Consider the following 71,024-nt stretch of genomic DNA (forward strand, 5'->3'; position numbering starts at 1 on the left):
TATTATGTGGTATATGATGATCGTGCAAGGGAATGTTATGCAGCTCTTAAAAAGGCGGGGAGGCTCACTCATAGGCACGCATCCAAGAGCAATGAAAACACATGACCACAAAGAGACTTATTCAGAGGATTTAATAACAGCTTTATTCATAATAGGCCCAAAGTGGAACAACTCAAACGTCCATCAAAGGAGAATAAACAAATTGCGGCATCTTTGTACAATGAGACACTCCTTGGCAGCAATAAAAAAAAAGAAATGAATGGGTACACACAACACGAATGAATTTCAAAAGCACTTTGCTAAAAAAAATAAATAAATAAATCAGACACAAGAGAATATGTACTGTAGGGTTCCCTTTATACGACGTTTACAGAGAACGCAAACCCCCATCACAAACCCGAGGGGCGCTGGCCCCTGGAGGGCGTGGTCGCCGGAAGAGGCGGGAAACATCCGGGCGGAAGGAGGCGGAAGTGGGTGTTGCTGGCACGAGCTGTTAGCGTCACCGAATTGAACACTTAAGATCGGTGCGATCCGCTGAATTTAATTTTGCCTCAATTTAGAAACAAAAATTATTGGATTAAAAAAAAAACACTGAGTCAAATTTCATATGTCCCGAAATGGAAGGGGGCTGCGGCGACAAGGCCGGAAAACGTGCTCGTGTGCGTCCACGTGGAACGTGGAGGACCTACACCTGTTCCGTAAGCTCGTGTGTGTGTTTCATCTTCAGGGGAATGTGTGGAGCTGCTCGCTGCTCCCAGAGCATTTCTAGAGGGGGGTGGAGGTCTCTGAAGTGGGCGGGACATGTCTCAGTACTTTTCACACTGTTGAAATTTCTTGTACTGTGTTCCCATGTTGTTAAATATAAAACCGAGTTTAAATTTCTTGACCGAGATTGAATTTTAGCATTGCTCTACCCTTGGTGACTGGAAGCAGGGACATCGATGCTGCCCAGGACTGCCTGCCAGCTGGCGGTGCACACCGGTGTCTCCGAGGCTGAGGCTGGGTGGGCCTGCAGATGGGCAGATCCGGGAAGCGCTGGAAGACGTTCCTTGGGCGAGGAAGTGGGAACGGAAGCCCTGGCTCAGGACACGGGCGGGGGGGGGGGGGGCATAAACTGTCCGATGGGCAGGATTTCAGCCAAAAGTGATAAGCTTTCTTTTAAGGAGTGCAAAATCACACCCTATTTAAGATTCATCTTGACGCAATTTTTTTTTAATACGAAAAGAAGTTGCTTTAGTGGGTTGGGAGACAAAGCTTGTAAGAGGCAGAGGGACTGGCGGGGAGAGTGCTGGAGGAAAGAGTTCTGAGTTAAGAATAGGACTGACTGCAAGGTATAGTCTTTAATCAATCAGCGTTTGGTCTTTTTTCCCACAAACAAGAATATGCCATTGAGGGCCTTACCCAAGAATGTCCGTACTGATTCTGAGAGCTGCACTCTGTGCTACAGTCGCAATTCCCTGCTCGGGTCCCAGAGCAAAGGCCTCACTGTCCACTCTCCTTGTTCTACCGGTGATAGGAGAGAGAACTTCACACGTCCCAGGGGATGCCCTGCGCCCTGGGCCTGCCAGAGGGACAGGAAATGAGCCCGACTGTAGTATCAGAGGGTAAGGAACCCTGGGGTCCTAACCTTTGGAATGTATAGAATCCTTGTAAACTCCTGGCAAAACAGTTGAAAGCAGTCCAAAAGTCTGATCCAGATGCCTTAGAGAGAACTGAAGGGTCTTGGGTAGAACCCCTTTACGAAATGTAAGAGGCAAAATATGGATGAGGAGAAGGTCTGAAAGGGCTTTCAGCAAATGGCTAAGACTCAGATGGGCACGGGGAGTGGGCTGTGTGATAGACTCCAAGCGCGAGACACTGTTGGGACTGGGGGCAGGACTGCATTTGTCCTGAGCAGATGAGGATCAGGTGGGGGGTAGAGGGTGACAGGCCCTTACAGATCCTCTAGTCTGGCCCCTCCCTGGGAGAAACTGAGGCCTAGAGAGTGGACTCTGTGTCAGATGTCAGGGCTGAGCTCAGTCAGGACTCTCACTCTAGCCTCCCCGTCCAGTGGGTCTCCTGGAGTCCTGGCCTTGGGGAACTGGAAGTAGAGCTGAAGCCCTTGACCAGACAACCGCATACTCTCTTCCCTCCTAGGAATATGTTTCTACCGAATTCCGTGGAGAGGCAGTCACTCAGGCAGGGCTGCAATGAGGGCAGCCCTCTGAAAGACACATAAAACCAGATCTTGCTCATCACCTACCCAAGAGCTCCCTGCTTTTTTCCTGCCGGAACCCAGATTTTGTAGTGGGTGGAAACTTCATCATTTCAGGAAGCACAGGCCAGCTCCCCAAGCCCAAGAGATGGGTCCTAATCGGTCTCATGGTATTCCAGTAGGATTCCAAGTACCCATTGTCAATGATTGGCCTAAGGATGACCATATGACCTCATTCTGGCCAATAAGACATAAAGGGAGGTCAGTGGGGGCTTCTGGGAAAGTTTTTGCTTTCCTAAGAAAAAGGAAAGATGAAGCAGGCACTGCCAGGCCCTCATCCCACATCTCTTTCTTCCTGCCTTCAATACAGATGTTTGTAGCATGAGGGTCAGGCATGGAGTAAAGAAAGGCCAGATGCCCTTAGGATGGCAGAGTGGATGGTGGAGCCTGAGTCCTTGGTGGCCTGAGTGAGCTGCTGGACCAGTATCAGCAGCGCTCTACCTCCGGACTTCTTATTAAGCAGACATTAAGTGCCCTTAGGGTATAAGCTACTATCACCTGGGTTTGTTTTTTTTTTTTTCTCTCTCTTACTTGAAGCCCAGAGCAATCCTGATTGGCACTGGCCAAAACTGTTAGCAACTCCAGCCAACTTCAAGAGATGCTGTATAGAAACAGCCTTTGATCAGCTTCCTCAAGCCCCCACCCAGCTTTCTTGTCAACCGTCAAGCAGATGGAGTCCAGTAGAGTCCTCCACCCACCGCACCGCATCCCCCCTCATCAGCCCAGCCAGTCCCACTCATCTTTCAATGCCCACCTTGGATGGCCTTCCCTGACGCTGCCCACTACCAGAATGCATGCATCTCACTGACCACACTGATTACTTGTTTATTTACCAGTCACACTTGTGGTGGCCTGCTCAGAGTCAGTCACGGTGCTGGCACTGGACCCAGCGGGCAGGGTAGGTCCTTGGGGAGCCCACAGACTGGCTGGCGGACAAGCCCACGGTGGAGGAACAGAGAGCGACAATAGGGGGTGGATCAGTCTCAGCTCAGTGGGGGAGCAGGTAGCCACTTTCATGCTGTTCTCTCCAAACAGATGCTTTGTTTCTTCAGGCAGCACTCAGCCCTGTCTGTTTCAACACTGTCCTGAGCCCATCTCCAGAGGCTGCAGCAGAAAGGGGCTCTTGTTCGATGATCTTCCCTGAGCAGGCAGGGCCTTGGAGTGGACTTGCTCTTGGCCACCCACTTTTCCCTGCAGGCCTTGTAAGGCCAGGGCCCTCAATGACTAGAGGAAGGAGCAGTGGACGTGGAGGCTGAAGATCCAAGTGCCACTACCTCGATGTGTGACGAGACACATGGCTTGCGTGGTTTCTCTGAGCACAGCCCTTGTTTGTCTTCTTAGAAGACAAACAAGGATACTAATACCTACCGCTGCCACAGGGCTGCTGCAAATGTCAAATGAGCAAAGTGGCAGATGCACCAGCTATAGGGAGGCCTGGCAGGTGGGAGGTGGGCAGCGGCTGCCTGTTCATCCGCCTGCCTGGCCCCCTGCACACAGCAGAGCACCAGAGACAGCACAGCGCACCTTTCCCCGGGAAGCAGATGGGGTGGTCGAGGTACATGCTCGGTCCCTGAGGGGGTTTCCTTGGGTTCCCATACTTTCTCCTGCCCTGAAAAGGGCCGTCATTGGACCTCGTGTGTCTGCTCCCGCCTCCCTTCCTGAGCAGCGGCAGGAGGAAAGAAAACGGGGCTGCTGGGGAAGAGGGTGGGTGTTGCTCACGTCCCCTCACAAGGGTTCTGAGGGTTCCCACGGCCATTCGGGGTCTTTGCTCCAGCAACTGCAGGTGGATCCACTCATAGTCAGGGGCCGTCTGCTCAGGGACCACCAAGTACTGCTCATTCTCCCTGACGCTCTGTCACCACCAGGCATGGCCACGAAGGCCAGTCAGCAAAGTCAAGGCTCCCCCCAGGGGCGCTCAGACCCTGGCAGGACAGACCAACTCTGAAGGGACCCTGCTCTTGGCAATTAACAGCTGCATCCACTCTGGGCCTGCAGGTGAGGGAGGACCTAGACACTGACTGTGACCCCAAAAGCGCTGTCACTGCCTGTACTTGGAATGTGATCCCAGCTGTGTGGGTGGCAGGAAGAGCATCTCCCAGAAGAGCCAAGCTGAGACTGCCTGGAAGAAAAGGGGGTGCAGGAGGGCCCCAGCCCAGTGTATGTGGGCCCAGAAAGCAAGGGGCCCAGGAGTTGAAGGCGGTACAGTGGGAAGCTGGGGAAGGGGGTCCATTCGTCAGGTAAGATGGAATGAGGAACGGAGGGTAGCTGGTTCACCAGTGGCGTACCGTGGCTGACGTCGTCTGGAAGTCATCAACTCAGATTCCGCATCCTTTGCTGGTGGCACTGCACTGCCGGTGGTTCCAGGAAGCTCTGCTTCCCACTCTCGCTCCAGCAGCAGGAAGCTTCCCAGGACCAGACGTTCTGTCCCTGGGCTGAGTTGTCCCTTCCAAGTGACAGGAGTGACCTGAGGCAGCCCAAAGTCAGCAGCAAAAGGCATGGGCTCTGGAAGGTAGTGTTTTTACCTCTCAAGCTGGGATCTGATTCCCATTTAGAGGACTCCGGGACCAAGCAAGTGGACATCAGAGCCCAGCACGAGGCTGCGTTGGGGCAGGAGCCGGCGTCCTGGCCCCTGTGCAGCCTGCCTGTCCCAGAGATGACAGCAGGCCCCAGGAAAGACGGTGCTGGCTGCCTCCCGGCAGGCTCCCTTCACATCTGAACAGGCCCTCCAGCCACCCCACCCTGGCTGTGACCCTGTGGGGTGTGGGCATCATGGGGTCTTTGGGGTGTGAAACCCAAAGCTCAGCTGGAAGGCCTGCTGGTGCCGGAAGGCTCAGGAGGGCAGGGCCTGTGTTACCGTCTTGTGACTCTTCCTAAGTCTCGACATGTGTCACATTAGCCCAGTCAGGGAAACTATCCAGGTCAAATATGACCCGTCCCCAGGTGTTCACCGCCAGAAATACACAGAAGACTCCAATTATGTTCATCATTAGTCCTGTTTTCATCTGGAAAAAACAGGGCCAGAGTCAGCACCCTGGGGTCATGCAGGGTGTCAGAACCAAGGTGCACGGGGCACTGGGAGCCAGTGCTCGGAGAAGGGGACGAGGGCTGGTGTGCCGGGCCTCCCTCCCTGGGCCATGCTCTGTGTCCACCCCACCCTCAGACAAAGCAATTTCACACCTCGCAAGTGTTATCGGTGCTCAGAGCATCCCCAGGAAACGGGAATAATGGTGGGTTCTCTGCCTATCTGGACATTTGCAAAACCGGGCCTCAGGGAGGTGACATGAGGCCACACCCCAGGCCACTCAGGGAATTACCGGGGGAGCCCAGGTCTGACTCCCGGTCCCGGGCTGCCCCCAGCCCTTCACCATCGCCCTGGCACCTGCGGGCTCCCGAAGAGCCGCCCGTGGCTCCGATGCCAGCTCTTTCTTCAGGCTCGCTAACCACTGCTTTCAAACCCCATAAAGACTTTTTACTGGGGGCTGGAGCTGAGGTTGTAGTCCACAGCTTCCGGACTACCCCTTCTCCTAAAAAATGCTCTGCAGAGTCCCGAGGACACCCAGCAGAGGCTCTGCGACAACTCACGCCCGACTGTGTTGGGGTAGGGTCCCTCCTTCCTGGCCTGGCCCCTGTCAGAGCTGCCCTCCTTCTCCTATCCGGGGCAATAAAGCCGAAGCAGAACTGAGGTCAGTCCCTCCGCTGGCTGCCTTTGTTGCTGAGGCATCCTCTGCTCCCGGGCAGCGGTCTCCGTTCCCCGCCCCTGCTTCGAGCCTGCAGACATCTCTCTGGCTATCATTAGTGTCCATCCACCCCCCCATCTCAGTCTTGTCCCTCTTGACTGTCCTCACAGCTTCTGCTAGTTTGGGAAGTGCACCTTGGCCATGTGGGGCCTGCCCTCAGCTGTCCCAGGTGTTCAGCGAGGGCTGCCTTGGTGGCTGCTTGGGCACCTCCAGGTGGGGGATTCTATAACCCACCTCTCCACTCTGGGAGACAGAACAGTATGAAATGCGAGATCATTTCCAAAAAGAAGACAAGCCACATATAAGTGCAAATAATAAGGGGAGACTGAGACTTTTGGTGCTATTCCCAAATCATGTGACATCACACGTCACTAGTAAACGGGGCATCCCTGGCGACAAAAGCATCAGAGCTGATAAAAGTGAACAAAAGCGGCTGCGTTACCATGTCAGAAACCTTGAGGTGTCCGTAGGCAAACACGATGGCGTTAGGTGGGGTGGCCACGGGCAGCATGAAGGCAAAGGACGCGCTCAGGGTACAGGGGAGCATGACGTACAGCGGGTTGAGGCTGATGGAGCGTGACTGGGGGGAAACACAGCACTGCGTGTCACAGACATGGAAAACAAACGCTCCTGGGGCCACCACTCTGAAAAGCATCCCCCCACGCAGCGTGCATGCCCCCCTCTGCGTCTCTGTCCCCTGGGTCCTCTGCCCTTTGCCCCGCCTCTGGGTGATAACTCTGCTGCACCCCAAAGGCCGAGTTCTGAGCCCTCCCCCCAGGAGCCCTTTCTGAACCCCCTCAATTCATTCAACATATATTTCTTGGCCACCTACTACATTCCAAAGACCATGCAGGTCACTTAGACCGCACTGAGCCTTGAAGCGTTCCTGCAGTGCACACGTGCACATGTCTGTCTGTCTTGCTATACACCAAGACAGCCCAGAGGGTGGGGCGACCACATCTTCTCACCAAGAGACACATCTGTGTACATGTGTGTTTTCATACACACTTGGGATCAGTTTGAATATGGAATTCAGTATCCTTCTTTTTTACTCTGCAGCTTAAAATTCAGCCACATGTAACAGTACCTGACAGAGTAGCCAGACACTTGTTAAATATCTGTTGAATGAATGATATCATAATACAATCCACAATATCTGCCAAAATGAATAATCGAACATGCAGATCGACAGATGGACGTGCACATGAGAGCAGACACATATGTGAGAATGTTCCTTACGACATGGCAACAGCAGAACTCGCAGGAAACAGCCTCAACGGCCATCCGTGGCAGGGCGGGCAGAGTAAATACGTACATACAGACAACGGGTAGTTCACAGCTGTAGAGAACTAAGTAGGCTTTGTGTGTGAACATGGGAAGATCTCTAAGATCTATAGTTGGACTTTTTAAAATTTAAGGTGCAGAACAAAACCATACACTGGTACCATTTGTCTGCAAGAGAGAGTGTGTCCAGTACCTCCAGGAAGATACCTAAGAAGTGGCTCACAGAAGTTGTCTCTAGGGGGAAGCTAGAGAGTGGGGGCCTGTACCCTGGTATTATTTGGCATTCGTAAGCCATGTATACGTATCACATTTTCAACTTAAAAAAATGGTACATGTTCCCATTTTATTAAATGCCCTTCAAAACTCTGATTTTTTTTTTAAATTGAAATATTGCATTTTATATTTCATTTGATAATATTACACTTTTGAATATATAACTTATTTCATCAATCCCCTACTATCATGGAAATATTTTATAATAAATGATTCTGCCAAGTGCGTCTTTGTAACACAGTCGACCCTTGAACAACAGGGGTTTGAACAGCACAGGTCCACGCACACATGGGCTCTTTTCAGGAAATGCACACTCAGCCCTCTGTATGCCCAGGTTCCCACCTGCAAAGCCAGCCAGCCACAGCTCAGACAGGAGCCCGTGATGTGCAGGGTCAGCTGTACACGCTGCTCTATGCCATTTTATATAAGGGACTTGAGCATCCACCGATTTTGGCACCTGAGGGAGGTCCTGGAACCAGCCCCCATGGGTACTGAGGGACCATACTTAAGTTCTGTGGGAGCCACAAGTTACACATGGATCTCTGACTGCGTGGGGAGGCTGTGCCCTGACCCCTGCAGTATTTGAGTGAACTGTACATGCCTGTCAGCATCTCTGGTGACTCCCTAAAACACACTCACAGCCACAAGTGGCTGAGTCAGGGCATAGGAGCGGGTTTCAGGCTAGGGTTCCTGTGGGCAGACAAGCTGCACCAAGTCACACCGCCCCTGGGAGAACTTGAGAGGTCCCAGCCAGGGCCCCCGTCTATTTCCTGGTTCCTCCGTGTGTCCCGGCCTTGGGCTCGCATGGTGTATGGCTCTGTGGTGCGGCTGGGGCATCACCGCCTTTCCCTTCGCCACAGCTGGGTCCTGAGGCAGGAGTGTGAGTGGGCTTGGAGGTCGCTGTGAGGAATCTTACTGGGGCTTCTGATTCTAGAAAGGCTTGTCTGGAAAGGCCTGGCCACCCCCTCGAGTTCAGAGCTCTGTTTGCCTGGCTGGGGGCCTTCAGGGCTCACTGCTGGGGCTGGAGGTGACAAAATCAAACCTTTGCCAGAAGAGGGAAGGCCTCACCACCCGGTGCCCAGCATCAGAAGATGCTCCTTGGTGTCTGTCTGGGCAGCCTGCTTACAGGACAGGGAGCTAGGGCGGCCACCTTGCTATTCCTAACACTGTCATCTTCACTCGGATTGAAAGGAGAAAACCACTCGGGTTTGCTTTTTATACACATGGACACATTGGAGGCCAAACAGAAATTTACCAACTGCAATCCTGTGTTCAAGTTTTTGTGACTCTGTCTCCCAACCCCAGAAGGGCGGCCACAGCCTCTCCCAGGCTCGTTCTGCAGTCTACAGGGGATTTTCACAGCCCTCGTCTTACTTGACCCTCAAGCGCAGGAGAAAAGAACTTAAGGGACATGTTCAAGAATCCCAAGACTTGACTCAGGTCTTCTGACCCCAAGCCCAGTGTTCTTCCTGTGCCACCTGGAAGTTGGTACTGCCATGTGTTGAGTGACAGGAGAAAATGCACGAAAAGATCACAGCCAATTTTCCTATAAGCTCTACTTTAAGTGCCAACTCAAAGAACATGCTCGCCCATAGCACGCTGATACCTGACGCCCAGGCTCACCACACAAGGCTCCTGAGAGTCTTCAGTCACACTCCCCATTTCCTTTACCTGGGCTTTCCATCTTCCCAAGACATCCTCTCCCCACAACCACTTCTAAGCCCGACCTTCCCGGAGACCTCTTCCTGTGGGTCCCCACCAGCAGTGTCCCCAGCTTGGCCTTCTCACACCTGCACTATATTCGGAGACCCTCGGGCCTTCCCTCACAGGACTGGTCCACTCCCCCTGGGCACAAGCCCTGCATCCCTGTCTTAAGAAAAAGTCAGTTACATTGACAAATAAATGCGGAGCACCTGGTTTGTGCTTAGCACTTTGCCAGCAGTGGGGACACAAAAAAGAACCAGCAGCAAACCGAGGGCAGGCCCAGGCCCACCGAGGGCTCCCAAGTCCTATCTGAGCCAGGGCCCAATTTAGGTCTCGAAAGCCTGGTCAGGCTCTGGGCCCTGATTTCACTGCCTCTCTAGGGACTTAGAACGTAGTCCTGGGTTGACAGCTTCTTATGAAACAATGGTTAAGAGCCCCCGAAACCCAGCAGGGTTACTCACCATAGAGGCAAAGATGGGCAGGAACAGGGTGGTGGTGGCCACGTTGCTTGTGCACTCAGTGAGTACAGCAGTGGTCGAGGACAAGATCAAGGTGATGGCTGCAGGAGGCACGGCGTGCAAGGGCTCCATCTGCTTCCCCATCCACTCGGACAGCCCTGAGACCTGGGAAGCACCCAGAGGACAGCCACCAAAGGGTGACTGGCCTATAGTTCCTGTAGGCCAGGAGGGACCCTCACCCTTCCCCAGGGAGCTCAGCCCATCCCCTATCTCTTACTCTCTCCGCATACGTTCCAGGGGTGACCTCATCCATGCCCACAACTTCAGTCTCCATCCTCATTCTGCTGTCTCCAAGATCTGTATTTCTAGCCCAACTGGTCTACTGTCCAGACTTACATCTATACTCTTTCTAGAAATCTCCACCCAGATGTCCCATGAGCATGTCAGACTCAACATGTCCCTACCTGCATTCCTCCTCTCTAGCCCAGAGTCTACTGTTCCCCCTGGGCTTCCCAGCTCAGGGAATGGATTCACCGTCCACCGTCCACCTTCTGTCCAACCTAGACCAGGAGTCATCCTGGGGAACCTTTGTCCCCCTCATTCCTTCCACCCAATCAGTCACCAAGTCACCCGAAGCTTCTCATGTCCATCGTCTCCTCTCAGGCTCCCACAGTTCTTGAAACTGAAGAGAGAAACTGGGGATCTGGACTTGGTGCTTTGGGCTGAGAAGAGATCGTCCAGGGGAGAGCATGAAAGTGAACAGGGAAGAGGCCAAGGACAGAGCCTGGAGGGACATTCGCATTTAAGGGAGACCAGAAGAAAAGTCGGCAAAGGAGACTGAGCAAGAATAGTTAGAGTTGGAAGGAAACTGGGAAAGACTGGTTACTTGGGGGCCAAAGGAGGGGAGAGTGGTCCTGCAGTCCAGCCTTCTGAGACCGACTTCGACGAAGGCTGCAGAGCGTCTGCTGGGTCTCCCTCAGCCCTGGCCCTGCCCAGGCCTCCACCCAGACATCAGGGTGATTTTCCCCAAGGGCAGGCCTGTCCAAGTCACTCTCTGGCCTCAGGCCTCCAGTGGCTGCCCACTGCCTGCAGAATAAAGTCCCCACTCCCTACCTTGGATTCAAGACCCTCATGGAGTGGCCCCTGCTAGGCTCAGCAGCCTCCCCTTCTGTTCCTCAGCTAGGTACCGCACACTTATTCCTTTACCGATGTGCCACTTCTTCCTGAATGCTCTTCCAGATACGTCCCCCTCTCTAGTCTGTGAAGTGCTCACAAACAAGGACCATATTTCAGTCTCCTCTGTCATTCCCATGTCTGGGCTAACGAGGGTATAAGAGAAGTGTCTGGTGAATGAATGAATAATAGATGGGTGGATGACTGGGTAGAGAAGTGACTAGATGGATGGATTTGTTCACCCAAAAACTATTTATGCACCCACCACGCACCAGGCTCTGTTCTAGATGCTGCAGAAAACAGGATAACAAAATAACAGGACAGATTCAGTCTATCTATTACATTCTCTTCATGGATGGACGGACACATGGACAGAGGCATGGAGGACAGTAGGCAGCACCAAGCTGTCTCATCCCTACCTCTGGATCATTTCTTCCCTATCAGGGAAGGGGGAGAGGTAAGAAAGTTATACTTTGGGGGTGTTCTCCCCCAAAAGCTGTCCCTCTCCTTCTACACTGCTATACACTTATTAAAGAAAAAATTTTAAATGGCAACCACATCAACAAAGAGTTCAACAAGAAGACCAAAGATAATGGTGGAAATCTCCACGAAAACTTGCACATTTCCCTAGAATGAATCACAGTGAAGACCCTTATCACCAAATCCCAAAGGAGACCTCACAGCACCCTCTGCCTCTCTTGGGTAGCCCAGGGTCACTTAAACTCAGTCATCCCTGCAATCACTCAAACAGCACTTTCTCTATTCCAGGCACCATTCATGGTGCAGGTTCCTAGGTCACAAAACAGAGTCCCTGTCCTCAAGAAATGTGCAGTTAGTGGAGGGCACCACGAGGCACCAACCCGGGGGGGGCAGGGTGAGGGGTGGGGGGCCCCTGGCCACCCATAGCTGGAGAAGTTACCTCGCATCCTTTAGCCAGAGCAAATCCGCCCCCCAGCAGCAGCACGAGGCCCCAGGGAACTTTCTCCTGGGTCACCTTCCAATCCAGCAGTGCAGGGGGGTAAAACGGAGCTTTCCTTTCTGTGAAGAAACAATAAACAAACACATACAGAACCCAGAGCAGCCTTATGAAGCAAAACCAAACATCTAATCAAGGGGAATAAAGGTCTGTAAGGACAATGAGTACCATCTCCCATTTACACATTGGCTAAAATTTACAATAATTACTATACCTGTTGCTGGTGAGAATATGGCAAAGCTACTACACACCCCTGGCAGCATTACTAGTTGGTATATCCTTTTGAAAAGCAAGGCAGCAATGCATTTAAGAGCCACTGAGATATATATCCCTCAGCATCATCACTTCTAAAAATGATTCCTGAAGAAGAAAAACCCTCAGAAAAAAGCTAGATATTGAACACATTAATTTATAATAATAAAAAATTGAAGACAGCCAGAATGTTCCATCACAAGAGAATGGTTACAGCCCCTCTAAGCAATATAATGCCATTATTAGAGAAGATAAATTTGAAGACTGTGGAAAAGCAAGAAATGTTTATTAGAGTAACCTCAAGCAAAAATATGAAAACAGAAACAATAAAGCAACAGGATTTAAATTGCATGTTTTGTTTATAGTCATATAATACATGTGCCTATTAATAAAGACTGGGAGGGAGAGAGAAACCCTAAGATACTGATAGCATCATGAAAAATTTGGCCCTGATTGGTGTTGGCTCAGTGGATTGAGCGCCTGCCTGTGAACCAAAGGGTCACCAGTTCGATTCCCAGTCAGTGCACATGCCTGGGTTGTGGGCCAGGTCCCCAGTGAGGGGCATGTGAGAGGCAACCACACATTGACGTTTCGCTCCCTCTCTTTCTCCCCCCCTTCCCTTCTCTCTAAAAATAAATAAAATATTTTTAAAAGAAAAATTCAAGACATTTTTCTGTTCCTGTATAATTTAGAAATGTGATTTCAAATGTTGAAAAAGTAAAAGAGAAATTTTACACTAAACAATACCAGGGAAGGCTTGAGAAACACCCTGTGTCCAGACTTTGTAATCTTGCCGGTCCACTTTGACAGAGTAGGCTTTTCTCCCTCCTAAGCCCAGGGCACCAACCCCGATGAATGGGAGGCCGGGACAGAAGCCTTACCTTCCTCGGTCTGGCTGCAGAAGTTGAACTTGGGCTTCTGCGAAGGCAGAATGAAGAGCAACATGGCCACCAAGATGGCCACAGTGGCGTCCGAGGCGTACCTGGCAGGGCGAGAGCACACAGGATGAGCCAACTCAGCCGCGGCGGAAGTCACACAAGAAGCCTGGACCGCATCTAAATGTCCCGGCATGAAGAAACAGGCTTGGCTGGGTATGAAAACTGGAATCCCGGAGGCCAAGGTCAGAAGTGGATCCTGGCTGGAAACCAAGACTCTCCCATTCCTGGCCTGGCCACCAGCACTGGGTGACCCTCAGGCCGCTCTCTTCCCCCTCACACCCAGGTTGCTTCCCGGGGGGAACTTGTGACCTCCCCTCAGGCAGATTCTCTAGAATTCTGGGCTCCCTGGGTGACCACAAACAGACCTTAAGGCGGAGAGAGCAGCAGCAGGCGGCTCTGCCCCAACCCGCACCTCCTGCCTCCTCCAGGACGTGCTCGTTTCTCAGCCTTCCTTCCAGCTGACTGACTCCCTATCATCTTACCCAGGACAGAAACTACACATACCCCCTTTTGCCAAATTTCTGCCTAGAGAAGATTCTGGATCTGTGACTTCAGATGAACTATCTCAGATTTGAAGAAAGATGAGGAAATAAAGATGGCGGCGGAGTAGAGATTTGGAAACCGGAGCTCCACCCCAGCCCAGCAGCTCTCTCTCCACCGCAGCCCTGGCCTGGCCGAGTACTTTCTGCTCAGCCTGTTGGGGAAGGAGGGGCCACGGGGTTGTATCTGTGGGCTTGTCCCGAAGACTGGTGAGAAAAAATGAGTCTGGACACCAACAGTGCGCTTCAGAGCTCATCTGCAGAACAAAGGGGGGCCCCAGAGGCTGCTGCAGAGCGAATGACTTACTTTGTCTCGCCCTCTGCCCAGGCGACCGACAGCCAGCCAGGCATGAAGCCGGGGTCCCGGGAGAACCACAGGCCGACCAGCAGGAAGAAGCAGACCAGGACGTTGACCTCGGCGAAGGAGAAGGGCCCCAGCTTCCTGTACTCCTCGCACAGCACCTCGTAGGCAGCCTCGTCCTTACTCCTTGTCTCGGGCCCGCAGCCCCAGGACTTAAAACTGGAGGATGCAAAGACAAAAGGACAGCGGGGCAGATTGGTTGGCTCCGGGGCTGATTGTAAGGAAGCCTGAGTGTTGGCAGCAGACTCCTGTGGAAAGGCCTGTGGTGCTGTCCATCGCCTGGGGTGGGGGCAGTGCTTGAGCAAGTCCCTTCCCCACTCCATCTCTGTCACCTGCCTACCACACCTCACAGGACCTGGTGGGGAAAGTCTCTGTTATAGGTGCCCAACACATGCCCCAGAGTACCCCAGAACTGCAGGATGCTCCCAGAGGCCTGAGAAGACACAGATGGGTGGCCCATCTGGACCAGGTTGTAGGGGCAATGGAGGCAGGAAAAGAGAGGATGGTTAACAGGGTGGGAGGCTGAGAAGAACGGGGTGGAGGTAGGCAGGAGTATTGGGGGGTGGAAATAAGCAGAATTGAGGCTGCCACTGGCTGGGAGACCTGGCAAGTGCCCAGTCATCTGCAGACCAGCTGCCCCCGTCATCTGTCATCTGGGGAAGGGCCATGACATGTTCAGGAGCCAGCTCGAGGTGGAGCCAGGACTCCCTCATATGCCCCCCAAGTCTTTCTCCTCCCACAGTGGCCTGGAGCCACATCCAGTGATTCCAGAATGCCAGGCCCCATCAGCAAGGTAGCTCAAGAGGCACAAAGAACAAACAGACCAGGCCAGGCAGGAGCAGGGTGGGTGCTTGCCTTCCAAGGAGCTGGAAGTGCAGGGCTTGGGATCCAGGAGCCTGGGGCTAGCAGCAGGCATGACCATGGCAGGAAGGAAGCCAGCCCGGGCCCTGGTCTTGGATGGGCTCCTTAGGAACCAGTGCCCATTGGCCAATATGACCTGCCCAGGATGTCCTGCAGGACCTCCTTTAGAGGGGTGCTGGCAGGAGGCAGGAAGGAGGAGGATTCTTGGAAGAGGTGTGGAGGGTGCCTCAGCCATGGGGAGGGGTTAACGGGCCCCCCGAGGCCCAGGATCCAGGCCTTGAAGAATTCTCTGAAGGGTCTATGCACACTTTCCAGCCTGTCAGCTTGAAGGTGGTGGGCCTAGCCAAAAGGAATGTCCCTGGAGAGTCCTGCCTGTGCATGTCCTTCCAGAGGCCCTACAACAGTCTTCGTAGGAGGGCAGAAGGTACTGGAATTGGGACCGAGATCCCAATTTCTGAAGCCAAGGCTCAATGTGAGCTGCCTGGGAGGGCCATGCCGGTGAGGGGACACAGCCTGAAGCACAGGACACAAGGCAGCTAGGATATGGATGCTCAGAAGTTGGGAAAGCAAGAGGCAGTGATAGGGTCTCATGTCTGCACAGCCTGCCTCGATCTCTGTGCTGGACAAGGGGGCAAGGCTGGACATCCAGAGTCACCTGCCAGGACACCCTCAGGTCATCCAGCACGGCAGACTCTGTGGATGGCAGCCTCTCGCCCCCTGGTGTGGAAGAGTCTGTTTTGACCAAGAAGCAATCTGCTGCCAACTGTCATTCTCGAGACTGCAGGGCTAGGCCAGAGGCCTCGGGTTTCCGGGATGAGGGCTGACTCTGGCGCTCCTGGCTGCTGGTGACTTGTGCCGACATCACTGACTGTAGACACCAGGGGCTGCACCGCATCTGCAGTAGTTGTGCTGCTCCCCACCCTTACCCCTGCACCATGGTGCTGCCAAGCCTTCAGGAGCCCCTTAGGCTAAGAAGTTTCTCCCTCCTCTCTGGGTTAATCCTGTCCTGTCCGCTCACCACTGAGCTGGCAGGAGGTACAAACACATGGATCCAGTCTGCCTGTGGAGCCCACAGGGCAGGATGGGCACGAAATGTCCTTCTACAGTAGAATGGCCTTCAGAACGATGAGGATGAACTGGTACAGAGCAGAGGAGAGAGTGAAGGAACCCCTGAGTCCCCCCGAGAGCCTCTACCATGGCGGGGGTCCAGAAAAGCCCTTATTCCTTGACTGGGGGTCAGCCTGGAGAGGAAAGCTGGGACTGGGTCAGCAGTAGTGCCGCAGCAGTCCTGGGCTGTCCTGGGCTGTCCTGGGCTGTCCTGGGGTAGGGGTTCTGTGCTCTACTTGGTTGTCAACGGCCAAGGAGGTCACTCATAAATCCAAAAAATTTAATTTTTCTGGATTAGGACAACAGCAATGGCCCTGACCTTGCTCTGCATGACCATCCAGATGAGAGAGCCACACGAAGGCACAGCGGAGATGTTTCCCACGGCCAAGACAGGTGCTGACCTGCCTCTGGTGAGGTAGTCTGGGGGGCCCGGAGGCAGGTCCTGGTGCGTGGCAGCGCACGGCCTGAGCTAGAGGACATGCGCTACTGTCCTGTCATTCAAGCCGAGTATAAAGAGCTGTGCAAATGAGGCTTCCTGTGAGCCACCCCCACCCCTACCCACCACACTCCAAGCCTGGGTGGTGAGGCCCCTGAGCTGGAACAGCATGCCGGGAAGGCGGGTATTGGGGGCAGCCTTCAGCCCAGCCACAGATGGACTGCAGAAGCTCCAGGCTCCCTGCCAGTCAAAAAGTGCCGGCAGAGGCCACGCCAGGCTGGGTGAAGTGCAGCACAGCACAGGTGAGCTCCCAGGAGCCCGTTGTCCACCTCTAGAGGCTGGCGGTGTCCTTGTGGTCATGGGGCCAGGCCAGCTCCCTTGGCTTGCTCTGCTGGGGAGCTTGGTAGCCCTCAGGGCTCCGGGCCCCTCCCCCACCCCAGGCTGAGGGGAGGCTGAAACTGGTACCCGACATCTGGCTGCACCTAGGCCTCAAGGCACTCAAGGGCTGCAACCTTTTGCCTCCCCAAGAGGGGACTGTGAGGGACTGAATTGTGTTCCCTAAATTCATATGTGATGGTATTAGGTTTGGACAAGATCATGTAGTGTCTTCATCAGCAGAGGAAGGTACCAGAGCACTCTCTCTGTGAGGACACAGTTGACAACATGGCCTTCTGCAAGCCAGGAAAAGGGTTCTCGCCAGGAACCAAATTGGCTGGCACCTTCGTCTTGAACTTGCAGTCTCCAGAACTGTGAGAAATAAATGTCTGAGGTTGCAGCTGCCCAGGCTGCGGCATGTGGTGATGCGGCTGAGCTGACTGAGACAAGGATGAAGGGTAGCGGGCCCAGGCTCCAGGACCAAACTTCCTGGGTTCAAATCTCAGCCCCCCGACTTCCAAGTTGCACACCCCGGTGAAGGCCATTTACCCTCTCTGTGCCTCAGTTGCCTTATCTGTAAACTGGGGATAATAAGAGTATGCACCTCACAAGTTGATGTGAAGATTAGTTAACGTAGGTAGAGTGATTAAAATTGTGTCTGGTGCTTAAAAAGCTCTCAACAGGTGCCGGCCGACACCCCCACTTCGCCGAGTACAGCCTGCAGCAGGTCTCCCGAGGCCTGCTGGGCAGGCGCGAGGACTCTGGTCCCGAAGCAGGTGTGAAGAGCAGGGCAAAGGGCTTCGCTCAGTAGCAGGCTGCGCCCGAAGGGCCCGCCCCCCAGGCCGGCACCGAGGGCGGCAGAGGAGGGTGCCCGCCCCAGCTGTTGTGCCGCTGCTGTGACCACTCTACGTGTGGGTATTTTTTAATGGCAATTTTCAAAAGGTTTTCCTTTAGGAGGAAACTTACAAAACTGCCCCTCTTTCCCCGGTTAACTCACAGGTTTAGGGGGCCACACAGGCCCATTTCTGGCTCTGGCTGCCGGTGGCTGAAGGCACAGAGCACCCGGCTCACAGCTAAGCACCTTCCATACCAGTGCAAGAGGGTTATCTTTGCTCCACAGATAAATTTGTGTCTTTTAAAGTCACAAGAGCGTCTGCAAAGTATTTGTCAGCCACACATGGTTTCTGCCCAAAGTCTGGCTGCTGACAAGGATGACTGTTGGTAAACCTGCTGTGTGCTGGGAAGAGGAGGGTAAACTTGGCACCACCCTTTGCACGCCACTGGGAGCACGTAGGCATTTGGTAAACACCTGGGTTTCCACTGTTTCGACATTATCAGGTGGCATGCTGTGACCTCACCGAATGGACACGTGCAGCCAAGTGCAAGTTAGCCAGCGGTATTGATTTGTTCACAGGGACAAGATACCCTTCTTTTTATTGCTTTGACTCATGTTGATGGCTTGCTGGTCTTTCTCCCTGGGACGGAAGCCAGGCTGGGTGCCGGGGACAGAGAGCACTGGCTACAGGAGGCATCAGAGGAGCTCAGGGGCCCAGGGCAGCACTAGAACGTGACTATGGGTACTGAGGGACAGGACCATGTGGTGCTCAGGAGAGCCCGGGGGAGCAAGCATGGGATTCTTCTATGATGGAATGGCAGGGGGTGGGGGAGTCAGAAAAGGTGTCCCTAAGGACACAGCATTTGAAGTGGCCTTGAAGGCTTGAAAGGGTGGAAGATAGGGAATGGCATTCCAGGAAGAGGGAACAGCATGTGCAAAGACATGGTGAGCAGCCTGAAATGGCCAAAATGGGAGGACAGACTGGCAGATGGTGGAGCTGGAGAAAAGGGCCAGTCAGGACGAACTCTGTGGACTGGCCTACTGGCTCCTGTGCAGGGGCAGGCAGATGAGACTCTATCCCAAAGCAGCTCAAACTTACTTGAATCCCATATAGATGTACTGAAGCCACAGCCAGGTGAGCACCAGCATGATCAGCATGGTGGGGAAGGCGAATCCAAACCAAGAAGCGAAGTTCACGGTGTCCTTGCTGCCAGGAAACAACCTGAAGGGAGAAACACCAGGCCACAGCTCCACCTGATGCTGAGCTGCAGAGAGCAATCAGGTCAGGCCCTGTGGGTACGGGGCGGGCAGCGGCCGGAGAGATGCCCCGAGAGATGGTCTGGAGAGCAGGTCTCATCCTCCCAAGGCCCAGCCATCCGAGTCCACTGCCCAGTATTACCCCAGTGAGGCGTGGACCTCAGGACACAGCCTGGCACAGTAGGAGCCTGAAGAGTAACTAACTGACCCTCCTGGGGGTCTGCACCCTGCTGAGAATCTCATAAAAGATATGTCCCTTTCCTCCAGAAAAATACGCCTTTGTACACCCATAACTGGGCCAACAGCATCAGGTGGTCCACAGATGACCCAGAACCCTCACCCTGTGGGCTTCTGCAAGGTGGGCCCCCACCCTCCCCTAGGAAAACAAATCTCGACAGTCTTGCAGGGTGGGGCCATATCACAGTTCCAGGGGCTGGAGAAGGGTCACTTTCACTCTAGGCTCCATCCCCCACCCCCAGGCGTTGCTCACTTTAGCCCAAGGGTGTCAAAGTAGACACAGCGCTTTCTGCACTCAGCCAGAATCTCCGGGGAGAACTGAAAGCTATCATTACAGAAAATGCTCACAGGATCAGAATAGTCTGCTTATTGGCTCTCAAGCGTCTGCTCCACCCGGCTCCAGGCCTGGCCTTCCCACCTCCCAAGGGCTCTTGTCTGCACAGGACAGCACCCCCTCACTTCTGCTCCTTCCCCCTGGGCCCACTGTAGTTTGTATCTTCCTTCACAAGGGCATTTACACAACCCACCTAGAACTTTCCAGGCATCCGCTACCCTCAGCAGGCGGTGAGTATCCCACAGACAGGGCCCAGGTTTTTCACTTCTGTGATTCCAGCCCTACCTGGCACAGGGCAGGGACAGAATGGAGACCCCATGGCCTATGTCTATCTGTGGCCAAGGAAAGTTCCAGACCACCACTGCAGTCCATCCAGGGGCCTCACGAGGACATTGGTCGCCTCAAGAACAATGAGAGGAACTACAGCGAATGAGCTGATGAAGCAGTGAGTGACTTAACCTCTAACCCTTTATGCCATCGCTAAAGCCCCACTATCATGGGACCACGACCATTCAGAAGCCAGGTCAGCGGGCCAGTTTTGAGGAGAACATCTATGGGGGGGCCTGTTTTCCGCCAGTTTTAAAGCAGGACCCGGCACCCAGGACTATGTTGTCACCCTCCACGACTTCAGCTCAGAGTTTAATCACACATGACCTGTGTGAGTGAAAATGCTGAGCCCCAAGAAGCGCCCAGGACAGAAAGCAACCAAGTCTGGGGACTGTCGCCAGCTCCCACCCCGAGGAGTCCTGGGCAGGCGCAGCAGAGGCTGCTGGGGCACACCCTCCCACCCCAGCTCCAGGGCTCCACTGAGAAGGAGGGACAGGAGTGGCTCTGACCCCGGGGCGCACATCATTGTCCCTAGGAGGCGTGGCCAGTGACTCACTCATGCATCTGGCCCAGGAGCACCACGTTGGGTCCTGTCCCAGTCAGGGTGGCAGTGCCTCCGATGCTGGCTGCGTAGCACACACACAGGGTCATGGCCTTGCACATGCTCTTCCTGCCACGGTTCTCCCGCGGCCCCATCACTGGGCCTTCAGACAGCGCTTGGCTCCCTGCAGTGACACGCCTCTGTAAGCAGAGCCAGGCCCAGGGGCCCCTGCTCAGCCCCGCTCCTCACTCTGCCACTGACCTGAGGCTGGGGACAGGCTGGCTCGGCTGGCTCCCGCCTCAGGGTTTCCTCAGCCTCCCTCTCTGCCTCCCGCAGGCACTTCCCACTGCGTCTCCCAGGCTGCTCGAAGCCCAGTGCAAATTCAGCAACCTCAGACTCACACCCTTCTTTCCTGCCTCCTTGCTGTTGCTCCAGCTGGTCCCTCCCTCTAAGGGGGGTGTCCGAATCCACCTTAGCTGCCCTTTCCTCCTAGAACGGCCTCTCCCTTGTCTGGGTTCCTTTGGTGTCTGGCTTATGGCACCTGGTGGCTTCCCACAAGTCAGAGGAACTAGGCAAGGGGCCTCATTGCCCCACCCCACTGGGTCCCTTCAGTCCAAAGTATGGGTGCATCTGCTTCATCTCAGCAGCCCCAGGACCTGGCGATTGGGCCACCAGAAGGACGGGCCCTGAGTTCCCTGTGCTGGGCCCTGGGGATGGGGTACAGACAATGCAGAGAATGAAACAGGCGCCATCTGACTCCCCCAAGCTCCGCGGCTAGTGGGGAAGCAACATGGGACAACCACCCCAACCCCTGTGGGAGCAGAGAGCAAACGGGAGGTTCAGGGCAGGCCTCCCTGAGGATGAGTAGAAGGAGCAAAGGGTGACAGGCACCCCGCAGGTGCTCAAAAGATGCCCAAATGAGGAATCGAATGAATATCTATTGATTCTGTGATGGGTAGGAGCCGAGGGTTGGAACTTGCTATGAACAGTATTAAAGGCCTTAACTTTCAGGTGCTAATTACATTCCTAAAACTTATGAAAACAGCATTTTCTAAGTATTTCCCTGGAGGCCTGTTTAGAAGTGGACCCAGCAGCACCCCAGCCCAGGGCTCACCTGGCAGCTCGCAGGTCTTGCCCTTGTCCACCAGCTCCAGGGCGCCCAGGCCGGCCTCGGCGGTGGCGCCCGTGGCTTCCATCTGCTGCAGCACGGCCTCCACGATGGGCACCATCATGGCCGTGGTGGCCGTGTTGCTGATCCACATGGAGAGGAAGGCCGTGATGCCCATGAAGCCCAGCATCAGCCTGCAGAGGAGCAGCAAGGAGGGAGGACGGAGAATTCCCACCCCCACAAGCCCAAACCTTTAGGGGGCAACAAGGGTTGGGCCCTCCTGCCGAGATGCCAGGGGTCCAGGCCAGGGTGCTGAGGCCAGTTCAAGACGAGGTTGTCCGGGAGAGGGTTGGAGCTTAAGCCCCTCCCTCTGCCTCTCCCCTCTCCTTCCTTCCTCCCTCTCTCCCGTAGGAAGAGACAACCACCCCAGCCCTGTGGGAGCAGAGAGCGGATGGGAGGTCTGACCGGTTCAGGGCAGGCCTCTCTCCCAGGAGAAAACACGACTGATTCCTACTATGCTGGCTGCAGGGGCACCAAGAGGCCTTTCTCAGACCCAGTCGTGGTTCTAAGGAGCTCCTGTCCAGCTGGGGCAGCACAAGCAACCAGACGGTGCCAACTCAGTGGGAACAGTTGGCCCTAGTGCTAGGGCGTGCCAGGACAGCCCTGTGTGCAAGCAGCCCCAAGTATCTAGAAGATTCCCACCCACCCCAGACCCTGCTTCTCCTCTCCTAAGTTCAGGAGGGCTGCACAGAGTTAGCCTTCAGGGGAAGGCGATTCTGGGACGAGCCTGGGACATGTCTGACCCATCATGTCTGACCCTCAATCACCTCTCTGCACACACACTTTGTACCTTCTCCATTCAGCAATGGACCAGATCAAACAGTGTTCAGAAGGCAAGTTCCCTTCATTTACACCACCTGTCTTCCCACCTTTGTCCCACCTTTTTCCCACCTCTGCCTGTCTAGAACATTCCTCATGGTCCTTCAAAACCTGTTAGATAATGTCCCTCCTGTGCGGCCTCACTCCCAGTACAGCCAGGTGGGGTGAACACACCCTCCCCCAGCCCCCTCCAGCACTCCTCACTGGCGAGATTCGGAGGGCCTGTTGCTCTGCCTGCTCTGTCCTTGGGTGGTGAGCAGGGGAAGGGTCTGATTCTTCTCCGTGGCTTCCATGTACCCTGGCACAGGGCCAGAAACCGAAGAGGCTCAGGGAGGGCTGGCTAAATGCAACGAAACTGCTCCCGGCCTCCATGTCCCTTGGTGGCCAGGCTTCCCCCTAAGGCCGCTCATTCACCTGAAGCAGGGACCTGGGTGCTGCACTGCACTGAGGTCCAAGCTGGCATCCATGCAGGTGGACCCACAAGAACAAAGGCTGGGATCCAGGCTGGAAAGAGGCTCAGAGTTTTCACGAATGAGACTTCAACATGATGCTTCAAGGCACCAAGTGGGCCTCAACATAAAGGTCACCCCCACAGCAGTGCCACAAACAGCTCAGAGGGGAAGCTAGGTGACAGGAACGAGCACAGAAGCCCATGAGAAACTCCCAGATCTGGGAACAAAAGCTCTTTGGCACTCTCGGAATGAGGTCTACCTGCCGATGGAGAAAAGCCAGCTGCTCAAAGGATCCTGAGAGCAAGAACTCTGAGGCCACTGAGGCCTCGCATTACTAGAAAACACAATGGCTTTTGATTTGACCCTGTAAACCAATGACTGGAGGGGACCAATGCTATGACGGGTAACAACAGAGATCAGAGTCACAATGCTTTCTGAGCAGGGGAGCCTGAGGGGCCCAGGGAGTTGGGCATCACCTCCTGGAGGGCGGACCAGGCTCTTTGTGCTTAGGGCCCAGCACAGTCCCTGACACGTGGACGTCTCAGGAGGGAGTGGCTGTGAACTAACCATCCACTGCCTTCCCAGGGTTGGGCCGGGCCGGGCCACAACTTCATTCAGGGAGCACATTGCCTCAAAACAAAGGTGCATCCTGAGCTCTCTACTGGGGCAGTGGCTGGGGGGCAAGGCCTCATCAGACAGCCAATCATTTATCCCTTCTCTGTCTCAAATTCTTCCTCTATAGAACATGGGTGGTAGGAATGACACCCAGCTCTCAGAGCTGTGCTGAGAGTTAAATCAGGGGATAAATGAGCTCCCAGCATCCTGCCTAAGTCGTTGTTGATGCTCAATGTAGCCAGGTGACTCTGATTACATGAACTCCATGGGATGCTTAGAAATTGCCTGTGATTGGTGGGGGCAGATCTTGGAGAGATGGAGAAGCTGAGGTTCTAAGTGATGTGAGGCAAGACAGGGTAAGAAGCTTCTTTACAGAGGGAAGAGATGTGCCAGCTATGGAAGGATGACCTTTCTGCTTCCTCCTGAGAGGGGTGGTTGAGCCATCCCTGCCCTGATTTCCCCACAAATAGGGGTATCTATTTTCCCCTGATAGGGGTATCAGGCATGGCTTGATCCAGCCTCCACCCACCTTGGAACCCCACAGCCCTTCCTCCAGAAAGTCCTCTGAACATGCAGGGACCCTTGCTGGCCACTATCCTCTGGATTCAGAGAACCTTTACCCACTGCTACTCACCACAGGCCCCCCCCCCATTGCCCATGCATCTGGCATCCCCAGCTAAAATTGTCATGTGCCCCACCCAGGAATCTACCTGCCAGCCCAGCCCAGGTAAGCCTATGGGCAGCCCTGCCTGTGGGTCATCTGGTCAGTGCTGCAGCTCTTCCTCAGCCCTGGGGCCCACAGGGAGCTCGTGGCAAGGAAGAGAAGGCGTAATTACTGTGCAGGCTTGGCCCCCACCCAGAGGAGAGTGCGCAGGGCGATCCTCTTGTGCAGGTTCCAGCGCTCCACAGCCACAGCCACGATGAGGCCACCCAGGAACAGCATATTAGTGTCCTTCATGTACTGGATACACACCTGGAAGGTGGCAGCATGGAGTCCCCATCAGGGTTCCTTCCTGGCCACACACTGCTTGGGCTCAGGGCCACCCACATCCCCAGAGACAGGCAGGCAGACCAGATGCTGACTCTAGGGACAGTTGGGAGTGGGATGAAGGGTCAAGTGGTACATCTCCATGCCAAAAAGAATGCACAGTGGGCTCCCCTGGTCCCCCGGGGCCCGGGCAGCTCAGAGGCGGCTTTGAGAAGGAGCCAGTGGGAGGAGCAGAAGGCCACCAGGATTCCCTAGGTCTGCTCACCTGCCTGGAGTCCAGAATCTTGAGAAGTGGGAAAAGCAGGACAGGCATGAGGGCGGTGACTGCCAGAGGGATGACTTCTGTGCACCAGTAAATGGCCATGAGGATGATGACGTAGGCACACCTGACAAACTGAAGAGACGGCCCTGAGGCCTCGGCACGCTGCTGCCACCCTCAGTCTCACCCCCTCCTGTGAAACGTGGGGGACAATGCCCCCCTCCTTTGGTTGTTTAATGTTTCGTCAGCACATTTATGACAATCATCGTTACCCACCCAGACTCTGCACCCCTTCCCCACCCCGTCCCAGCCAAGCCGGTTGAATCAGCCACCAGGACCTGTAGCTTTCAGTCTGTTACCCTCCGGCCTCTTCCTCCTCCTGCCTTGACCCGCAATCACTGCCCTTTTTCAAGCCACATTTCCTGCTGCCTGGGTGGCTGCAACTCTCTTCTATAGGACATTTCTACTCGTATCACTCCACACTGCGGTGCCCTCTTTCTCTTCCGAAAATCTGATCATATCACCCCTTTTGAAGGCCTTCTCTTGCCTTCAGGACAAAACCCAAAAGCCTTAGCATGACTTAGGAGACCCTCAGCGATGGAGCAGGCCCTGCAGACCCTTCCAGCACTGCCTCCCTGCTCACTCACACCCCGAGTTCCAGCTACTCCAGCACACCAGAGGTTTCTGAGCCCCCTTCTCTCACACACCCCAGTCTAGTGGCAAAGCAAGTGTTCACTCGCTTCAGTGTGTCTCCTTGGGCGTGTCTTCCCCCAACCCCTCCCGGCAGTCTGGGTCTGCACCCCAGTCTCCGTGTCTCCTCTCCCAGCCCCAGTAATTCACCCATGGGCTTGCCATTGTTGGTTTCCTCAACCATCCACCCTCCCCACCAACCACCATGGAACAGCGAGTACCCTGAGGGCAGAACCAGCGTTGGTGGGTTCACTCTGTCCTCAGCACCAGCATACACCTGACACCCAGAAGATGCTCAGCAAACGTGTCTCAGAGGAAGGGACCAGCACGGCACAAGCTCCAACAGCACTGCTGGAAAGGAGCCTGTACACCATCACTATTTATCATCACCCCAAAGAGCACGCAGCCGAGGCGTGAGGCAGTGCATGGAGACTTAGAAATTCTTTGTCTGGATTGCATCGTCAGTCATAAAAAATAAATCTTTTTTCAGCATCCCATGAGAAGCTCAGGACTCCTCCCTCCTGTCTGATGCAGGGTTTCTCAGCCTTTCCACTACGGACATTGTTGGCTGGGTGATTCTTTGTTATGCGACAAGGTGTCCTATGCATTGTAGACTGTTTGGCAGCGACCTTGGCCTCTACCCCACTAGATGCCAGTAACACTCTCTCCAGTTGTGACAACAAAAGTGTCCCCAGGCTCTTCCAGATGCCTCTGCTTGGGAAGGTACAGGCAGCAATACTGACTGAAACCACTGGACTCAAGGCAGGACTGCAGTGTGGGTAGCAGCCGAGGGAGACCCCACGCAGACCTGATCACTGTCTCCTCTCTGCCCTTGTCTGGCTCTCAGCAGTCACTCGACGACATCATTGATGAAAGACTTACCTGGCTCCCAACTCCGGCCCCTCTCCCTGCCCATTTCACGACCTCACCTGTACGTTGAGGAGTTAAGAGTGGCCTTTTTTAATGCATGACACACAGAGAGTGCTCAGTGGATTTTTATTATCTAAACTTATCAGCACCTTTCACCAATTTCCACAGCACAATTCCCGGAGGCACCGAATATAACCAACAAAAAGCACACAGAGCTAACTGGCTCCTCACCTCCACCCCACTGTCAAAAGGCCCAGGAGATGACCCTCCCCAGAGGCAGGGCCGAGTCTGCTGGTCTAGCAGACTCCCCCAGCGTCAGTGCAGACGGCAGCTGGGAAGGGCCGTGCCAGACCGGACAGAGCAGGAGGTGGTTCCCACGGAGAAGGAGATGGACTCTCCCTGCAGAGAGGAGCCCGGTTCCCTGTGGGTGAGCTCAGAGCAGGCCCCCAAAGCTGGAATGTGGCTGGAAGAGCACTTAAAGCCAAGATCAAAGTGAGCGGTGGAGTGAAAAGTCAGCACCCAGCACAGTGCCTAGCACATAATGGGGCTCAATAAATACACAGTAAGAGCGCAAATAAATAAAACCATGTATAATTATTGACAAACAAAGCTGCCCATGACATGTTGCTTAATGAAAAAAATGTAGATAAGAGAACATGCTGTGTGTGTGTGTATATAGACAGAGAAAAAGAAGAGATTAATTGATTTCTGGAAAGATGGCTATTAAAATATTAGTAAGTTATGGGTTTTGAGGGTATTTTCATTTTTACTTTATATCTTACAGGCTTTAAAAAATAAGATTTTTTTGCAATTTTAATAAAACTGATGTTCATAATAAACATATCATTGATTTTATTAAAAAGCCATTTTTTACATCTTTTTTAAAAAAAGGACTCAGAGAGAAGGCAGAAAGAGCGGAGCAGAGACGAGGCCAGACAGACAGGAGGCGAGGTGGACGAGAGGAAGGCAAGAAGGAAGCCCGCAGCAGAGGGGCTGGGCTCGGGCCAGAGGGTAGCATGCCTTCGGATTCACCTCCCCGCCTGGACGGTGCCCACCAGGCTGCCAAGTTCCCACTGGCTTCCCAGCCGCTCTGTTCCATTCCAGTGCCTTGGGGTTGGTTCCCTTGCACAATGGGATGGCCATGGTGGGTAGGGTCAGGGAGCTCTTTGGTGGTGACTAAATAGAGGCACAAGGGGAGGAAAAACCAGGGCAGAAGCCCAGGCTCCCAGCCACCTGTGCCTCCAGGAGGGACGGCATGTGGAGGCAGCCTGGGGAAGGACTTCCACAGATGCCTCCTCTTCCCACGCTGATTCTCACCCCCAAAGCCAGTTCATGACAATCGGGCACACTCCAAGTTGGGGGGGGGTCCCAGCTCAGGGATGTGTGGTGTGTGTGTGTGGCAAGGTGGGAGAGGGGTCTCACTCACACTCAGCCAAGTCATATAATTATTCCAGGGAACACTATTCCAGCAGAACCAGAATCACAGCTTTCCTGCCTGCCTTCCTCCCACAGATGGTAACAGCCCCAAATCTCCTTCTACAGAGGAAATGTGGCCCCTCACAGTTGGTATGACAACTGAAGGGCCACCGCAGCCGGGTCTGGTGTCCTGGCCCATCCCAGCTGGTGCTCAGTCCACCCATGGGTTGCTCTCAACCTCTTCCTCCCCCGTCCTAGGAATCAGCAGAATCCTTTTGGGCACCCAAAGCCATGAAGTGTCAGAACCAAGTCACCTTGGCCCACTGTAGGGACAAGAACACCAAGGCCCAGAAAGGCTTCTTTAAAATCACAAAGAACAGTGAATGGAGGAAGTCGGTTCTCTTGTAGAGTTGGCTTCCTGATAGATACCCCACTTCACCCCCAGTCATCCAGGACTGCCCCGAGTATCCCCTAAAGAACTCCTCTGTTTCCCAAACCTGCCTGGGAGGGACAGGCGGCTGGGGGTTTCCTGTCTGGGCTGAGAGTGAAAGGGCTGAAAGAGGGAATGAGGAAGGAGCAGCCAGCAGCCACAAAAGGCTTCAAAGGGCTCGGGCCTCTGCCAAACAGGCTTCGCACAGCCCAGCGCAGCCTGGGCCAGGGCTCCCAGCACCGCCCTCACCCTGTGGCCAAGGCCATTCATTCTCTGCCTCCCTCCCAGGAGCGCTAGGAGGCCAGGGCATGGGACGCAGCTTCCCTGCAACTCTGGGTCGTGCCACCCAAGGCGTGAGCTCTGGGAACATGTCCGCCCCCTGCCACAGCCAGAGCGGACAATGGGCAAAGCGGACCAACCCTGACCTTCCTTTCAGCTGGGACAAGGATTTTGACTCAGCCGTGACCTCCGGGGGTTCACAGTTGGAAAGAAATGTGGGTCATAAATAGGGAAACTGAAGCTCAAAGAGAGCCAGAGAGTGGAGAAGATACTATTCAGGGTCCACTTAGGTCCCTGACTGACCTGGGAGGCCACCTGGAGCTGGGAAGACCCCATTCGTTAAGGGGAGAAGAGAGAAGGAAGGCCAAGCGCCCAGGCTCCCTATCAGCACCGTTGGAATGGGGGTGGGGGTGGGGAAGGAATGAGGCTATGCACTCTGGGGAGATTCTGCTCCTGGCTGAGCCTATGGGTGGGCTGTGGGGCCAAGATTTGTGCTAACGTCTAGGTTTCTGTGCTTGCTGGGACTGTTCTCATGTTCTGGTATCTGTGAACCCCTAGGATGGTGTTCCCCGGCATTTCCTTGCCCCTTGGAATTCTTTACAGGACACCTCCCGTCTGGCACGAGTAGCTCCCGAGTTCGCGAGCCCCCGGGGGAACTGTGCCCACCCAGAAATCCATGCGCTCCACCTCAGTACCCCCGGCTCAGTTCGGAGCCCGTTGCTGGGACCGGGTGCTTGAAGTCCGCGGGACTGCCGGGAGATGCAACTGACCTTGGCGGGCATCAGAATGATGAGTGGCAGCAGCAGTATTGGGGTGACGAACAAGATCACGAAGGACTTGAACTTGTAGACAAAGCTCAGTGCCGAAGCCATCGTGCTGGAGGGAGATAGGCGGGAGAGGCTTGTGAGGGGCAGCCAGAGGCTCCGCGGGCTTAAGAAGGGGCCACAGTCCGGGGGAAGCGGGCGGGGGGGGGGGAGAAGCAACTCCGCCCCCCACGGTGGGGCCTCCGCAAGGCCGGGGGGCGGGGCCACCCCGCGGGGTCCGTAGGGCCCGCCTGCCCCCAACTCTGCCACCCCGCGGTGGCTAGAGGCTCCTGCGGACTGCGGCGCTTCGGACCCGCCCTCCAGAAGTGGCCGAGGCCCGGGCACTCTCCAAGTCTTTCCAGTGCTGCCCTGGACAGAGGCGCGGCCCTGGGCTGCCCGGCGCGCTGTGACCGAGCATTCATTTCAGCTTTGGCGTGTGGCACCCCCTTGTCGGTCCTCACCTATCCTTCCTGCGCGCTGCAGGGGTCCCAGGTGAAAGTCTCCGCATGCCCTGGGGTCTCTCAGATCTAAACCAGCCCAGTCTCTCTCTTCTTTTCACTTATTACTTCCGTCCTTCGCACCCACCCCTCGGAGGGGTCTCTAGCAGAGGTGACGACCGTGTCCCTCGCCTCCCCACAACACGCCTCCCTTTTCCGCGTCTCCCTGGCCTCCCCGAAGCGTCCGTGTGTCTCTGGGCAACGGGACCTCTTCCTGCGCGCGAGCCCTCTACTCGGCGCGTCCCGGAGCTCTTCCGCTATCTCAAAGGGGGCACGGCTGCCGTCCTGCTCGGGCTGCGCGCTTTCAGCTCCCTTGCGCTCGCCCGCGTAGCCTGCCCGCCCGCCCGCCAGCCGACAGGAGCAATGACTTTGGTGGGCATCAGCATAATGGGTGCTCCCCTTGGGGGTGGACTGAGCCCCAGCAATCGCCGCTTCCCTCCTGACCAAGGTTGCTACTGCCATTTTAGGAAGGGAAACAGGCCCAGCAAGGAATGGACTTAACCAAGGCTACACTGAAAGGGCCATTCATTCATTTGGCCACCTGCCAACAAGTACTGAGTACCTATTCTGTGCTCAGCCCTGCTTTGGGTGCTGGAAATAATGAGGATGCGGACATTGCCACCTCTGTCACTTTCTTTTTTCTTTCTTTCTCCTCTTCGGCCTGCCTGTCTTCTCATTCTGCAGCTTTCTTTTGGGGCATCTTAGGCCTGCCATAGGTTTAACTGCAGCTTGCTCCTTTGTAATTACCACCCTATCTTCAACCCAGCCATGATGTGCGAGCCCCAGATCTCCATTATTTCCATTCTTTTTTTTTAAAAAAAATATTGTTATTCTATTACAGTTGTCCCATTTTCCCCTTGCCCTCCTCCACCCAGCCTCCCCCCACAGTCAATCCCCATGTTGTCCGTGTCCATGGGTCATTAACGCATGTTCTTTGACTAGAGTCCCTTCCCTTTCTTTCTATTCTTATCCCCCTTCCTCCTCCCCTCTGGTCACTGTCAGTCTGTTCCATGTTTCCATGCCTCTGGTTCTATTTTGCTTGTTACTTTATTTTGTTCATTAGGTTCATATAGGTGAGATCATATGGTATTTGTGTTCCACCAACTGGCTTATTTCACTTATGTAATAGTCTCCAGCTCCAGGCTGTCGCAAAAGATAGGAGTTCTTTCTTTCTGCTGCATAGTATTCCATCGTGTAAATGTACCACAGTTTGTGATCCATGTATTTAGTGATGGGCACTTAGACTGTTTCCAGCACTTGGCTATTGTAAATAGCACTGCTATGATCATAAGGGTGTGTAAGTTCTTTTGAATTGGTGTTTTGAAATTCTTAGGGCATATTCCCAGCAGTGGGATTGCTGGATCAAAAGACAGAACTAGGGCTCCCTTTTCTCCACATCCACGCCAGCACTTGTTTGATGGTTTAATGATGGCCATTCTGACCGGTGTGAGGTGATATCTCATTGTGGTTTTAATTTGCATCTCTCTGATGGCTAGTAATGCTGAGCACTTTTTCATATGCCAATGAGCCATCTGTATATCCTCCTTGAAGAAGTGTCTATTCAGTTCCTTTGCCCATTTTTTATTGGGTTGTTTGTCTTCCTGTTGTTAAGTAGAATGAGTTCTTTATATATTTTGGAGATCAAACTCTTGTCCAAGGTATCATTGGCAAATATGTTCTCCCATACAGTAGGTTCCCTTTTCATTTTGATGATGGTTTCCTTAGCCATGCAGAAGCTGTTAAATATAATGTAGTCCCATTTGTTTATTTTTTTCCTTTATTTTCCTTGCCCTAGGAGATATATTGGCAAAAAATACTGCTATGTGGGATATCTTAAATTTTACTGCCTATATTTTCCTCTAGGATTTTTATGGTGTTATGACTTAAATTTAAGTCTTTTTATCCATCTTGAGTTTGTTTTTGTGTACGGTGTAAGATGGTGGTCTGGTTTCAATTTTTTTTGCATGTGCCAGACAAGTTCTCCCAACATCATTTACTGAAGAGGCTATTTTTACTCCATTGTATGATCCTGCCCCCTTTGTCCAATATTAATTGACCTTAGAGACACGGGTTTATTTCTGGACTCTGTATTCGGTTCCATTGATCTATTTGTTTATTCTTATGCCAGTACAAGACTGTTTTGATTACAGTGGCCTTGTAGTATAGTTTGATATCAGGTATTGTGAGTCCCTCCTACTTTGTTCTTCTTTCTCAAGATTGTTATGGCTATTCAGGGTCTTTTTTGGTTCCATGTAATTTTTTGAAGCATTTGTTCTAGATCTGTAAAAGATGCCATTGGTATTTTAATAGGAATTGTGTTGAATCTGTAGATTGCTTTGGGTAGTATGGACAGTTTAATGACTTTAATTCTTCCAATCCATGAACACAGTATAAGCTTCCATTTATTTGTATCTTCCTTAATTTCTTTCTTCAGTGTCCTACAGTTCTCTGAATATAGGTCTTTTACCTACTTGGTTAAGTTTGTTCCTAGGTACTTCATTATTCTTGTTGCTATAGTAAATTATATTTTTTCTAGTTTCTCTTTCTGATATTTCATTGTTGGGGTACAGAAATGCCATCAATTTTTGAATATTGGCTTTGTATCCCGCTATTTTGCCAAATTCACTTATCAGGGCAAAGTAGTTTTTTTGTAGAGACTATAGGGTTTTCTATGTGCACTGTCATGTTGTCTGCAAATAGACAGTTTTACTTTCATCTTTCCTATTTGGATGCCTTTTATTTCTTTATCTTGCCTGATTGCTGTGGCTAGAACTTCCAGTGCTATGTTGAAAAGGAGTGGTGAAAGCGGACAGCCTTGTCTTGTTCCTGATCTTAAGGGGAAAGCTTTTAGTTTTTGCTTGTTGAGTGTGATGGTGGCTGTAGGTCTCTCATACATGGCCATTATTATTATCATATATCCCAGTTTGCTGAGTGTTTTTATCAATATAGGTGCTGAATTTTATAAAGTGCTTTTTCAGCATGTATTGATATGATCATGTGATTTTTGTCCTTCATCCTTTTTTTAACCTGGCTAGGCCTCAGTCCTTAAAACTCAGCATATCCTTCCTAAGTCAAGTTCATGACTCTCTCTTCCTGGAACTTCCACCTAAGAACACATATTTCCCCAGACCCTCCCTGTATCTGCCTGCCTATGCTTTTCCCCCTTTGTAATTTTCTCATCTAACCCTAGATTTCCCTCCCCCATCCCCATCCCAGGGCAGTTAGCACTGTTTGTACCTATATATTTAGAGTGTGATTTTTACTTAATGTCTGTTTTATTTGATACCATCTGTTCAACCAGCACCCTTTGCAGTGCTGATCCAGTACGTGCATTCAAAACGTCTTCTCTGGGCTGTGTGAATGGATACATGTGAACCACTTTAGTGCAGTAACACTTCAGTACAATAACACAGTCAGAGCCCTGGCTCTGGAGCCAGACTGCCCGGACCCACACCCTGGCCCTGTCCCATCCTGGCCACGTGCCTTAGCCAAGTTGCCTTCTCTGAGCTCATTTTTTCATAAGTGGAGATAATAACACCAAATTTGATTTCAAGAGGTTTATTTGTAGATTATATGAATTAATGCTCAGGGAGTGCTTAACATAATACTCTGGCGTATAGTCAGCCATCAGCAAATATTTCCATTTGCAATTATATGCAAAATACTCTCAGTGTCAGGAGCCACAGGAGAAGCCTTCCCCCAGGAGGTGGCATTTGAACTGAGACTGCAAGGCTAAGTAAAAGTGTGTCAGGCAGTGGAAGCTAGCTAAAGTCACCAATGAATTAAAAAAGTATTAAATTTGTTGAGGGAAATAATCGCAAGATACTTCAGGAATACCAGAGACTAAAGCACAGCAAAACAACAAAAGCTGAATACATGGGAGAGTATACCAAGTTTGTGGGTAGGGAGACTCAATACTGTAATGATTTTCATCCCTCCCAAATTTACAGATTCTTTTCAATTCCAATAAAGTTCCCAGAGAATTTTTATTTGACAAGCTAAACCTAAAATTCAAACTTTTGCAAGGAGCCAGGAATAGTTAAGACATTCCTGGAAAAGTGTGTGTGGGGGGGTGAGAATTACCTACCAGAATTCAAGATTCACACTTACAGTAAATATCCTAAAAATAGACCCATGCTTCCGTGGAAACTCAATACACAAAGGAGATTGCGTGGACTAGTTGATGCCTACTGGCAGCTGCTGGACCAGTTGGTGTTTAGCAGTAGAGATGTTTTTCTTTCACTAAATATGTTAAACACATAAGAAAAGTTTGATCATAATATGTAATGAATTAATAAAGTTACTTCTGCTTTTTTAAATCATGAATCATTTCATTATTCCCAAAAGGTGAAATTGGAGTTCAATTTATGCATGTCAATTTGTTTACCAAAGAAATGCTCTGCTTTTATCATACTCCCACATGACAAATAACTTATCAGTTTAGCCACATATTATATTGCAGGATCACAAATGAAGTAATGAAAAAGAGCCTGTCAATTTACATCTGGTATTGATTAACTTACCATAAAGTGGGTAATTAGGCGTCAATCATATTATCTTACGTGGCTGCTTTGAGTAACCTGCCATCAGGATGTCTTCTATATTCTGTTTCTCAGCTTTTAAAAATAACATATCTCACAATATGGATCCAAACACTAAAATGTAGTTCTTGAACTTAAAAATAAATAATTCCCTAACTAAAAATAGGAACATACATAAAATCATAATTGTTTTAGAATACTTAGTTATAATGATGATGTGTCATTGAGTATGTAGTATGTAATTGTGTAATTCTCATCCCCGTGTGAATAATTTAATGGAATTTTCACCTTGAAACTGAGGTAGTAAAAATCTACTTTTGGTATAAGATATTTAAAATTAAATATGTTTTATCAACTTGACCTGTTTCAATAAGCAGTTATTGTTTTCTCGTCCAAATTAATCGGCATTGTATACAATTTATATATTTGAAAATTTGCCAGTTTGCTGATGCATTTCTAATAAATAGAAAGTGAGGGTGTTGAAGAAAATAGAGATGAGAATTCTCTTGAATACAGTAGGGTGGCAGATATCATTTTTCAGCAAGACTCCATACATGATACAAATATAGAAGTTTTTCAAACCCACAAAATTCAAGTACAACCAAATCAAAGTTTAAAGCAAAACTTTAAATTTTGATGCTGTGCTGTTTGATATGCCATCTCTCTAGCAAAGCCATTGATTTACAAAACCACGTATTATGCAAAAGCATCAATTTACAAAACAGCTTCTAAAAAACACACCTATTATTTTTTATTGAGATAAAATTGCACATAACATTATATTAGTTTCAGGTGCATAGTACAATGATTCTATAGTTGTGTATATCACAAAATAATCAGCACAATAAGTCTAGTTATCCATCACTATACACAGTTACAAAATTTTTTTTCTTGTGATGAGAAATTATAAGATCTTCCCAACTTTCAAATATACAATTCAGCATTATTTACAATAATCACTATGCTGCATATTTCCTCCCCTTGATTTATTTATGTGCTAATTGGAAGTGTGTAACTTTTGACCCCCTTCACCCATTTCGCCCACCCACCTTCCCACCCCCACCTCCAACAAACACTGTCTCTCTCTGTCTCTCTCTCTCTCTAAACACATTCTCAGGTGAAGATTTTTTAAAAACTGGGTTTACAGTTGTGAATACGTGAAACAGAATTTATTTCCATAGTATTATCTATTAATCATTCCTTTCCATATGAACAACTGTAAGCCTACTTTTGCGTCACCCTGTCCCCTACCAACAGTTCGTAAGGGGACCCTTTTCTCCACATCCTCTGTGATTCTTGTTTTCTTCTTGTCTTTGTGGTAATAGCCACTCTGACTGGTGTGCAGTGGTATCTCATTGTGGTTTCGATTTGCATTTGCCTGACGATTACTGACATTGAACATCTTTTCATGTGCCTGTTGGCCACCTATATGTCTTTTTTTGAAAAATGTCTGTTCGGATCCTCTGCCCATTTTTAAACTGGATTGTTTGGGGAGGGGTTGTTGTTGAGTTGTCAGAGTTCTTTATGTATTTTGGACAGTAACCCTTTATCAGATATTTGATTTGCAAATATCTTCTCTCCTTCACTTTAGTTCTCTTTCAGTTGATGTTTTCCTTTGCTGTATAGAAGTTTTTGAGTTAGATGTAGTCCCATTTGTTTATTTTTGCTCACGTCGCCCTTGCCCTTGGAGTCAGGTCCAAAAAACCATCACCAAGATCAATGTCATGGAGCTTATCATCTTTATTTTCTTCTGGAGCCTTATGATTTCAAGTCTTTAATCCAGGATTTTCAACCTTTTTCACCTCATAGCACACATAAAATAATTACTGAAATTCTGTGGCACACCAAAAAACATATTAAGTTTTTGCTGATCAGACGGGAAAAAAATAGAGTAATTTTGATCCATTCACAGCAGACAGCTATTGCTGTGTTGACCGTTGTCATTTTTAAATTTGACAGTCTGAGGAAAAAGAGGTCAGTATCCTGATTAAGAAGTCAGATACTGCATGCTCTAAGAATCTTGCAGCACACTGATTGAAAACGGCTGCTGTAATCCATTTTGAGTTCGTTTTGTGCGTGGTGTAAGCAGCAGCCCGGTTTCATTCTTTTGCATGTGGCTCTGCAGTTTCCCCAGCACAACTCACTGCAGAGGCTGCCCTTGCCCCCCACTGCATATTTCCGCCTCTCTCGTCATATATTATTAACTGACCATGTATGTGTAGGTTTACTTCTGGGCTCTGATCTGTTCCATTGACCTGTGTGTCTGTTTTTATGCCAGTACCACGCTGTTTTGGGTTACTATAGATTTGTAACACATTTGAGAGCAGGGAACATGATGACTCCAGCTTTGTTCTTGCTTTTCAGGATAGCTTACACCCATTAATTTTTATGGAAAAAAGCTGAGAATATTAATAAAACATTAGGTCAGCTTAACATTTTCACAAGGTCATCAAAGTCAGCTTTGGAAAACTTATCCAAAATAGTGCAAAGACTAAGAACTCATAGATTACTCTTGAAAAGATTCATATCTGATACATTGTTGATGCTGAATAGATATAGAATGCAAAGTACATTTTTTCAATGAAATCCATTTCATAGAAAACACCATGGCACTCCATAGAGGGAGGGAAGAGAGGGGAGACATTGTTCAGCAACTTTTATCTTAAATTGCAGTATGTATACATACCTACTAGAATGGTCGGAATAAAAATACTGACCAAGTACTGATGAGCTGCTATTGGATCGCTGCCACATGGCTGGTGGGAATTGAAAATAGTACAGGCCCCCTGGCAATCAGTTTGACAGTTTCCTACAAAGTCGAACTTAACATTTACCATATAAACCCATCCTCATACTCCTGGGCATTCATCCTAGACAAATGAAAACTTATGTTCACTAAAACCTTATGTGAATGTTCACAGAAATTTTATTTATAACAGCCCCATGCTAGAGAAAATTCACATGTCCTTCAACAGGTGAACAGGTGAACAGTGGAATACTACTCAGCAGTGAAAAGAACGTACGTGGTTGGCTCTCAAGGGCATTGTGTTGAGTGGGGAAAAAACCCAGTCTCAAAAGGTTACCGGTACTTTTGGTATTATTCCATTTCCATAACATTTTGCAAGTGGAGAAATCAGAGAGGGGCCAAACCGACCAATGGTTGCCAGGGTTTGGAGTTGAGAGAGGATGTGACCATAAAAAGGTGACTGAGCAGCTTCATACCCTGATTGCGGTGATGGATACACTAATATATACATGTGATAACATTTCATAGAGTTACACACACACACACACACGCACACACAAACTGTGCATGTAAAAATCATTAAATCCAAATAGTCTGTAGATGATTCGGTAGTATTGAACCTACATTAACTTCCAGTGTTTAATAATGCTCTGTGGTTATGCGGAATGCTGTTTCAGAGCTATCTGGGGAGCTGGTAGATGGAATTCCCTGCACTATTTTTGCAACTCCTTATAAATCAGACTAGGCTAGAGTTTAAAAATCATTTTGAAATGGACATAAATAAAAATATGCTTTGGACTATTGAGTCCAGTCCCTCCCAGTTCGTATTTTATGACTGATATTATAGCAAAGAAAATGGTATGACTGATGAAATTTTAGCATGCATAGGCATACCTAGGAATGCAGCTGAGAATGGATTTCCAAGATTTTGTATGTATTTAGGCGGGATGCACAAGTATCTCCATGGAACAGTCTGCTCCAACAACTGGTCACCAGACTGACATTACTTGTTTCCACACTTTAACTTGGGAACACTATTTTATTTGTAAACAAGATTTGGCTGCTACAGAGTCTGGGCCTGATTTGCTCAATGTTGGATGTTGCTATTCAAAGAGAGTATTGGTCAGCCTTTCACTAGGTTAGGCTTGCTACAACAAATATTTACTCCCAGCTGCAAGTCCGCTGAGAGTCTGTGGTTTTGCAACTCTGCTCCTGGCTGTGGGTAAGCTGTGGCAGCTCGGGACTCTCCTTGTTCAGGACTGTGGGTCTGCTTCACATGCTCTCTCGTTCTACGACCCACACTGGGGAAGTCAACGCCTTCAGTCACCGCTGTTCTCCTGCATTGAGCTGGAGCAAGAGAGCTGGTAGGACCTCGCAGCACCTCTAAAGCATCTGCTCAGATACAGCCTACTTCACATCTCTCACTTTCTACTGCCAAAGCAAGTCCCATGGCCAAGCCCAAAGTCAATGGGGTAGGGAAATGTACTTAACAAACAAATATGTTTGTTATTGCCTGAGTTTAAGAAAAAGTTTGTGTTATCTCTATTATGTCTCTTAAAAGTATGAATGTCCAGGGGAAGTATTGCAAAAGTGGAGAAGGAATTAATAACTGTATATAAACAGTATGACCTATTGTTACCAAACCCAAGGTGTTTGCTCTACTCAGAAAACAAAACATGGATGTCACAAGGTAGTTTTATGTACTCACAGCAAGTAAAGGACACAGGGGACTCGCATCCAGAGTTCTGTCTCCCCAAAGGGAGGCTTAGCTATTGCTTATATACTATTGCTTTTACACTATTTGGTCAATTTCATGTTGATTTCTTCTTTGCAGTTGGCTGCTTTCTTGGGGTTGAGTTCCTGTCAGCTCATCCTGTTTACAGCTGCATCTACAAAATATTATGCTACATTTTAACATTTAACAAGAAATAACATTTAGAACTTCCCAGACCTTGAGACCCTTGTTTTATCTAACATTACCACACATGATAAACATAAATCCAGGGAATTATAACTAATATCTTTTTAAAGCCATGTATACAGACTCACAGAATCAACTTATGTGAGTTATATGAGCTCTGCCATTGAGTTACACAACTTTAGAAGTGAGATGGTTGTTATAGGAATTGCAAGTTAATATAGCTATTCAAACTGGAAAATTGAAATCAGACTGATTTTTAAACAAAATTAAATCTGATTTGGATGATTAATTTGACAATAAAGACTGACTTCGCTTATTTGTTTGTTGCTTCTTGTTTTATATCCCACATATGAGTGAAATTATATACCTGACTCATTTCAGTTCGCATGATACTCTCAAAACTCATCCACATTGTTGCAAATGGTGGTACTTTATCTTTTTATGGCTCAGTAGTATTCCACTGTAAAAATGTACACCACATCTTTATCCCGTCATCCATTGAAGGACACAGAGGTGGTTTCCATGTCTTGGCCATTGTGAACGATGATGCTGTAACAGTGGAAGATTGTAATGGTGGGAAATCGTGACCCGCCCACCATTCTTCTGACAGTATTTCTGTAAGTGCTGTGTGAGGGAGGCTGTCAATCACTCTTTCCCTCACACATCACGTTTCTCTCCCTCCTTTCTCCTTTCTGTAAAAATCAGTAAATAAAATCTTTTAAAAAAAGAATTCAGTAATCACCAAGAATCCAAATAGATGATTTAAGTTAAAATTATGTCTTTTCAAGTTATTAACATAAAATATGTTTGTTTTCGCCTGGGTTTAAGAAACAGTTTGTGTTATCTCTATTATGTCTCTTCAAAGTGTGAATGTATTTACCAATGAGAGTGACTGTTTCTGAGAGTTATAATATGGATTCATAAATGTGTCAACCTAAAAGAATGTTAATTACTTCTAGTTGTCACTAAAAATTGAAAAATCTAATTAAGTTGGGAATAATATATGGTTTTGGTATTAAAATGTGTCAAATTATGGCCATGTATATATATATATATATTTTAATTATTTTTAGAAAGAAGGGAAGGGAGAGAGAAAGAAAGGGAGGGAACCATCGATGTGTGAGAGACCGGCGGCCCCTCGAACATGCCCTAACTGAGACCTGGCTCGCAACCCAGGCATGTGCCCTGACTGGGAATTGAACCAGGGACCTCTCAGTTTGCAGGCCAGCACTCAGCCCACTGAGCCACACCAGCCAGGGGTATGGCAGTATATTTTGAAGAAAATTTAATTGAAAGCAGGTTGTTCTAAATCTGCTTATTTCTGGGTGAGTTACAAGGGCAAACTAAGAGGATCTGTGTAAGTCAAATGGGGTCTGTGCAAGTTGCAGAAGGACTGTGTAGAGGGAAGAAACAAAGAGAAGGAATTGAGGAAGTGGAAAACAGGTGGGAAAGGATAAAGGAAGGAAATACACATATCACTGTGAGGAAAGAACTTTGAAGGAGAAATTCTCAAAAAGGGAAAAAAGAAATGGGATAAAAAGAAATAAAGTAAAAGCACATAGATAGATAGTAAAGCAGAGTGAATGACAAATGAAAAAGCTAAAAGCTCTCTTTGATTTTTCCAAAACCAATTGTTATTTTCCAACAGAAACCCCAGGTACAATTAACAGTGGGGAACAAATTAATTGATTTCTTGGTCTGATATACTTTTAGATTCTTTTTTTTATTTATTTATCTTTAGAAGGGAAGAGAAAGAGAGAAATATCAATGTATGGTTGCTTCTGGTGCATCCCAAGCTGGGAACTGGCCCCTGCTGAGAACTGGCCTGCAACCCAGGCATGTGCCCTGACAGGGAATCAAAACGCAATCGTCTGGTTCGCAGGCCCACACTCAATCCACTGAGCTACAACAGCCAGGGCTGATACACTCTTATTTGGAAGTCTGATTGTTATTTTTAAAATGTTGTTAGAAAAAAAGCAAATTTCTTTGTCAAGTGCATGGTAAAATGATCTATAGCCACATAATTTTAAGTATTTTTTGTCATTTAGAGATAGTCATTGTTATACTCTGATCATATGCAAAAATGTAATATATTCTGAGTTAGTCTAAAACATGAGTTTCTGAGAATAAGTACGTTTGAAATAGATTGGGATTTGTGGGGCTCTGGAGAATGATGGGGCTCCTAGAAATACTGGCAAATAATTAGGCTAAATGAGAATTGGTTATGGAACTGAATGAACTGAAAATAATTATTATTCTTGTGACTTTGTTCAAAATATTGCTGATTTTTAAAAACTTATTTGCTTTCTTAGAGCAATTTGGTAAATTGTAACAATATCGGAGCATTTATATTTTCCTCCCTGCACGATCTCTCCAGAATTTCAAAACTCTTAATGAGTAAGTATTATTATTTTCATGGCAATATATTTGTTTGTATGAATTCAATAAAACTCTGATTTCTTCCAATTTCCAATTGTAGTTTTATGAACCAAGATTTTGTTTGAAATGTCATGTCTGAAAGAGAGAGGCTTAGGCCTGGATGTCAGCAAAAAGCTTTAAGAAATAAATATTGACTTTGGAGCCAATAAGAGCCCCTTAGAAAAATGGCTTGGTACCTTATTATTTCCATGAAATTTTCCTGAAAATTACTTGTAACATCCAGCAAAGCAGATTTAGGAAAACCTATATGATCAGTTTTTATTACTGTAATGTTTATGAAAATAACCAGCCCAATTAAAATTGGATTTAAGGAAGTAAATGAATGGGTCTTGATTTGGCTCATTGATAAAATGAGTGTAATTTTAGGGGGAGAAAAGTTGTATTTCAATAGAATCTATCATACACAGTGATGGAAATTAAGCTCTAATTCAATTGCCTGTACAATTTTATTTTACACCTATGAATTAGACTGCATTCTGAATTTTTTTAGTTTTCTGAAATTGTTGGCCCCAACCATCTAACTTCCACAGAAGTGAAAGAATAATGGAGTAAGGATTTTAAAAATATATTTTATTTTTAGAGAAAGGGGAAGGGAAGGAGAAAGAGTGGGAGAGAAACATCAATGTATGGTTGCCTCTCATGTGTCCCATACTGGAGACTTGGCCTGCAACCCAGGCATGTGCCCTGACTGGGAATTGAACCAGTGACCTTTTGCTTCATGAGCCCGTACTCAATCCACTGAGCCAAACCAGCCAGGACAGAGTGAGGATTTTTAACAACGGGAAATTGTAACCCCTCCACAATTCTTTGGACATTGTTTCTGTAAGTGTTGACTCTGCCTACTGCGTAGCTGGTAGATGAACAGCATGTTTGTATAAGAATTCTAGGAACTGACTTCAAAGGATACAAACTCCAATCTTCCTGCATCCCAGCTCCAGGACATTTTCTGACCTTCACCCATGGAGCCAGGGTGACAAACCAGGATGACGCACACTGGGCCATCACTCGCCTTATCGGAATGGACTGGGCTACTGTGTACACAGGGAACTTTTCACGTTCTCTCCCGTGACCTCTTTGGGTCGTTCCCCTCTTCCTCCTTATAAAAGCCTCTGCTCCACCGAGAGGAGGACATGGACCTTAGATGTGAGTCCCCCACCTTCCCAGAAGATGGGCTTTGAGACGTGAGTCCCCCATCCTCCAGGTGACTAGCATCTGAAAATAAACCACTTTCCTTTACATCAGCACCTGCCCCTCAAATAGTGGCTTTCATAGCGGCAGGCAGCCGCACCTGCTTTCTGTTACAGCGCAATGAACATGGGGTACATACACCAATATTATCTCAATAAATTTAATTTAAAATAATTTTAAAGACCAATTTGCCAATTAGGTTATATAGAGGATGTTTCCCATAAGCCAACTGAGCTGGATTAGTACACCCAACGTTTTGACAAAAATATAAATGAAGTACATGATAATAGAAAATAATTTTTTATTCTATAGGATGTATTACATTTGTAAGATGCATTGAAATTAACAATATTTTCATTTCCCCAAATATTTCTGAATATATCGGGTTTTAAATGATACCTCTACATGAAAAAGATATTTAATTATCATTTGAAAATCCTAATAGACTTTTTGATGTACTTCACGAAGGATGAGCAAGAAAATAACCCAAAATGTTTCAGCAACTGCTGGGGTCCAGCCTCAGCAAGTCTCAGGGTCCCTGAAGGATGGACAGCACAGGTGACAAATGACAAGTCAGACGCCCAATTGGATGCTGGAGAACAGCCAGCCTCTGTGGGTCTGACTGAACTCTCAGAGTTTGATTTAGGCTTTATTTTTATAGAGATTGTTGTATAACATTAAAGGAACAGGTGTATAGCATGATCAGTTAAGCAGAAAAAACCAATACAGAGGTAACCAGGAAAAGTACAAGAATTTCCATAGTTTCAGTTATGTTAAACAAAGGTTGTTTTGACCAGGAGAGCTATTAATCAGACAATTAGAAATAGCTGTATGTATAGAGTTTAAATGTCTTATTGTTTATTAAAGTTCTTAGAATTCGGCATGGGGCAAAAGGGTACGCTAGACTGAGCAGAGGTTATAGGAAATTTATTATAAGGCTATTGTGGTGTTTGACTTAGCTACCTATCTTTCTGTCTAAAATGTTTCTTTATGTAATAGGGACTCTGACTCCTTGGTAATTGTTTCTACATGGTTAGTTTGTAATAGCTAATCAGCTTCTCCTGTTTCTTTGCCTGTCTAATTCTAATTAATATATATTCCTGTCCAAGGTAGAGGAGGAGCTGTTACTCCATCGACTTCTAGATATTCAGGGTCTACCCCATCAAGGGGGACTCTTGTTCTATGGCCAAGAAATCATTTTGTATAACTTCATTGGAATTCTGCGGATCATTGGACCTGAAATACAGGACTCAAAATCTCACCACCTACTAATCGCAAAGACAAACATGCAAGGAGAGATAGACAGGAAATCCAGCCACAGTTGCCTCTGCTGAGCAGATGCATCTCATCCGTCCCGACTGTGTCAAGGGACGGCTGCTGGTCGGCTCCTGACAAGCAACAAATGCTTTTCTGAGTCAGGTGATTTGCAAATTTTTTGCTATCAACAAAATTGAGTGAGAGCCCTGTCAAGCTGTCAACTGGTGCAACATCACAATGTTGGATGACAGGTCGTTGCATGATTTTTGATGAATTTGATGTGACTCAGGAAAAGTTTATAGAATAGAAATTATATTCTTTAAAAAATTTCTATTCCTATCTGTTCATTCACATGAGCAAAGTTGCTCAAGGCTCACATCTGTAACAGAAAATAAGAACAAAGTCCACGCTGAATCCTGCTTTCTCCAACTAAATAAGTACCATTCATCCTTGGCTAATTGATGACAAAAAACCCTATCAACTTATTGTGTGTCTCACTTTTTACATATGCTAATTATCAAAATGTAAATTACATTTGTGTTGTTTTGGTCAAATGTATACTAGTAATTGTTGTCATGACTCAGAGCAGAAGGAAATTTTAACACTTCGAGTCTTACTATCACAAGAAACTTTAAAACATGAGTATGTCAATTTACACATATACAATATTTTTACTAAAGAAAAAGATGATTGAAAGAACAATAGAAGACTTCAAATGAAAAACATGTTAAAAGAGATTTTATGAGCTAAAGGGAATGAAAATATAAGATACATGGGAAAAATAACTATATAAAATTTTGGTCTATCCAGGAAAAGTTTATTAGAATATTTTTAAAGTGGGTAATAGCAAGTATCTAGTTACCATGCTATTTAGATTCTATTGGGTACATCTTGAGAAGTAAAATAACAGTTTTATTTTAAAATGGTATTTATAATTATGACATTCTTTGCAGCTATTAGTTTGAACTGTATGAATCATTTCCCATTTTCAGCCTACAGATAAGACAGATTCACATAGTTCTAATTAATATTAAAAATTACAATAAAAATTTTAGATGTCAACTTAAAAATATAGAAAGGGATACATAATTTTTCCAAAATTATCTAGGAAATACATAAGCCAAAAAGTACAATGGCCAGAAAAGCTTCTTTTGCACATATGTACAAGAGACATATAAAAGAAAGTTATGGTAATAGTGTTTGCAAGAGCAAAAAAAAAATGGAAACGTCTAATAATAGGAGAATGAATGAATAAATTGGGATATTTTCAAGCCAAATATTTATAAAACAGGAAAAATGAAGGGACTAGAAGTATATATATCAATATGAATAAAACATATAAATGTGTAATGAAAGATGATAATATTTGTTGAAAAAACAAGTTACAGAAGAATACTTAGAGTATGGTAATGTGTATGAAATTTAAAACATGCACTCTAGCACCACGTTTTGCTCAGGGACACAGACAGAAGCAGTGAAATCATGAAGAACCCCAGTGTAAGTGAACACCGGGCTGCGGTCTCGGTTGAAGCTGGTGGGGAGGCCGCGATGAGAGGAGGGGTTTCAAGTGTACCAAAATTTATTATTTACCTTGGAACAGGTACAGTGATGTTTCTCATATTAATCTTTATACTTCTAAAAGTAGTTTAAATATTGCAAAATAAATGTTTATACATTTTAAAGGGCCCATATACATTTAATGCTAGAAGAGCTTAGGCAAGGCTCATGGTGTAAGATAAAGGAAAAAGATTTCAGACAACATGAGAAGAGTTGGTATCGCCCCTCACTGAAAATTTAGACAGGCCCAAAAGCCATTGCGGGTGGGGACTAGAGCAGCAAGGGACTAAAGAAGCTGTACTGTGTTTTTTTAAGTTAGGCAAGTTTCTTTTGATCACTGTGTATATAAACAATGTCTGGATTAAAATGTGAACCTTGACCCCTCTTCCACACTAATGCTGGGTCCAAAGTTTTGTGTCATGAAATGGTAACAATGGCCTTGAGTGGCTGCAAACCTGAAACCACAGACATCGTTTGAACTGAGTGAGGATTCAGAGTTTCCCCTATGCTCTAATTATTTTCCCATCACCTTATTGTGAACATTTGCAAACAGATGGAAAAGTTCAATGAGCAGATAAGCCAAACTTTTATATACATTGCCCCTGAAAATAAGAAAATACACTTTAATTTTATGAGGTTGACACCACCTCAACACCAAAGCCAGACAAGGGCAGCTCGCAAAGGAAAGGTGCAAGCTCAGCTCACAGATAAACATCCACCACTGTGCTAAAGAAATTACCACGAGATCCAACCCAGCAAAGGTGTGCAAAATGACTGTATTCTATACCCATCCTTAACAGTTTGGCTGAATATAAAATTCCTGTATAAATTTAAAGGCATTTTTCTCTTGCTTTGTAACTTTCAGTGTCACTGTTTAATAATGGAGGCATGTGCCCTGACCGGAAGTTGAACTGGCAACACTTGGCCCTGCAGGGTGACGCCCAGCCAACTGAGTCACATCAGCCAGGGCTGTGTCACTATTCAAAACGTCTAAATCTAGTCTTGCTCTTGATTTTTAAGGACATCTGGTGGGTTTTTTTGTCCTCTCTGGGAATTCACAGGAGCTTCTCTTCCCAGTGTTCTGAAATTTCATATTAACTGCCATTTTATTAGAATCTTGCTTTTCCTTGGGCTGAGCATGTGGAAATCTCAGCAAACTGATATTCTTTAGTTCTGAAATGTTTATTAAATTATTGCTCTGAGAATTTCTTCCTCTCCATTTTCTCTATGCTCTTTCTGGAACTCCAGTTATTTTGATGTTGGATCTCCTAAACTGACGGTCCAATTTTCTTATGATTTCTCACCTATATGTCCTTTCTGTCCTTTTTTTTAAAATTTATTTGAGATGGGTTTTCTCACCTCTACATTGCAAGATTTGCGAGGTTTCTGTTGAGTTCTTTTTTATTTCCTCTAAGATTGCCTTCTTTTTTGTTCTTAGTCTTTTTATAGCATTTTCTCCTTGTTTCATAAGGTATCTTTTAAAAATCTTTCTGAGCATATTAATGTCAGTCCTTTTGAAGACTTTGTGTTGTGGTATTGTTGCTAATGACAAATGGAAAATCACAAACCCTAATTTACAGGTGAATGGACTGACAACCTGAAGCACAGTCACATCATCAGACCCCTTTCAGCAGCCCAACTAAATAAACTAGAGCTACACATTTGAACGTGTGTAAATCTCGAGAACATAAGGCTGTGTGTATGTGGGGGGGGGTGTAAGTCAGCTGTAGAAATGCACACACACACAGTACATTTAACTCCATTTATAAGAGGCTCAACAACATGCAAAAACAATGTTATATATTGTTTATGGGCCCACAAGTATACAGTAAATGTTTAAAAGCTATGCAAGGGAATAATAAACCCCAAATTTAGGATAGCAATTATATTCAATATATGGAGAGGCCAAAAAATACAATTGGGGGGACTTTTGAACTGCTATTTCTAACATTTCTTTCTTAAGCTGAATAAGTAGTAAACGGGTATTCCTTTTGATAATTTAAAATATTAGTAACAATATTTCATTTGTATAATATAAATGAGGGGATTGGTTTAAAATATCAAGTTTATAGAAAGATCAAATTTTATTTAAAATAGAAATGTGAAATAATGAAACCTGGAAAGTTAGGTCTCTGCTTTAAAATGTTAGCCAAAAAAACAGAAGAATTTCGGGGAACTTCTGCCAAGATGGAGGCATAGGTGGAGACGCCGTGCTTTCTCACACAACCAAGTTTAGAGACAACTAAATATTAGCAACAGAAAACACAGCCAGAACACTGAAAATTGAACTTTTCAGAAGTCTGATAACAACAAATTCTTCAGCCTGATCAGTAAGAGGGGCGAAACCAGCGGCTGGCGGAGCGGGGTTGCACAGGAAAACTTGGTCAGATGGACTCAGGCTTGCGGGATCCAGGCGCAGGGTTGGACCTGGTGGGCAACTCAGCAAGCGGGGAAACAGCGAGGGATCAGGGCTGCGGGTTTACTGTGGTTGCACATTCGTGCGCGGATAGACAAGCGAGGGAGTGGGCAATTGGATGGGACCCAGTGGGTCCCCGCGGCGAGCGGCAGCAGGGGGCGCCGCCATTTCCCCGCTCTGACCCCGCCTCCACATACAGCGTCATAACCCAGTGACTCTAAGTGGCCTGGCCCTGGTGAACCACAGAAGGCTCTGCTCCTCACCCAGCGGCGTGAAACAGCAGAGGGGGCTGCCATTTCCCTGCTCTGACCACGCCTCCACATACAGCATCACAACCCAGCGACCTGGGAGTCCAAGGCTCCGCTCCTCACACTTAAAGGGCCAGAACAGACCAAAAAATGGCTCAAGAAGATCTCAAAGCCCCAGAGCCTATAAATCTAAGCGATGAAGAAATAGCAAAACTCTCAGATGCACAGTTTAAAACACTGGTGATCAGGATCCTCACAGAACTGGTCGATTATAGCCACAAATTAGACAAACATATGAAGGTGAAACTAATTGACATGAATGGAATTGCACAGGAAACCAATAACGATGAAAAGGAAACTGGGACTCAAATCAATGGAGTGGACCAGAAGAAAGCAAATAATGGCCAAACAGAAAAGAGTCAAGAAGCAAGAATTCAAAAAAATGAGGAAAGGCTTAGGAACCTCCAGGACATCTTTAAACGCTCCAACATCCGAATTATAGGGGTACCAGAAGAGGGAAAGGCACAGCCACCAGTGGAAAACTTATTTGAACAAATAATAAAGGAGAATTTCCCCAATCTGGCAAAGGAAATAGACTTCCAGGAAATCCAGGAAGCTCAGAGAATCCCAAAGAAGTTGGACCCAGGAAGAAACACACCAAGGCACATCATCATTACATTAGCCAAGATTATGAGACTGAGCGCTACCTATTGCGCTAACGAGGCACCTTCAAGATTAAAATGAAGGAAAGAATCCTAGAAGCAGCAAGAGCTAAGGGGACAGTCACCTACAAAGGAGTTCCCATCAGACTGTCAGCTGATTTCTCAGAAGAGACTTTATAGGCAAGAAGGGGCTGGAAAGAAGTATTCTAAGTCATGAAATGCAAGGAATTCCATCCAAGATTGCTCTATCCAGCAAAGCTTTCATTTAGAATGGAAGGGCATATAAAGCACTTCTCAGATAAGGTCGAGTTCAAGGAGTTCATCATCACCAAGCCTTTATTATATGAAATGTTAAAGGGACTTATCTAAGAAAAAGAAGTTAAAAAAACATGAACAGTGAAAGGACAGCAAACTCACAGTTATTAACAACCACACCTAAAACAAAAGCAAACTAAAAGGACAGCTAGATCAGGAGTGGAAACATAGAAATGAAGATCTCAAGGAGGGTTAAAATGTTAGCCAAAAAAACCAAACAAAACAACAAAAAACAAAAACAAGGGCAGCAGAGAAGCTATCCACAAAGCCCCCGCTGTCATTTACAAGATGTGAGTAAGTAAATAATCTAGTTTTGTTTAATTTCAACCAAAAAGGGACAGTGCCCTGAACAGGATTGTTAGAGAAAAACAATCAAGAAAGAATTGCAACAGAATGGAATTGTGCAAGCAGAAGAGAGGGAAGGTTTCTTAACACACGAAAATGGCTTCCCGTACTGCAATTCCTAAAGGGTGAATATACAAACCTCATTTGAAATTGGTACGTGCAGTACTTTTCATCTTCACTGGGTTGATTCAGATGACCCTGCTTTAAGGTCACCCATGGAAGGATGGGTGGAAGAAGGGGACAGAGAGGTGGAGCTTTGGCTTGTGTATAAATGTGAGTATTCTCCCAGCCACTTGCCCTAGGATTTCTTGATTACTTTGAACACTTGGTATTTCTTCCCACCAACAGACTGCTGTCAAGGTAAAATAAGCCTGTGTGGTCTGATCAGCATTACCTGCTTGCTTTCCCCATCAGAATCCCTACCTGGAAGTCTCCCCGGAATGAAAGATGACAGAGTCCACTCTCTTAATGACATTTCTAACCTGGCCATTGGTGGTCGTCATTGTGTCGGCCTGGCGTCTGGTATCTCTCCTGCTCTCCCAGCCCCCAGAGGCACCAGAGGTTGAGGCAGCCCCAATAACAAACTAAAGCAAGATGTTCAACAGAACCAAACATTATTTTAATGACAACAAATGAATTACTCTGTCCGCCTTGCCTCTTCCCATTCCCATAGAGGCACACACTTGTGGCACTACTTCTATCACTTTCTCACCATATTTCTAAATAAAATAATTAAACTATTTTGGAACTTCTCAATTTTAGAAGCCCTGTTTTGACTTCCTTCCATAAAAAAAGTATCATCCCTCCTACACAAATCCTACTACACTGGGCCCACCCATTTCTCCTTTCCTTCCCTATATCTTCTCAGTACAGTATTTAAATATTTACATAAATACTTAAATTATTAGGGCAATGAAATATTTCTAGTCAGTTAATTGCCTGCTTAAAAAACACCAACTCAATGCTTTTCCGTGGGTGTCACGGAACCCAGAGTCTCTACAGCGTAATAATCACAGTGCACTAGACCCGAGCCCATACTGCTGGACAGGAAACAGGCACTTGGGACCAATTCTAAAACAGAAAATGCAACCCTCAGAGCCCTACGCCAAAATGACCCATATATTGTAATTAGTGGAAAAGATTTTAAAACAGTTCTAGTAACTACACTTACTGACATCAAGAAAAATGCTCCCAAGGAACAGATAGGAAATCTCAGCAGATAAAAACTATAAAAACAAATCAAGTAGAAATTCTAAAACTGAAAAATACAATATCTGAAATTAAATATTAACAGCAGATAGATGACGACAGAGGAAAGAGTCAGTGAACTGAAGACTAGGTCAATAGAAATTATCCAGTCTGGCCCTGGCTGCTGTGGCTCGGTTGATTGGAGCACTGTCCCCTAAACTAAAGAGTCAGAGGTTCAATTCCCAGTCAGGGTTGTAGGTTCAGTCCCTGGTCAGGGCACATATGAGAAGTGGCCGATTGATGTTTCCCTCCCACTCTTTCTCCCTCCTTTCCCCTCTCTCTAAAGTGAATAAGCATGCCCTTGAGTGTGGATAAAAATAAATAAAGAAAGATTAAAATTTAAAAAAGAAATGATCCAATCTGAAGAACAGAGAAAAAAATTTTTTTAAGAACAGAATCTCAGGTACCTGTGGGGAAATATAAAAATGTCTAATGTACATTTAATCAGGGTTGTAGAAAGAGATAGAAATAATAGAGCAGAAAAATATTTGCAAAAATGATTGAAAATTTTTTCAAAATTTGGCAAAGGGCATAATTTAAAGATATAAGAAACTCAGCAAAATCCAAGCAGGATAAATATGAAGAAAACTGTACTTAGGCAAGCCATCATCAAACTGCTGAAAACCAAAGAGAAAGACAAAATCTAGACAGCAGCCCACGAAAAATGTCAAACTGCATATAGGGAAACCATAGACTTCTTGCCAGATACTTTGGAAAGCAGCCAACATTTTCAGAAACAAAGATACTTGCATTAGTCCAAGAAAAATTAAGGATAAAAATTGTAATTGGATTAGTATTCTATAGCTGCAGTAACAGATTACTACAGAATGGGTGTGTTCAATGAAATACGTTCTGGAGGTCAGGAGTCCCAAGTCAGTTTCAGCAGCCAGGAACCAGGCTGCAGGCGGGGGCTGAGATCCCTGGGCAGGCTCTGGGGGAGAGCCTGTTTCCTGGCCTGTCCGGCTCCTAGAGGTGCATTCCTCAGATCACGGCCCCTCTGCCCACCTTCAAAGCCGGCAGCAGAGCATCTTCAAACCTCCCTGCTTCTTCATCACAGTACCTTTCCTCTTCTGTCTTCTAGTCAAATCTCCTTGTGCCTCCTCATTTTAGGAAAACCTGTGATTCCATTTAGAGCCCACCAGACTCAGGATAATCTCCCCACTGCAAGATCCCTAATTTAACCACATACAAAGTCCCCCTTGACATATAAGACCATGCTCACAGGTTCCAGGGATTAGAACTTACACATGGTAGAGGGTCAGTTGTCAGCCCACCACAGTCATCTCTAGGGCAACTTAAAAGTAATACAAAGAGATATAGCTAAAAAGCCAGGGATAAATTAAAACAGAATTCTAAAAAATATTCATTCAATCCAAGGAAGGCAAGAAAGGAAGCAAAAGGGACAAAAAACAGGAGACATACAAAACAAATGACAACAATGTAGCAGCCCTAAATTCAACCATATAAGTAATTATGTTAAATGTTCATGTGCTGAGCACTCCTCTTAAAGGAGGAAGCAGAGTGTCGCCCTCCCCATTGCTTGCTACACCCGCGTGAGACCACAGATGTGTACCCACCCAAGTGTGACGTGCTCTTCCACTCCCACACACCCGGCCTTCAGTCTGGGTCCCACCGGTCCCGCCCCCTCACCCCAGTGCACGCACACCCACGCACACACTCATATGGTGAGAGCATATCTTGGTATTTATCGAGTTCATCTACATTCATTTCTTTCCAGGCCAGGTTTGCTTCTCTATGAGTTCTCTAAGAGCAAAGACCTTATTTTATTTGTGATCATGGTCCCTGAGCTAGGTAATGACAAGCCATTTGGTTGTTAAATAAATTAACATATGAAATAAAATGGAAAATAAGGTGGGCTATATCATACCTACAGTATCTTATAATAACAAACGTGGAGAACCAGAGGATCGCAGTTCAATTCCCAGTCAGAGCACGTGCCTGGGTTGCACACCAGTTCCCTGCAGGCCAGTTCCCAGCAGGGGATGCACTAGAGGCAACCATACATTGAGGTTTCTCTCCCTCTCTCCTTCCCATCTAAAGATAAATAAATAAATAAATATTTAAAAAAGCAAACGTGGATAAGGGAATAACTCAACCCAGATCATGCCCTCTACTTCATAAAATAACACCCTGTTGACTTGACATGGTAACTTATTTTTTTCCTAGCCAATACAGATATATTGGCTCAAATATATTAGTATTCCTTCTTTGATTTGGGGGGAAGAAATAAGTTTACATGGCAATGAAAAAGCTGATGACTATAACCTGTCCTTCGAATGACTATTTGCATTTCCATGATATACATGAAGGAATAATAAAGTTTTCTTTAACTTCACCTGTTTGCTTCTCAGTGATTTCCCCTGACCTACCCCCTGGCCACCTGCATGGAGCTCCTGCTGCATCACTGAGCTGGAAAAGCAGTGAGGAGCAGCTAAAGGTTTAACCATCAGCTCTCTGGGGCTTGGGGAAGAATGCTCTGATTGGTAGTGTTTGCCAATTTCTATGGTGTAAATTCTCCCACCAAGGCTAATTTGAAGTAACCCACATGACCTCACGAATGGCAAATCTGGAAGAGTTGGCTGCAATAGTATCTCAGAGCCGGGCAAGCCATTTTAAGAAAGCTCCAGCACACCAGTGAAAGAAAGGCCACATGATGTCAAGAGCAAGGTAGAAGGAAATTCTCAGAGACACAAAAGGATGCTTTAATTTAAGTTTCCATTGTTAAAAATTAAAAGACTGATTATTATCTAAAATGAGGTCCAAGGGGCTGCTCATGACCATGGCTTACGCATGGTAAGTTCACTTCCACTTCTGATAATAAAAGGATGCTCGGGGTCTGAAGTTTTCCTCTCTTACCCCTCAAAAAAGTGACAACAAAAGATTTGATGTACATGGTCATGTGTCCTGAGTCCCATGACTTTTAGTGGTAACTAAGATGGCTGTACCACAACCGAGTTCTAAACAGATCACCTGAGAGAAAGATAAGGCCCCTGACCACGGTCCCTGAAATGTTTCTTTGGGGGACAAAGAGGACAGCTGTGATCGCTGGTTGGGTGGGAATGGGATGGGGGAGGTGGGGCTTTAACCAGGAAAAAGAGCTGGGAATGTGTGGGAACAGACCTCTGGTGGAGAAGGGAAGGGAAGAAGAGTACTTGGGACCACAAATGCAGACAGAAGCCACGGAGCTGCCGCTGCTTGCCCACGTTTAATGACAAGGTTCCTCCCTTTTGCATGCCAACTAAGCAAGAGCCAGCAGGGCATCCCCTGACTTTGCCACCCAGCCAGGCTCCAAACACAATCGCAGATCCCCCTGGGCTGGAACTGCCTCCAGAGACCAGTCATTTGGTGCATCGCATGTGGTCTGAAAAACAAGCTCCCACCCAAACATGTGCTTGGGGAGACTGCAGCCTCTGTGATCACGTCTCCCGGGACTCGGGCCCACTCCGACCACAGGATCCTTCTGCAGGCACGGCCGACCGACAGAAGCGGGCACAATTCCACTGTGTAATTTTCGTCTGGGAAGTGAAATACCTCTGTCATTACATCATTTTTCTTAGCTCGGTGATCCCTTGAAAGAAGAAAGCCTCACTAACATCACTTTTCAAAGTCAGCTACTGAAATAACCTTTTAATATTCTCTCCCCCCTTGCATGACCTTGTACAGTTTTGGCACACAGTTTTGCATTTTATCCTCAAAACAATGCATTGAGGTATGCGTTATTATTCTTTCTTCCTGGTCCAGTGCAGCGCTTCAGCTTCCCCTTTTGCTCCTCCCGGTGAAAGGTAGCGTTGGCAGGCCTGCCAAATCAGTCAGAGAGACTGGGTCCGCACCCCCCCACCCTCCCCACCCCCCCGCCGCTGACCCACAGGCCTGGCACAAAGGAACTGTTGGAAACCCCTGACAGCTGCCAAGCCAGCAGCCACGGTGTCCTGGGGAGGAATTCTAACCTCAGAAGAGAGCGTTTCTCATGTGATTTTTTACGGGATAGGGTTTGGGGAAGGCTTGGCGACCAGCCAGAGACGGGTGACAGAACGATGAAATCCTGTGAGCCCACAGTGGGGGGATTCGTATGGTGGTGGGAATGGGGACAGGCTTCTGTGCCAACCAGAAGGTGCCTGGTTGTACCCTCCAGTTAAAAACAGCAATGACTCCGAAATTTCACTTTATCTGTAATATTCTCATTTTTTAAAGGCAGCATAATCCCCCTAAAATTCAAAAGAAAAGGGCCATGATTGCTGCTCTGAGCACCCTTGGGTTCTGGGTGGGGTGGGGTGGGGTGGGGGTGCAGAGATTGCTGACTTCTGTTCTACTTATCTCAGACACACCCTTCACCTCCCTCCCGACGAGCTGGCATCTGAGGGACCACCAGTGCACAGCCCAGCACAGTGCCTCCCTGCCCTTGAGGCACAGAGCCCGTGGGACCCTGCTCCAGAAGGTGATGGATCTCAGATAACCTACACCCATTAGCGAGTTGGGGCAACAGACAGACACACAACTACCCACAACCAGGGACAGAGGAGGTAGGTCCTATGTCAGCAATACCATGGGAGTAGATCCTGAAGAACCAGTGACATTCATGTAAGGGTAGGGGTGGTGCAGGCTGGGACAGTCTGGAGAGAGGAAACATTGTGGAATTATGTTAAGAGGTAGATGAGACTTCCGAACAAGATGGAGGCATAGGTGGGAACGCTGTGCCTCCTCGCACAACCAAAATTAAGGACAACAAAGATTAAGAAACAAAAACACAACCAGAACAGACAGAAAATTGAACTATATGGAAGTCCGACAACCATTTAACCAGACTGGTAAGAGGGATGGAGTCAGCGGCTGGCAAAGAGGGGCTGCAGCAGGAAAAGGTGGGGCAGCCAGACCCAGGAGTGCAGGAGGCGCAGGGCTAACTGCGGTCACACATTTGTGTGCAGATAAATGAGGCAAAAACGGGGAGCAACACAGACCATGAAACCTGGGGCCCCAGTGACAAGAAATCAAGCCTGAAAGCACCACTGAAAAGGTGCCAGCTTGTGGGAAGCTGCAGAGGGGACTGAAATACCGAGAGAGGACCAAGCGCCATTGCTCTCTCTGACCCCGCCCCCACATACAGGGTCACAACCCAGTGACGTGGGTGGCCTTGCCCTGGTGAACACCTAAGGCTCCGCCACTCATGTGTAACGGGCATGACCTGACCAAAAATGGCTCAATCAGAAGAACAAATCAAAGCCCCAGAGCCAGTACTTTTAAGTAACCAAGAGATAGCCAACCTGTCAGATGCGCAGTTCAAAACACTGGTGATCAGGATGCTCACAGAATTGGTTGATTTTGGTGGAAAATTAGATGAAAAAATGAAGGCTACGCTGAGTGAAATGAAGGAAAATGCATAGGGATCCAATAGTGATGGGAAGAAAACTGGGACTCAAATCAAGGGAGTGGACCAGAAGGAAGAAAAAAAAAATGACCAAACAGAAAAGAATGAAGAAACAAGAATTCAAAAAAATGAGAGGCTTAGGAACCTCCAGGACAACTTTAAACATTCTAACATCTGAATTATAGGGGTACCAGAAGGGGAAGAGGGAGAGCAACAGGTGGAAAACTTATTTGAACAAATAATAAAGGAGAACTTCCCCAATCTGGCAAAGAAAAGAGACTTCCAGGAAGTCCAGGAAGCTCAGAGAAGCCCAAAAGAAGCCCAAGGAAGCCCAAAGAAGGTGGACCCAAAGAGGAACACACCAAGGCACATCATAATTACATTCCCCAAGATTAAAATGAAGGAAAGAATCCTAGAAGCAGCAAGAGATAAGGGGACAGTCACCTACAAAGGAGTTCCCATCAGACTGTCAGCTGATTTCTCAGAAGAGACTTTATAGGCAAGAAGAGGCTGGAAAGAAGTATTCCAAGTCATGAAATGCAAGGAACTCCATCCAAGATTGCTCTATCCAGCAAAGCTTTCATTTAGAATGGAAGGGCAGATAAAGTGCTTCTCAGATAAGGTCAAGTTAAAGGAGTTCATCATCACCAAGCCCTTACTATATGAAATATTAAAGGGACTTATCTAAGAAAAAGAAGAGAAAAAATATGAAGAGTGAAAGGACAGCAAACTCACAGTTATTAACAACCACACCTAAAACAAAAGCAAACTGAGAGGACAGCTAGATCAGGAGCGGAGCCACAGAAATGGAGATCACATGGAGGGTTAGTAACAGCGGAGTGGGAGGAGGAGAAGGGGGAAGAAGGTACAGAGAATAAGTAGCATAGACGGTGGGGAGAAAATAGGGGGAGGGCAAGAGTAGTGTGGGAAATGTAGAAGCTAAAGAACTTATGACACATGAACTAAAGAGGGGGAATGTGGGTGGGAGGGGGTGTACAGGGTGGAGGAGAATGAAGGGGGGAAATGGGACAATTATAAGGGCATAATCAAGAAAATATATTTTTTAAAAAAGAGGTAGATGAAAAACTTATGGTCCTTTCCAGTCCTGTCCTCCCACTGTCTCACCCTGGCAGCCCTCTACATCTCTGCCCGCCCCTGCATTTGGGGTGGGGTGTCTCAGGTGGGAACAACAAGTGTGAATGCAGTTTTTTCATTATTGCTGAGATTCACAAGACTGCCTAGAGGCAGACAGGAGTAGGAAGCAAAGGTCAAGGGATTTGCCCCACTGATCCACTGATGAGGAAGAAATCTGGGGGCTCACCCAATCTCCCCCGCCACCCACTGTCAAAGCAGTGGGTTGTGTCTTGCTTAGGTACATAGACCCCTGAGTCACATTACCCTGGTTTGAATCTCAGCTCTCACATTCGCTGTGTGACCTTGAGCAAAGTACTGAACCTCTCTGTGCCTTCGTTTCTATAGGTACAAATGAGGTTAATAGTTGTTATACCAAAGCTGTTGGGAAGATTTAAAAAATACCTGTAAAATTATTAGTATAATGCCTGGAATACAGAAAACATTTCGGCATCCATTCACTCTTACCTCCTATCGCTTGATCATTATTATTATTACCGCACACTATCTTTCATTCAGCACCTGAATGAATTTTAGGGTCTGGCAGGTGGCTGGAGGTCTTGTCCAAGCCTTTTCCTTAATCCTGTTATCTTCCTCAGGAAAGCTGCTCCCATCAGCTGTGTAGACTTACAAGAACCCCCTCGGCCTGCTAGCACCATCGCCGGACACGAGGTTTGGAATCCTGCTGTTAGCACAGCTGTGTCTGGGGTCTGGGCAAGTTCTGAGGACCCCAGGGTGGGGAGTGGGTGGATGCACGCCACAGTGGGTCTACTGAGCAGGCAGAGTTGGGGGAGCGTACACAAGTAGCCTCCACATCCTGTTCCCACATCCTGGGTGCTACCCTGGGCTGGCCCCGAAGCACCTTGGCTTGGATGGGCTTTCTTGTGAGCTCACCCACAGGAGGATAAGAGAGCTGGGGGCTTAGTGAATCCTAGACCCTCCCAGCCCCACTCCTGGGGCCAGGCCCCTGCATCCTTTACCAGTCCATCCAGGGACAGGGCAGTGGTGAAGAGGAAGCACAGGCCATCCTGGGACTTCTACCCACTGGTCCCCCTGTGCAGCAGTCCAGTCCCAATCTTTCTTCTATGAGCACCAAGTGTCTGTCCCCACACTGCACAACTGCACTTCTGGAGCCTTCAGTGAAGCTCATCTTCCCAATTCTCTTATTCTTCAGGTGGGAAATCTAAGGGCCGAGGGCCGAGGCTTGAGTCTCAGTGCCGGCCTGGAACTCGGAACCAGCCTTCTCCTCCTACCCAGTGGCTCCCACCTTCTCTGCATGCTAGAATCACCTGGGACCTTTCGAAAACTCCAAAGCCCCAGCCACAAGCTGGACCAGTGAAATCACACTCTCTGGGGTTGGGCAGACATCGGTGGTTTTTCTGGAAGTTCCCTAAGCAATTCCAACTGTGGACAAGTTTGGAAGCTGCTGCCTTCCCACCCCCAACACTCAGAGTCCTGATAATGGCCAGACCCCATGTTAAGCACTTGAAGCATCACCCACCCTTCTTAGCAATCTGTGATTGATTTCTGACATTCCAAACACCAGGAGGGGTGGCTTGGTGTATTAGTGAAAAGCTGCTATGGATTTATCAGCTGTTGTAAAGTTATGTACATGGTGTGCTTGCTAAAGTTAAAATAAATGAAAATGCTTAGACAAATGGGCAAAACCACAATCAAAATTCTCTAACTGCACATTAACATCTTTTCTTAAAATTATGTGGATCGGTTTCAAGAAACTGGTTTCTTTTTTTTTTTTTAAGATTTTATTTATTTAGCTCCGGCTGGTGTGGCTCAGTGGATTGAGTGCTGGCCTGCGAACCAAAGCGTTGCTGGTTCATCTCTGAGTCAGGACACAGGCCTGGGTTGCACGTGAGCATCAGCCACACAACAATATTTCTCTCCGTCTTTTTCTTCTTCCCTCTCCCTCTCTCTAAAAACAAATAAAATCTTGACCTGGGCGGTGCCTAGGCGTGTGCCTTGACGAAGAATCAAACCAGTGACCCTTTGGTTCACAGGCTGGCACTCAATCCACTGACCCGCACCGGTCAGGGTTGCATATTAACCTCTTCATTGTGCTTATAAGCAATAAAAATGAATGTTGAAGGTAACTAAAGATGAGCTTGACTTTTTGTGAATAAAATTCTGGGAAACAGAAATATACATTAAACCCTTTCTAAAAATTCCAACCTGAAGTTTGTAATGTCCAAATGTTTCTAATGAAGCCTCAGTTCTTTGTGAATTTTTCAACTCCCTGAGCAGTGAGATACAGAGTCTTATCATTTTCAGTTATCCAGCAGGTTGCACTTTTCTTCTCCCCGTGAACAGAACCCAGGGACACAGAACCGATGTTCCGTGTTCACCAGACTCAGTGATGCATGTCTACCTTGGGACAGGCGCTGCTCTTAACAAACCCTGATTTCTTTCACTCTCAGACCTGTGAGTCAATGAGTCCAGTCACTCGTAACTGTCTGGGTCATGGACTCCTTTGGAGTGTCTGCTAAAAACATTGGTTCCTTGGGAATAGGTACACACTGACATGGAAGCAATTTTGCACACAGTTTTTGGGAGCACCTGGTCTCCTAAAATCCTCCAGGTCCCCACCTGAGTCCCACAGAGGAGGAAACAAAAGCCCAAAGGCTAAGGTGACCCAAGCTATCAGTTAATGACACTATCAGGATCCAGACAGGCCTCATTCTGCTGCCTACTGACTGTGACACCCAAGTGACATCACCCACCAGTGCTCCGGTCTCTTAGCCTGAAGACAGGCATGACAGCGATAGAACCTTCCTCACTGGCTCTCACCTTGTCAGAGTGATAGTTGTGTTTGCTATAATTATTCACAAGTAAGGAAAGGGACTCAGGGAAACGGGCTGTTGTCCTCAGTCACCAAGCTGCATCTTGGAGCACAACATCCTGCATCTCCAACCCCTTCCGAACCCTGTTTGCAAAGTTGTTCCCGCCCGGAGCAGGGTGCAGGAAATCCAGGAACTGCTCTCAGGTGAACCTTTGAGTTCAGCACTGCGAGCGCGCTCTCTCCTGCAGAGGGAGGACCAGTGACAGGAGCACCAGAGGGGACGGTCACTATGGAAGGGCACGAAGAGGCCCCAAGCAGTGAAGCCGGCCTGGGGGACGGGAGGGGCTCCCACGAGGGGAGGGGAGGGGCTCCCACCCTCGGGGCTATAGGAACAGCCTGTGACAGCAGCTGTGGGCCAAGGGAGGCAGCAGGGGCCGGCTGGGCTGGCCAGGCCACAGAGGGGCTTCCTGCGCAGGCAGGTCAGCCACAGGAACCGTGGGGCAGCCCTTGGCTGAGAGTTCTGAAAACCCCATCCCTGCCTGGAGCTGTGGGCAGGGCTGCTGGAACACTTTCAGTTTTGTTTCTGCAAGAAACGAAACTCAACAGGAAGACTCCGGAGACGAGGCCATGGAGGAAGCCGTCCAGGTGTGCAGGAACTGGTAAGGAGTTGCTTCTCTAGGGGCGACCCGAGGCTGTCCGGTGAGAGGGCAGACAGAGGAGAAGATGGTCCAGGCATAAAAAACACCAGGGAGGGGCTGGCTGGGCACTGTGGCCCCTCGGGAAGGAAGGCTTAGACCCTGGGGATCTCTGGGACGATGGGATGACGAAAAGTGGTCAGCACGACCTTACATCACTCAACCGCGCTCACCCTCCACCCCTCGAGATAGTCTAGACTCTCTGGGACAGTCCTAAAGCCAAAGAGCCAGGCTAATTGTCCCTGCTGGGCTACTCATACTTCTAATTTGGGGTTCTGATCATATGGTCAGCACACCAGTCCAGGACCAACCTCCCCACCCCATCCTCCTTGAGAAGGAGCTGTGGAGCAGGGGAAAGGAGATGGGCCGGGAGGCCAGGGCTGCACGGGTCACTCAGGGGCCCCACTAAAGGGCCTAGCTGTCGATAGAAGCTGCCTACCTGTAGGCAGCCTTGCTCCAGCCAGATCCCCCTGGCTTTGGGGTGTCTGAACCAATGCAGGAGGAAGAGCTGAGGGAACAGAGCAGAGAGAGCAGAGGGGGAAAGGGCAGGCCAGGCCGTGGGGCAAAAACAGAGGGAGAGCAAGGCAGACTCTGAGCCATCTGCCTGGGCACTGCAGAGCTGAGAGCTTGCTCAGGCCCAAGGAGCAGGGCTCTGGCTCCTCCCTGGTCACCTCTCCCATGCCAGGGACTTGGGCGTACAACTCCCGTCATTGTTTGGTCCTTTAGGGACGCAGGCACTGGGTCTCCCTCCTCCTGAGCTACCACAGCAAGAGCTGATTGAAGTGAAAGGAGACATTTCTTGCTAATGAGTCTCAAGAAACACCATGCCCAGGAACTGGGAGACTCAGAAGCTTGTGTTCTTTGGGGTCTCTCTGTGGGTGTGTACCGGGGAGCCCGGGGGCAGGGGGTCAGTGGGTGGCCTCTCACCCACCGAGCCGTGGGGATTCTGAAGGTTGGCGTGGCCCTGGCAGCGAGCCTGGGAGTGCCCGCCTGGACTCTCAGCCGGCTGTGGGCCAGGCAGGGAACACTGGAAAACAAGACAAAATTTGGAAAGAATTTAATATTTATTTCATTTTTTGAAACAGCTTTACTGAGGTATAATTGACATATGCTGCATTTATGGTACATTTTTAAAGTGTACCTTTTGACCCTGGCTGGTGTAGCTCAGTGAATTGAGCATGGGACTGTGAACCAAAGGATCACAGTTTGATTTCCAGTCAGGGCACATGCCTGGGTTGCAGGACTGTTCCCAGCAGGGGACCCACAAGAGGCAACCATATGTTGATATTTCTCTCCCTCTCTTCTTCCCTTACCCTCTAAAGATAAATAAAATCTTAAAAAATACCTTTACAAATAAAATAATAAAGCGTACCTTCTGATGCATTCGACATGTTTATACACCCATGAAACCATCACCCCGGCCTAGATAATGAGCCCACCCATCACCCCCAACACTTTTCTGGGTCCCTTTTGTGGTCTATCCTTCCTGATCCTCTTCACTCACCCTCACTAGCCCCTGGGCAACGTTGAGAGCTTTGTAGAGCATTCCTACACTCATTCTGTGGGTTACGTTGCTCTGCTTGGGGACCAACAGGGACAAGTGGCCTCATCATCGTAATTTAAGGGCTCGAGGCCTCAACATTTCTTAACCCAGCAGCCCTGGGTGTAAAATACCCATGGTCTAAAATGCCGTGGTTTAGACCATGAAATGAGCCTGAGTTTTTTCCCCCTTGACCTCCCAGCAAAAGAAGCGTGGCCTCTGCCCACTTGGCTCTCCATGAGGCACACTGCGTGCTGTTCCTGGTCCTCTGCCCGGAGTGTAAGGAGCCCGTCCTACAGGCGAAGATGGACGAGCACTGCGAGACAGGGCACCAGCAGGTGAGGCGGCTGAAGAAGGGGCAGGCAGAGCAGGGCGCCAGGGCAGAGTCCGCCCTGGGTCCTGGCTGCAGCAGCCGGGCTCGTCACCCAGCCCTGCTTGTGCCAGCCCCTCTGCAAAGAGGACAGAGCAATTGTCTTTCTCGTACTAAATTGAGTCTACCCCCGATTTTCCCACCCCCAGCCCTCCCCCACAGGCTGACGGGTGTGGCCGAGGCGAGGGCTCCCTGTCTCAGGAAAGGCTGAATGTTCTTTTTTGTGCAGAGGGGAAGCAGGAAAGGAAGGCTCTAGAAGGCAGTCATGGCCACCGTCAGTCGAAGGCTGACTTTTCTTTCCTGCTCTTTCATGTCAATCCCCCCTGGCGCCCCTGAACTGTCTTTCTGGAGATGCTCAAGCTCAGGTGTCCCCTTCAACTCCACGGGTCCCCCAAATGCTTCTTGAGCCCAGGGCTGGTGCCACGGCGGGGGGGCAGGGGGACTGAGGTGGCCACACCTGCTGCTGGCCCCTAGGGGCTCACAGACCCAAACCTGCGGCCAGGGCAGTGCAGCCAGGGCAGACTTCGGGGAAGGCAGCAGGTGCTGGTGGGGCCAGCGTTTCTCTGTCTCCGCTCAGGTCGGGTGTGCGATGTGCCAGCAGAGCATGCAGAAGCACTTGCTGGAGTTTCACGAGGTGAGAAGCAAGTGTGACTCATCCTTTACCACCAAGTGGCCAACCTGGGAGGAGAGGGAGGGCAGGAAGGGCCGTCATAAACGCTTCCACCCGACCTCTCTCCTCACCCGAGTGGGCCTGGGCCACAGTGGGCAGCTAGTGCAGCTGGTTGGGCATCATCTCACAAACAGAACCACTGCGGGTTCACTTCGTGTTCAGGGCGAATGCCGGGGCCACGGGTTCGGTCCCTGGTCGGGGCGTGTACGAGAGACGGCTGACCAGTGTTTTGCTCTCACATCAATGTTTCTTTCCTTCTTCCTCCCTCCCTTTCCACTCTCCAAAATCAATAAAAGGGGAAAAAAGGGCTTGCCATGTCCATGAGCCTAAGGTGAACTCAGATTCCCTGAAGGGAGCCCCACTCTGGCCCTTCCCACCTGCTTTCTTATTGGCTTTCATCCCCTAGGGAAATAAGCTCATGTCCCCAAATGGGCTGCAGTCCAGTCACTGCAGGCCAGTGACCATGCCAGTCCTGCCCGCCCCCCACAGACCACGGAATGCCAGGAGCGCCCCACCGAGTGCAAGTTCTGCGGGGCAGCCGTGCGCCTCAGCAAGCTGGAGGTCCATGAGCAGCACTGTGGCAGCCGGACTGAGCTCTGCCTGGACTGCGGCCAGTTCGTCGTGGTCCGAGGTCTGGCCCAGCACAAAGACTCGTGCCAGAGGGAGCAGGCCCGGCCCCAGAGAGGTGAGCAGTGCAGGCTGGGGCAGAAAAGAGAACTGGGAGGAGAGGAGCCTCTCCTGGGTGGGATGCAAGGAATGTAGGCGTTCAGGAGGAGAGCCCACCTGTGTGTGGGACAGATGTGTAGGCCTCGAATTCACCTGGCTGCTGCAGTTCCAGACCAGGAGCGTCAAACTCATTTTCACTGGGGGCTACATCAGCCTCACAGTTGCCTCCAAAAAGCCTGATGTAATTTCAGCCCTTTAACAGTTAAGGAGTAGTTACATTTATACAGTCCTAAAATTATTTTGGCCCTTCGAAGGTCACTATGAGGCTGATGTGGCCCCCAGTGAAAATGAGTTTGATGCCCCTGGTCTAGACCATGCACTCGAGTGGCCTCCTCGTGTGTCTGCTGTGCTCTTCAAATGACTGGCCTGGGGAGCTCCCGAGGCAGGTGGCAGAGGCCACGCAGATGGATGCGGAGGCAACGGGGCCCTGCAAAACGGGAGGCTTCCTTGGAGCTCCTCTGGTGCAATCCCGGCCTGCAGAGGTCCACCTGCCTCCTCTCACAGAGGACAAACCCATGCCCAGAATGAGGCAGCAGCTGGCCAGAGGCAGAAATAAGGCTGGACACCCAAGTTTCCCGACACCAAATCTGGAGCTTCATCCACCAGCAGCAGTGGGCAGAGGAAATGAGCTCCTGACCCCTGGGCCTACGTGGTGGCTCCCCGTACCACTTCACGCTCTCTACGCCAGTCACCTCTTTATGAGGTGTGTCAACAGAGGACACAAGCCATCAGTGTGACAGATCTAATGTTGATTTCACTGGTTGTTTTCATAACATGGTCACAGATGGTTTGAGCCTAAAATCCCTTGTATAGTTAATCTCTCCTGGTAAACAATCTACTCAAGGTGAAAACTGACAAAGGACAGCTGTGGCCAAGTAGCTCAGTTGGTTAGAATGTTGAGCCGATACGCTGCGGTCATGGGTTTGATCCCCAGTCAGGGTACATACAAGAATCAAGCAATGAGCACATTAAGTGGAACAACAATTTGATTTCTCTCTTCCTTTCCCTCTCTATAATAAATTTAAAAATTTAAAAATTGACAAGAAAAAATCTGGAAAGCTTCAGATTCTTTTTTTAAGATTTTATTTATTTATTTTTAGAAAGAGGGGAAGGGAGGGAGAAAGAGAGGGAGAGAAACATCAGTGTGTCATTGCCTCTCACGTGGCCACCACCGGGGACCTGGACCTGGCCCGCAACCCAGGCATGTGCCCTGACTGGGAATCGAACCATGACCCTTTGGTTCACAGCCCGCACTCAATCCACTGAGCCACACCAGCCAGGGCAAGGAATGCTTCAGATTCTTTAGATTTGTGCATATTTCCTCCACACCACTTGGCTGGACTTGAACACAACTTCAACACAACCTCATCAACACACAGCACAATCAGCAGAGACATGAACAATAAGAGTCTGATCCCGGAGCTCAGAACTGGCCCCTGTGGTGACGGCTCCCTCCATCTCCTTAGATAGCGGTCTGTTCTGGGACAACGTCAGGGTCATGTGTGCACAGGCGCGCCTCTGCGGTCATAAAGGAGCAATGTGGCTAACTCGGCTGAGGTTGCCGGTGTGGCCCAGGACACTGGCAGTGCAGGACGGGCAGGCAGGCCCAGGACAGTTCATACTTGTGACTACAGGCCATGTAGGCAGTTGTGGGACAGCTGGGCTAGCCATTGTCAAGGGCCTTCATTTGTGGTGTCGTGTCTGTGTTTATCCAGGGAAGAGAATTTCAGCTCCTAAAAACAATATCTCCCGTCGTGACTGTAATCGAATGACCCCAGGAAACAAGCATTTACACCATCTGGTGAGTAGCAATTAGTCATCTTCTAATGGTGCTCCCACCTTGTCTGTATTCCAAAAAGTGTAGTCCAAAAGGTAGATTCTGGCTCCAAATTTACATAGGACATTAAAGGGTCTCATCTTTACTTTTGCTTTGCTCAAAAAGGGATGTTGAGAATTACTTTAGGCTAATTTAACACAGATCATGGATCCCCTCTCATGCCAGCTCTCAAGGAGCCTCCCCGACCAGTCCAGCTCTCCCTGCTCACCTTGAACATCTTCAACCTCCAGGGCCTGGGCACCGCCGCACTAGGACCCGCCTTATAACTTTCTGTCCCTCGTGGGAGTCTTGTCTATGAGACTGTGAGCGCCTCCACAAAAGTGAACGGCTTTCTCCCTCTCCCCACGAGGAAGCTGGTCCCAGGGCTGGGGACCAAAGGGGGACTCTGCAGAGGTGTCATGATGTGATTGATTGGCTGACTCATTTTGCCTGGGAACACTCACAGACTCGTTCCTCCGCAGCTCGAAGCACCTCTTGGTGCATTAGCTGTGCCAAGCCACTTCCCTCTTCTGCAGGATGGAGCACATTTGCTCTGGGGAAACTTAGTAAGGCTTCACCCCAAGAACCTCATCTCTTTGTCCTTAAGCAGAGGGATATCCTTTCTTAACCCTTCAACTCAGAGAACTATAAACGTCAGAATTAAAGAAACCCCAGGATGATCTTGCTCTTTTTGCCTATTGTGGTAAGATACACACAACATCAAATGCGTCGTTAGTGCCATTTAGCACGTCCACAGTGTTGTGCAACCATCACCTTTGCCTGGCTCCAGAACACTTTCACTGCCCCGGAAAGAAGCCCTGTACCCATCAAGCAGCGACTCCCTGCTCCTTCCTATCCACAGTCCCTGGCAACCGCCGATCTGCTTTCTGTCTCTGTGAATCTGCCTATTCTGGACCGTTCTTGTAAAGGGAGTCACATCATACGTAGTGTTACATGGTTTCTCTTAACGTGTTGTCAACGTGCCTCTGTGTGGCAGCATGTGTCATACTTCCTCCTTCTATGGCCTTTGTGGCCAAACTACATTTTGTTTATTCATTCGTCTGTCGATAGACACTTGGGTCATTTCCCCCGCTCAGCTCCTTGCTTGCTGGAGTGGGGTTCGTGGACCAGCAGCATCGGCATCGCCCGGGAGCGTGTTAGAAATGCAGAGCCTCAGGCCCTCCCCCTAGAGATGATAGATCAGAATTGGCTGTTTCACATGATCACTGGTGTTTCAAGTTCGAGAAGCAGTGTCTCAGCCAAGTGACCCTCAGCCTTAGCAGCACATCAAAATCTCATGTGCATTGGTTTTCCTTTATACTGATGCTTAATCAATGATAGAAGTACCCCGTGTCATTTGTGTGATCCAGAAGATGCTCAGTGAACACAAGAGCAAGAGTGAGGCTGATCACTGCCCTTCAAATTGTCCAGACTGGCAGCCTAGGACACCCACACACTTACTCACTGGACCTGGAACTGGACTTGTGGTTAGAAACTCTGAATGTTAGTGCTGCTCTGCCACTTACTGGTTGTGTAGTTTTCCCAAGAGGAAGATGGGGATAATGATTTGTCTACCTCTTCATGAGGAGAAAAAGTCCATGACCACTCACCGCCCCACGTACCTCCGCGCCAGCATCCTCATGCACACCCTCGGCCTTCCCGCCCGCTGACCACAAAGGGACCTTCTCCATTCCCTCTGACGCTGCTGGGGCACAACATGCCATCCTCTTGCCTACACAAGGCCGTTGTTTTGCAGCTCCAGCAACCGCCCCCTCTCTCCTTCAAGGGGGGGCGGTGAAATGAGATGCACGCGTTGTCCACGACAGTCTCAAACCTTCCCTCCACTGCGTTCTGATGTTTGCTCTGGAAGGTTTTTAAAGGAGTACTATTGACAAATATTTGTATCGATGGTGCAGTCTGTGACCTTGCATGGAAAGCATTCTCTCCCTCTTTTACTTTTAATTTGCAAAGCAGAGACTGAAATCATTTATACCAGGTAGTTTTATGGGTTCTTGGTTTATATGATCATGACCCAAAAATTGAAAAACAAAAAAATTCTTCTCTTGATCTCATTTCCTGTCAACTGCCATCCCCTTTCTCGGTTCCCCTTTGCAGCAAAACCTTTGAAAAAGTTGTCTGTAGTCACTGTCCCCTTTTTCCCTTGGCCCATCCTTAGTTACACCCAATCTAACCAGGCTTTTGTATCCCTGCAACCCCCTGGCAAAACCTACTCTTATCAAAATCAGTGACCTTCCTTCCCATGGCTAAATCCAACAGTCAATCCCCAGTCCTCAGTTTACGAGGAGACCACAGTTCATCACTTCCTCTTCTTCAGCTCACTCCAGGTCCCCTCTCTCTCGGCTTCCAGCACGGCACTCTCTCCTCCTCCTGCACCCTGACCTCTTCCGTGGAGGGGCCCGAGAGTTCAGCCTCTGCATTCTTCTCTATCGGCAGTCACCGCCTCAATAATTTCACCCAATCTTATGATTTAAAAAAATGCCTTATGTAGGAAGACACTCCCAAATCTATAACTCCTTCCAGAATTTTCTCCCAAACTCCAGACTGGTATAGTACTGCCTACTCTACATCTTCACTCAGAGGTTTTGTAAACAACCTATTTAAAATGGTAACCCCTCCCCCATCCCATATTTACCACGCCCCTTACCTTTCTCTACTGTTTTCTTTTGCATAGCATTTGTCAATTTCTTACATATTGTCTAATTTACTTCATTATTATAGCTCATGTTAGTTGTCTCCTATCACCCCAGTTAAAATACTAGCCCCGCTGTTCCCCTTCATGCTAACTGTTGCCACATCACAGATACTCCGCTTTCTAACTCTTTCACTATTTCTTCTGGTATTTAGCTCCATATTTCTAAAGCACCATCTCATGCTGCTATCTCTCCATCCTCCCAATTTATTGATACCAGCCATTCTGGTTAAAGCAATAATCAATGATATTGTGACCACACAGGTGTTATAAATGACCATGCCACACAGACTATAATTGCATTTGCTTTCTCCTACAATTTGTTTTCTCTGGCGTTATTCATTGCTTCAATTTTGCCGTTGCGCCACTTTCTAGTTAGCTACCACTCAATCACCCCTCAAACTTCCTACCAGATCTGAAACTGCCCCTCAATACAGTGCAACACATCAAGTACTCTATTCACTTAACTGTGGGGGCCTGCGGCTCCTGGGGCTGATGAGTAGCTGTCACTCCGGGAACTCCTCCTCCCCTCTCCAGTGTTAGAGTCTATTCCCCAGACTTTACGTTCCAATATTTTTCTTTCTAGTTTTGCTTCTTCTTTGGTACAGGGTATCCCTAAAAAGTTTCTTGAGAAATAAAGCATGGGAGGCTAATTTTTTAGACTTCAGACTTTACGTATCTGAAAATGATAATAAGATGGCTATAGAATCTATCATTTTAATGTTTTAATGGTATGACAAAATTTTCCAATAAGTAGGGAGAGAATATAATACACCCCTATGTATTCATCACCCAGATGTACCAATAATCAAAAGTTTTAAACACTACTTCATCTATCTTTTTTATCTTTTCCATTTTTCAAAAGTATTTTAAAAGCAAATCCAAGATAACTTGTCATTTCATCCAACATCCTTTAATATACATCTTTAAAATAACTATTTTCTTACTTAATTACAATGCCTTTAACATTCTCAACAATCTTAAAACAATTCTTTTCAGCCACCTTCTCTGAGCCGTCCATGGCATGTTCATTACTGCTGCTTTCTTTTTCTTCTCTTGCCTTCTATTGGATGGAGCAAATTTTCTCATTTTCTTTCTTCTTTTCTACTGATTTGGCAACTATCCAGGCTACTTCTATCATTTCTGTAGTAATGAATACCTGACTTAAAGTCTAAAATTACTCATAGTCTCTAGCCTTCTAACAAACAATACATGGATTTCGGAGTATGGTCACTCACGTCACATGCAAACGCTGCCAGAACACCTTTGTCCTACCTCCTTCCCATACGGCCCAAGTTCATCCTTACGACCCCGACCCCACATCTCCCAAAGCGCGAGCTGGTGCACCTGACAGGTCAGGTCTTCACTCCTGGACCATGGAGCTTGCTTGCTTCCTCACAAAGTCAGCTATCAGCTTAAACGAATGCTTGCCCAGTTCTACCAGCATTTCTAAGTGTTCATGGTGGAAGGTTCTCAGGTTATCTAGTCTGTTGTATTGTCCAATCATTAAAGCCAAAGCCATTTTTAAATTTGATATATTACTCACCCTTGCAGGATAAAGGCCCCACAGTCTCAGAGTCTGCAAAGTATTTGCCAGTTGGAGAGCCAACGATTTCTCCTCCATCGCTCCCAAGTCAGGCTCCTGAAGATCAGACTTCTGAAGCAAAAGGAGGTGTTCGTCCAAAGACAAGAAATATAAACAGATTTCCTCTTCTTTCTGAAACTTCAACAAAACAAGCACCAAGTGACACAGGGCCCCAGATCACGTCTCCTGTAGAAGATGAGGCAGTTTATGACATTCTGAGAAGATGTCCCCAGTGTGACATCCTACTTCCCTTGCCGACCCTAAACCAACATCAGGTAACCAGCTTCGGTCCCTTCCTTACCTGGCTGCAAACCATCTGGACAGGGCTTAGAGAAACCCAGAACCTGCAGGATGTTTGCAGACACTGCCACTGGGAAAGCCCTTCCCCACCTCCTCCTTCTCTGTGTGACCGACAGCCCAGATCCACCCTTCCTAGCACTCCCCACCTGGTGTATTTGCATGTTCTCCCAGAGACTGGGCCACCTTGGAAGGCAGAGTCAGCTCCGTCATCTCTGTGTCTCCAGCTCCTGGCCCAGGGGCTGACTATGACAAATGCTTTAAACAGCCGAGTAACTGAGTGAAGCAGAGAGCATCCACTCTAGCTCTCTCCTGGTGTAAATAAGGCAATGGAGGCCCGGAGACGAAAGCCTTGCTCAAGATCCTAAATCTATTGGTATCTTGCTTCCAGCAGATTGAGGTTTTCCTCCAACAAATGAGGATTTGTAGCCTCCATATCCTGAGTTTTACACCCCAGATTATTTTCTGTTGGGTTCCATTATCTGCCAGTTACGATGCAAAGTTCTTTACAAACAGCTCATCCTCATTATACATAATAGGCAGATATTTTTACCCCAGTCTTACAAATAGAGAAACTAGACAGAAAGGTCAGGCAGCTTCCCCAGGATTATATGATTAGACAGTGGCAGAATTCAGCCTGGGATCTACATGTTCATAGTTTCTAAACTGGTGCTCTTAAGCTCCAGATTAGATGTTTCACTTTAAAAAAAAAAGTTTTCATTATTTGCTGTTTTTCAAAATACATGAGAGAATACCATACAAAGAAATACACAGGCAAAGCCCATCCTCCCCCTCCCCCCACCATCCCCAAGTCCCCGCCCTGAGTTCCCAACATCAGCAGCCTTGCTGGGTGTGCTTCCCAAGCTTTACCTTTGCTCC

At 48.3% G+C, this 71,024-nt stretch overlaps 2 protein-coding genes across 3 annotated transcripts in view; one reads left to right on the forward strand and one right to left on the reverse strand.

Moving 5' to 3' along the window:
- Positions 1-1,163: 1,163 nt before the first annotated feature.
- SLC13A5 (solute carrier family 13 member 5) lies at positions 1,164-29,170 on the reverse strand. The gene is made up of 12 exons (XM_037126734.2): positions 29,016-29,170; positions 24,567-24,695; positions 24,150-24,286; positions 21,374-21,561; positions 20,275-20,443; positions 18,663-18,785; positions 13,896-14,108; positions 12,993-13,093; positions 11,803-11,921; positions 9,714-9,875; positions 6,434-6,571; positions 1,164-5,256 (listed from the first exon to the last, which is right to left on the reverse strand). Exons 1-12 carry the CDS (start codon positions 29,115-29,117, stop codon positions 5,125-5,127), a joined length of 1,713 nt encoding a protein of 570 aa, XP_036982629.2. The 5' UTR covers positions 29,118-29,170; the 3' UTR covers positions 1,164-5,124.
- A 31,000-nt stretch (positions 29,171-60,170) lies between these two features.
- Positions 60,171-71,024, forward strand: part of XAF1 (XIAP associated factor 1) — a 15,313-nt gene continuing 4,459 nt past the window's right edge. Inside the window, exons 1-6 of one of the 2 annotated variants that reach the window (XM_037133031.2) lie at positions 60,171-60,395; positions 62,174-62,309; positions 62,919-62,975; positions 63,501-63,696; positions 65,453-65,538; positions 69,818-70,123. In XM_037133031.2, coding sequence (XP_036988926.2) covers positions 60,364-60,395; positions 62,174-62,309; positions 62,919-62,975; positions 63,501-63,696; positions 65,453-65,538; positions 69,818-70,123 — 813 coding nt within the window. In that variant the 5' untranslated portion in view covers positions 60,171-60,363. The remainder of the gene's footprint in view (positions 60,396-62,173; positions 62,310-62,918; positions 62,976-63,500; positions 63,697-65,452; positions 65,539-69,817; positions 70,124-71,024) is intronic. The other variant, XM_037133032.2, reaches the window with a different exon arrangement.

The sequence above is a fragment of the Artibeus jamaicensis genome, unplaced genomic scaffold, assembly GCF_021234435.1.
Source record: "Artibeus jamaicensis isolate MK-2021 breed Jamaican fruit bat unplaced genomic scaffold, CSHL_Jam_final contig_777, whole genome shotgun sequence".
Classification (NCBI taxonomy): Eukaryota; Metazoa; Chordata; class Mammalia; order Chiroptera; family Phyllostomidae; genus Artibeus; species Artibeus jamaicensis.

What these genes read in the sequence shown, in the direction of transcription:
- SLC13A5 (XM_037126734.2), bottom strand. Translation starts at nt 29,117, where the DNA reads ATGGCTTCGGCACTGAGCTTTGTCTACAAGTTCAAGTCCTTCGTGATC. An exon ending in AGATTCTGGACTCCAGGCAG is followed by an intron (nt 24,287 to 24,566) that starts GTGAGCAGACCT and finishes GCCACCTTCCAG; the next exon opens with GTGTGTATCCAGTACATGAA. An exon ending in CTCCTGGGCCAGATGCATGA is followed by an intron (nt 18,786 to 20,274) that starts GTGAGTCACTGG and finishes TTCTCCCTTCAG; the next exon opens with GTTGTTTCCTGGCAGCAAGG.